A 53,295-nucleotide genomic window follows, 5' to 3' on the forward strand; every position below is an offset into this window, starting at 1 on the left:
GGAATTTGGGGGGAATTGAAATCTCTGGGGTTTTAATTTCGGAATTTTTGGGGAGATTGGGCGGGCTGTGGAATTGTAAAGGGAGGGAGGGTTTCAAAATTTCATGCCATAATTTTGAGAGAGCGGGCTTCTCTGTCTTTTTACTACTACTAGTGAGCTCCTCACTACCCACCAAAGAATTTCAGAGGGTCCATTGTGATGTTGTCGTTTTGGTAACTGTGGGTTGGGAATTCCGAACGAGGACCCTATTTGCGAGGGTTTCGGAAATTCTCAAATCACATTTGTTCATTATAAATTATGTGGTTTGAAATTATTTTAAATTATTTTATTTAAAATTGAATATAAACAATATTTGATGAAAACTGATCGGACAATGTATGATGAACGGATGTGATTAGAGGATTCCAGGAAGAGTAATATTATTTATACCATGTTTTTATACCACATTTCTATACCACCTTAGGTGGCATCTGATGTGGATAGCCTCATTATTTAAAAAAATTGCAAAACCCAAGGAAATGAAGAAGAAAAACTTCTCATATACCACAATCATCATTTAAGTAAGGCATAATCGGATAAATAGTTCACGTGGTCATAAGATATTCGGAAGGTAACCCCTGTGGTAAAAAGGTTTGGATTTAAACCCTTGTGGTCTAAGTCTGTTAGGATTTATACCCAAAATTGAAACTTCCGTCATTCCTCTGTTAGTATCAAGCACGTGAGTGTCACATGTGAGGATAAGATAGTCATTTCATCCCCCGTTTCATCCCTTCAAGCTTCCATAGTCATTCTCCAGTCGTCCCCTTCCCCTTTCTCTTGCGTTTCATCCTCCATACCAAAACGCACATCTCATTTGACAAGAGATCACATTGCAGCTTGAAACGTTTGCAATTGACTCACACCCGTCCGGTGTTTCGATCCTGCAAAACAATTTGAACATCGTTTTGTTGTTTCTGGATCGAAGAAAATCATTTTCTTTGTCTCATTGCGTCTTCGATGTTGTACCTTTGAATCAAAGGGTCAATGTCAGTTTGGTGCGATGGTCAGGGACTGATCGTGGTATTACTTTAAGTAGCCGAAACGCCTAGTTTTGCTCTTCACTCCTCATGAACGTTGAACGGAAGGGATGAATGACCATTCATTCTCAAAGATTTATAATCACCATTGATAAACATGGTTCTAATCAATAAGCATAACAAACTACCAAAAGACACTCAATCGTTTACGAAAGTCAACTTTCTTGACCCAATTACAAAAGAGCAAAAAAAAAAAAAAAAAAACACAATGGACTCCCACATATGAAAGCATCAAAACACAATGTATCCAAAATAAAATAAGAGCACTATCAGGTTTTCTTCTACCATAGATTCTGATTTTTTGTGGACAAAGCTCTTGCCAGGAGGTTTCCATGGTGCAACAGTTTGTTTAGAAGTGGTTGGTGGATGAGGAGGCCATCCAGTCATAGGACTTGAGCTTCCAAATCTACTTTGAGGCATCTCCACTCTAGGAATTGTGATAAATGTGGCACCCTTTGTCCCTTCAATAATGGTTGGAGGATGAGAAGATACTCTAATTGTAGGATTTGAACTTCCAATTATACCTTGAGGCATCTCCACTCTAGGAATTGTGGTAAATATAGGACCTCTTACCCCTCTAGTAATGGTTGGTTGACTATTATCTTAAACATGTGATAGTAACATAATGAAATGAAATTATTCACTTATCAATTTTGAAAAATACAAACTATAAGTCAATTGAATAAAATAAGAACTCACCTTTGTAGCTTCATGGGGATCACAATAGAAGGCTTACTTGGGCTTGTTTCATCTTGCTACGAGTTTGGACTTTTTAGGTGCTGGACCTCCATCGATTGAACGGACAACATCTCCAACATCAACTTAAACAACAGTTGTATGTTGATTCATTACTTGGTCTTCATTTACAACAGTTGTACTTGTACCACTCATTTGAGCAGATGAACCATTACTTTGTTTTTTTTTCTTGTTGTCAATTTCTTGTCTAGAATATGCCCATCTCTTGTCAATATATACACCTTGTGGGGCATCTCTAGGCTCATTTTTACAAAACTTTTGGTTATGCCCCCAACCCCAACACTTGTGGCATTGTATTATCTTTCCCTTCCTACTCACAACCTGCTTACAATTACTATTATTATCATTTACCTTTTTCTCCATTTCAGGATCCTTTTTCCTTGCTTTTTTTGGTCTACCAAGTTGCTTTTTCACTAATGGGGATAAAAAGGGGTCCATGTTGCACTTAGGCCACATGTTACATCCTTTCAACGAATGAATCATGGGCTTATAAGCTTTCAAATAGGTTTCCTTGTGGTACACCTTATCCACATAATCCTTTAGATCCTGTCTATTGCGACAAATTGCTGCACAACCATGCAAGCATGGTATCTCGATCAACTCCCACCGTTTACAACTACATGTCATATTTGCAATATCAACCACAAACAAATAGGACAAACCACTCCCAACTTGGAATTTATAATTTCCTGAATAGGTTGCCAAATAATTCCTAGATGCAAACTTCTCCCTGTTTAACTTGTGTTGAATCTTAGGACATACATTCCTCTGAAGTTTACTTATTTATGTCCTCTTAGCACATAACATTTTCATTAAATTACACCGTATCATCTCCAACATGGTTAGAATTGGTTTATCCCTAGCAGCAAGTATCCAACTATTAAGAGTTTCACATAGGTTTTTAAGAAGCATGTCACACTTCACCTTTGTGCTAAATCTAGACCTAGCCCACCTATCTGGATCTCTTTTTACCAACCAATTAGAGGCTTCACCATCAATACTCTTCAACTTCTCCATTTCAGCTTCAAAGTCAACATGGTTGGGGGCTATTGCAGCACTTCATAACAAATCTTTTAATATCTTACCTTTATGAATGACTTTAAAATTTCCATACAAATGCCTCACACACCATTTGTGGTCTGCTTCTGGCACAATCGTAGTAAAAGCAGTATCCAAATCCTACAACATCAATACAAATTAAATAAGCCATTATATTTGCATAACTTAAAGGAAACATAGAGTTTACCTTTTGTTGATTCGATATAAATGTCCACCCATGCTCATGAATTGGACCAAGATCATCAATAAGAATCTGTAAAAACCAGCACCATGTATCTTTATTTTCAATTTCAACAGCAGCATAGGCTCTTGGATTCATATTGTCATTGGCATCAATGTCAATAGCTGCTAGTAGTTAACCTGTAACCAAGTTGTATATTTCTTAATTAAATTGAAATCATGCTTTCAAGTTTTAATCATTCAAGGTTGAGAAAAAGAAAAAATGTATTTACCTTTAAAAGCTCCTTTAAGATGGCAGCCATTAACTCCACTCATTGGCCTGCACCCAGCTTTAAATCCCCGTTTGCAAGCATCAAGGCAAACATAAAGTCTCTGAAAGAATGGAGGATCTGCATGCACTTTCATAGTACTTCCAACATTAGTTTGTATAATTTCTTCATAATATTCCCAAACCTTACCATATTGCTCTGCAATTGACCCTCTTAACATTTCTAAGGCTTCGTGTCTTACCCTGAAGCACTGATCTAAGGATACCTCCAATTCCATCTCCCTCTTAATTACAGTTTGAAAAGTTTTTGCATCTGTTTATGGATCATCTCTAAACCTATCAATGTATTTTTCAACCATGAGTTTGAAAGTGAAATGTTTATTTCTGAAGGAAGATTTGTGAAAAACATGTTCATTTAAGCAACATCAATAGCACGCAATTAACAATTAAAGGCGGAATCATGCTTGTATGCACTTAAAAACAAAACATTTACCCATGAAATTCAAAGCCTAGTAGATAGGTGAACCAAGACTCAACTCAAAACAAAGTGAGTTGAGAAATCAATACCTTTGTAGATTCCTCTTTGCATAAGCAAAGGCTAATCACCCAAAGAGAGGGTCTTCATTCCTTGCATCTTAGATCCATGGATTTGGATGGATGAAAAGGTTTCTCCAAGTTCCCAAAATTGAGAACCTCTAAGTCTCCACACCAAGGTAAGATTGAAGAAGAAATGATTGACCTTGAGGAAGTAAGATTGCTAGATGTTATCCTCAAGGGTGGCCGAAATTTTAGAGAGAAAGGAGAGCTTGTGTTCTCATCCTTTCCCCAAAAATAACCCTTAATGAATTTTGGCTATTAAGTCATACTTATTCCTTAATTCATTTGAGTGGCAAACTTGTAAATAAGTCCAAAACCACTCCTTCTCTAACATGGCCGGCCTTAGGGATTTATTGGGCTATTTGGGCCTTTGTGAATCATTATTCATTAAGTTGTCATACAACTTAAGTCAATGGACTTGACGTTCGAAGCCCATTGGGCCTTAAGGTCCAAAACTATCTCGAGATCTTTTAACGAACTTATTCGTTTGATTAATAATCATATTAATTAATCCTTGCCATAAATAATTAAACCATTTAATTATTCTTACTCATCTCCATTGAATCTTCAATCTCTACCTTACACGGTGTACGATCCATTAGGTTCCTTTTAGCGAGGCAGTGGGCGATTCAAACTCTTTCAAATCGATTCTGAATTGAAACTTACTTTCAATTCTCCCGTTAGTGATAATACACTTTTAGGGTTTCCACAAACCATGGTTGACGCCTAGCAGCATGTCATGGTTACCCAAGCTAATCAGAAGAGGTGGAGAACCTATTCAGTTTTAGGATTACAAATGCAATACGGTCTTTCTCTAATACAATACTCTTGACCACATTGTTTGGTTTGATAGTTTATTCATGTCTACTATCCAATGTGAGTTTTGTGCTTATATGATTACCTTGAACGTGATTTGGAACACATTCCTAAATCTCATTCATACTTTGGCCAAAGATTCTTAATCATATCATAGAGTATTCTCCCTCAAACAGTTTGAAGGTTAGAGATCCCTTGTTGCGCATTCACTTGCCTCCATGGCTAAGTGGCTTAACCCCAACGATGCCATGGACACCCTCCTGATAGAGTGACTTTGACATAATCAAAGATTAAGGACCTAACCACAAGACAACTGTGATGCCTCAGGTCAAAAGACTAATTTGCATTATCCCAACCATGAGTTCACATGTGACATGAACATGAGAACTCTTCGTTGATCGTGTTCAGTGAACTCATTCTCTATTGAGCACCTACGTACTTGTCTTGATGTCACACACACCAATGACTCGAGACTAGTCACTCTCCCTGAGAGAAGACATAGCACGTACTGATCTTAACGGACTGTCAATGCCCAATTGACAATCCTATGATCAGGAACGTTTAGGATGTGTTAACGAAAGAATGGTCTCATGAATCTAACTTCTTTAGATCGCATTCTTCCAATCACATATTCTTTGGACTTATCGTTTAAGCATATAACATTTATATGAGACGGCTCAAACAATAATATTTGCCCTTTACATTTAAACTACATTAGTTTGAAATGTCCGTAAAGTATCATCATATGATTGGTTTTAGGGCACATTTCCAACAATTTCTCCATACTCGACTACATGTATGCTTGTCAACAAGTACTTTGATTTGCCAAGTAGTGTCATTTTGCATCTGACTAGCATGCAATCTCTAAGGGCAAGGTTTTGCACACAAAGCTGTAACTCTTCTTCGGTCATTCTTTTTTAAACCAATGTCGTAACCACCAAGAATTGAGTATCGCTTCACTACTTTTTTTTTATTTTAAATTTCACGGTTTGCAAACCTCATTCTAATCTTCAAACTAGGGTTTTCGATATCTATGCTTGCATTAAACTAATGATCCATCTCACTAGATTGTTCTTCATCATCTGAATTTACTGGGCTATGTAATTCCTCTATTGGTAGCTCTTTTTCTGTTGGGAGATTCTCAGTAGCTATGTTTTCAGGCAGAATTGTTTTGTCTACACGATCCCTCGTAATAGTTTCTGATAATGGCAAGTCCACATATTTATCAAATAGCAAATTATCATCTTTTATAGCAGCATCATTCTCACTATCATAGAGCTCATAATGAAAACCATTAGTGCACTCCTTACTCTCTTGTACAAAAGTTTCATAAGGACCATAACCTTCCTCACCAGCAATTACATTATCATTCATACAAACCCGCTATTCATTGTTCACTTCATTAGGTTGTGAATAAGTTGCTCGAGAGAATAATTTTACTGGTACTTGAGAGAACACATCATCTGGTATCTCATCGAATACATTGGAATAATTTGATGTTTGATCTTGAGGGGGTTCTGTAGCTATATGTGGTGTATCAACATCATTCTTTACATAAATAGTCATCTCCCTTGATCTAGGTATAGGCTTCACCATGTCCGTTATGTCACTATCAGAAACTAGTGGATGCAAACCATGTTTGGGCTCCTCTCCGAGTTTAGTATAATGGTATTTCTTCACATTTGTATATCCAACCTCTTCCACCATGTACTTATGTTCAATCGTTGACAACAAATCGGGATCCACATTGTCAAAGTACACTGTCTTACCACCAAAATATGTATGCTTAGGCAATATCATCAATTGCCCTCCACATATAAACTTCAGAGTTAACCTATCAGTACCTATAATTAAAATAAAATTGCATACTTTATCAATAAAATGGCTGTGCAATATATGACAATAAAGTTGCATACTTCAATCAATCAAATGCAAATTTCAAAGGTAATCGACATGCAATGGAATGTGGAATTCAAAAAAGCAATAAGATTTGTTCTACTGCTATTAAACAACTAATTGGGTTTTTGCCTTCTAGTTTGCTCTGTTTGTTTCATTTTTGTTACCTTCTTCCCTTTCAAAACCCTACACAAAAACCCTTATATATACCACTAAGAAGGAGACCGACTGGAAAAAAGAAAAAGCCTTTGAAGCATAACAAGGAGGAGACCGACTGGAAAAAAGAAAAAACTTTCATGGTAGATACGATTACGAACAAAAATAGAACAATCACCTAAAGTTATCAAGATTGCAACAATACCTGAGTATGTTGGTGCGACGTCTCCCTCAATTATTCGTTTAGCCATCGATGTGGCTTTTCAAACATGAACCAAACCTCTGATTTCAATAAAAAAAAATTTGTTCATGCTTTAGAATTGTGAACGTCATGAGGGTTTTAGCTAAGCTATTGACATGCTACTAACTATGAAATGACCATCTTATCCTCACATGTGAAACTCACGTGCATGCTACTAACGGAGGAATGACAGAAGTTTCAATTTTGGGTATAAATCCTAAAAGACTTAGACCACAGGGGTTTAAATTCGAATTTTTTTTACCATAGGGGTTATCTTCCGAATACCTTATGACCACAGGGACCATTTATCCGATTAGGTCTTTAATTAACTAGTTTTTCTTAATTATTAGTTTATTAAATAATGTACTAAATTTAAAAATTTGTTTAATTCAATTGCTACAGCTGTCCACGTCAAATGTCACCTAAGGTGGTATGAACATGTGGTACAAAAACATGATATAAATAACATTACTCTTCCAAGAATTCTTACAAAGAGAATCTGGCTCTCTTGGGAATTCCTCATTCTTTAATCTTGATTTAAATTGTGTTTCTTAAAAGACAAGATCAGATCTCGAATGCATAAGTAAATGTTTTTTAAGCACTCTGATCGGGAGGAAACCCGACATTGATGAGGTTAAGGTAATTTTGCATTAGTTTTTTGTTTGGTTTTTGGTGTAATTTGGGTTGAGGGAACCTCCTATGGCTTAGCCATTTCTTGATGTACATAGTGAATCTTCCAAAGAGAAAACAAGTGATTTGGTAATAATTGAATCCATACGTCCTTTTATAAGTATTTGAACGTCTATCTCTCGAGCACAAGTTTAGGTTCACATTCAATGAGAAAATAAAACAAATCACTTAACAACATCTCTTTCCAAACCAAGAACTATAAAATCGGTACTTACATTATGTGGTGACAGAGAGATTGTACCGTCCAAGCCTCATTTTTCATACTTTTCCCGGGCAGATTGAATCAACATAAACTGAAGCCCAACTCAAAAATAAAAAAATATGGCCCATGATTGCGGCCCGCCCTAAAAGCAACACAAACTTAAGCCGAACAGTCGCAGGAAGATCCGACCCGAACCAACGAATCGGATCAAAACCCAAATTCCGCAATAGGGCCACCTATATATAGTTCACACTTAGCGCCGCCCCAGAGCTTCAGCTTAGCTTTAGGGTTTCATTCGCCGTAAACCCCAGAAGGTCACTGAAGATCTCAGCCACCCGGAAATGGTATGCTCCAAACCCTAGTTTCATCTCCTTCTTCTTGCATATGCTCGAACCTTATGCTGTGTTCGAATAATTTTCACTTGTATGTATGCATGCCTGTGTTTTCTGATTTTTTTCATCCGTTGGTGTGAAATGTGGATTATCAGTTAATCTGTGGGCTTGAAATCTTATTAATTAGTATAATCGCGGTGTTTGTATGTGTTAATTGGTACTGATTAAGTTTTATCACCTATGATGCTTACTTTTGATGAATGCATGTATGTATATGCAATGGTGTGATTAGTGAAAAATATCAGTGAAAAAAGAGTAATAATAATGTAAATAAAAAATCTTTAAGGCTATGTTTGGAATTAGTCTCTGAGAATTTGTTTTTCGAGGGGCGGAAGACTTCGAATTGTCAGCTGGGGATGGGATAGATTTGGAGGCCATTATTTGCACGCTGTTTTCGGGGATTTTTGAACTGTGAATTTTATTTCATTTGTTTATCCAATTAAGCAGAATTTGAATGTTTACGGAGGTTCCTGTTCAGTGAATGTAATGCCTTCAATCATGCGTGAAAAGCATGTTTTGGATGGCGCTGGTGTTGTATCATTTGTTAAATGTGATTGAGTTTTAACGCCAATTAACTTTGGGACATGATCGGAATCGTGGTTACCTTTTGATTGGTTTCATTTGTTTTAATTCTCCCATATTCTTTTGTCTTGCAGGCTCCCAAGAGAGGCGTGAAACCGGCAGCACCTGCTAAGAAGAAAACTGTATGTTCTATTGCATTTGTTTATGGATTGTTATCTTATAAATGTTTTTGAAACTTGTCAATTATTGAATATTTCTTTAATTAATGTTTCAGGAGAAGGTTGTGAACCCACTATTTGAGAAGCGTACCAAGCAGTTTGGTATTGGCGGGGCTTTGCCTCCTAAGAGAGATCTGCACCGGTTTGTGAAGTGGCCCAAGGTTGTCCGTATCCAGAGGAAAAAGAGGATCCTTAAGCAACGTTTGAAGGTCCCACCAGCACTTAACCAGTTCACCAAGACTCTGGACAAGAACCTCGGTATGAAACCGACCATTGTGATTTCTTGCTGCTGGAGTAATGTGATTGTTTAGGATCATTTGAAGTTAATTGTTTGAAAAAGTATATGTAATTTATTACCATCACTAAAAATTTATTGTTGGTTAGATGAGCATACGTTCACTTCCTACTGTTTACTAATCTGGGAAAGGAAAAGTTTTTCAACACTTGTGGATTTCTACTTCTATGCCCTTTGTCGTGTTTTTGGATGAACATCCCATCCCGTATCTGATTGCGATAGTCACATAATGGTATTGATAGTTGATTCTAGGATCTGTAGCTCTAAAATTACTGATTTGAGTGGTTAATGACTAATCCATTCATGTTCTTATATGGTCTGATTTTATGAAACATTGAAGGTGGAGTCGTAGGGGAGGTCTGAAGTATTAAATTATTTTTTCTCCCACAAACAATTATAATATTTCTAACACTATTTGCAGCAACAAGTCTCTTCAAGTTGCTTCTGAAGTACAGACCCGAAGACAAAGCCGCAAAGAGGGAACGTCTTCTGAAACGAGCTCAAGAGGAATCTGAAGGAAAAACTGTTGAGACAAAGAAGCCTATTGTTCTGAAATATGGACTTAACCATGTCACCTACCTGATCGAGCAGGTTGGTTATACATCATAATCAATTCGTTCCTTCTAGGTTTCAATGAATGAACCTTGACATACGTCGTAAGTTATGCTAACTAGTGAGATGTTTTCCTCGCAGAACAAGGCTCAGCTTGTTGTTATTGCTCATGATGTGGACCCTATCGAGTTGGTTGTATGGCTTCCTGCCTTGTGCAGGAAGATGGAGATCCCATACTGCATTGTGAAGGGGAAATCCCGTCTTGGAGCGGTATAGATCTGTAATTTTGTCTGTTATTTTTAATCAAACAATGGATTCTACGTCTTTTGGAAGGTATTAATGTATCTTTTGCCTCACTGACAGCTTCTCCACAAGAAAACAGCTGCTGCACTTTGTTTGACAACTGTTAAGAATGAGGATAAGCTTGAGTTCAGCAAAATTCTGGAGGCTATCAAGGTATGTTGAAAGATTGAATTTTTTTTTACTTTGCTTGACAATTTTACCCGTCAGATTGTAAACACTTGATTTACCGCTCCTCATCGTTAATTGTATGTGATTTAGGCCAACTTCAATGATAAGTACGAAGAGTTAAGAAAGAAGTGGGGAGGCGGTATCATGGGTGCCAAATCACAGGCCAAGACCAAGGCGAAGGAGAAGCTCTTAGCCAAGGAAGCTGCACAGAGGTTGAATTAAGAGTATCGTCCATCGAGGGTGCTCTTTACTTGCTTCTGTATTTTCCTTTCGAGACTACTAGTCTGTTCCCCCTGTTATCACTTACAAATCGAGTTCAACTTTATATCACTCTTGTTGGAATGTTGATATGCTTTTTGTTAGAACATTTGTAGCATCTATATTTCTCTTATCTATTTTCATCCAAACTAGTTCACGTTCTCCATCCATTGCCACATTGTTTGTCTGCTTTGAGTCTTTAGCATCCAAAGTTGGTGCTGTGTGAGAAGATCCTCATCCGGATCACTCTCTCGTAACGGGCGAGAAAGAACCCGGGGAGAAAAAAAGGTTGATAGCGTTTTTAGATAAAATGATTTTGGATTTAAAAAGCACTTGAAGTGCAGTGTTTTAAGTCGTTTTAAAAGCATTTTTCAAACGAGCTCAAAGTGCGTCCTCTAACCTGATTGCACTGGTTTAACTTTGTAAATTAAGCAAACTATCTTAACAAACCATCTTAAAGTTTAGAGTACAATGATAGTAAGACGCCCATTAATCAGCCTCCACTCCACATTGTGCTATAACATTGAATTCACCTAAAACGCTTTCAATTAAGTGGAAACTAGACCGCGCTTTGACCAATTGGTTATGTACTTATCTTAAAAGAAAGTAGGCACTTTGTTTTCAATTTTCACTTGAAGGAGAGACGATGAATGTTCACTTCTCCATTTGAAACTCATGAGTTGAAATTCTCGAATAGATCAAAAACAAGGAAATATTGGCTGAAAAACAAATTAAAGTTATTCCACCAAGACAACACAATGTCTTGTTTTTGTGTAGAATGACACTGTTAGTGGATTAACTAATTAGTTATTAGGAGGCAGGAGAATCAGTGGAGATCAACGTGCTTTAGGATTTTTTTATTTTTTTGTTACTACTGTAACATACGATGTTTTGCATAATATTTAGGGAACTTTAATGAAAAACTTCTAGTATTATTCACTTTAATGAAAAATCACATTTTTACACTAAAAGGTCAATTCTGGTACTATTCACTTTACTCTTTAATTTATTCTTATTGTTAAAACTCAAAGTTTTCAAGTTATTTTCATTAGTTTTTCTTAATATTTAAGGGGAAAAAAAAATTTAATTTTCTTATTTAGCATAATCATAAATTAAAGTTGTAATAATCTTCTTTTTTGTCACGTGAAACTCATGTGGACTCTAAAGGCCCGATCCCATATAATTCCTACACAACATAACCTACACCTCCGCCGCAGGATATACATCCGATTGGTCCGTGACCCTCGAATCGCTGATCAAGCCATTGATCGAAGCACAAACTATTGAGATTAGAGGGCGAGCGAGAGAGAATTCATTCGGACCCAACTCAACGACACGACTCGGCTCAATTACCTGGTCCGAAGTTATGGAACTCGCTCCACACGACCCGGGTTCTAATCCGCTCCAACCCGACGAACCAGAGCTCGAACTCTACTCCATCCCACGCCACTCTGGTAAGTTTCCGCATCCCCACCCCCCCTTCTCTCTTTTTTTTTAACCTTTTCAAAAACCCTAACGTTATCCCCAATTCAAAACCCTAATTGCTCCTCCCCACGAAGCAATCATCCCAAATTGTCAACTGGGTCCGTTAATTTTTTATTGCATTGTTGGTTAAAGTATGTGATTGAGAAAAGGGTATGAGCTTTTTGGTTTTGTTTGTTCTCAGGCTGGTTTCGGTGGGATGAGATTCATGAAACTGAGAGAATTGCGTTGAAAGAGTATTTTGATGGGAGCTCGATCTCGAGAACTCCGAAAACGTACAAGGAATACAGGGATTTTATCATTAATAAGTACAGGGAAGATCCTTCTAGGAAGATTACATTCACTGAGGTTAGAAAGTCGCTTGTGGGTGATGTTAGTTTGCTTCATAAGGTGTTTAATTTCTTGGAGAAGTGGGGGTTGATTAATTTCGGTGCGAATTCAGGTGGTGGAGGGGGTTTTGTTGCTGGGGGTGGTGAGAGGTGTAAGGTTAAGGTTGAGGATGGAGTTCCCAATGGGATCCGGGTGGCTGCAATGCCGAATTCCATTAAACCCATTTCGCAGGTTTCGGGTCAACCTAAAGTTGGGGAGGTTGGGGGTGGTGGAGGTGTGAGTAGAGTTGGGTTTCCTCCGTTGGCATCATACTCTAATGTTTTTGGTGATTTGAAGAAGGAGGGGTTGGTTTGTGGAAACTGTGGGGGACATTGCGATTCTGGACACTACGAGTATAGCAAGGTATTTTTCGTTCAATATATCTGTAAAAAATTTATCGCTAGCTTTTTGTACTGAAACTTAATGACTTCTGTATTTGAATTACTATTTTGGCAGGGTGATTTTCTGATTTGCGTAAATTGTTTTGAAAATGGAAACTATGGGGAGAAGGAGAACAAACCGAGGGATGATTTCCAGTTAAAAGAGGCAGTTGAAAAGAGCAGTACTAATGGAGCTGAATGGACTGAATCAGAAACCCTATTACTTTTAGAATCTGTTTTCAAGTATGGGGATGATTGGGAGCTTGTTGCTCAAAATGTTCAGACAAAGACCAAATTTGATTGTATTGCTAAGCTCATTGATCTACCTTTTGGGGAGCTTGTATTGGGTTCTGCTTACAGAAAAGACAATTCTAATGGCTTTAGTGCTAATTTGTACTCTACGGAGCAAGTTCAGTTATCTTCAACAGGGTGTCAAGAGACTATCATAACCAAGGGTCAGTTGCATGAGCAGACAGATGATGGCAAGCAGAACAGAGACACTTTGAGTGAAGGTTCACCTTTGAAAAGACAGCGCATTGCTTCTCTTTCGGATGCTAGTACTTCACTGATTAAACAGGTACCTAACTTCCCAACCCTATAAAGTTTAGACTAAAATGGTTATGGGGGCTCCAGTTAAGTTGCTAATGCTTCGGCAAATCTTGGCTGGAAACATATATATATACATGCACACATGAATGAGGAAGGAAAATTGTGGAGATTGATTTCATTATTTTGCGTCTTTTACTTTTTCATAACTAGTCTTTCATGCTATCATATGCTAACTATGGCCTTTTATTCTGTTACAAAATATTAATGTTGTTTCATCTTTAGGTAGCTGCCATATCAACCATGGTTGGTCCACAAATCACAGCTGCTGCAGCTGATGCGGCCATTAATGTGATTTGTGAGGAAACCTCATGTTCAAGGGAGATATTTGATACTGATGATGATTCTCTTACTAATGGCGTGTGGTCTCCTGCTAAAAACTGTGAGACAGAGAGGTTATCTATCCACTGGAATATGCTTTTCCAACTGATGCTTCAGATATAGGTCTTTTTGTAGTTGTATTATGTTTGGTATTAAAGTTCTGAAATTTCTTGTTTGTTATCAATTTTAGAGTCCAAGACAGGGATTCAGAAATGAAGGAAAAGCCAGCCGGATCAGGTATTTGCAGTAAAGCCAAACAAGACACGATTTTTACAGTTTATTACAATCAATTTGGAATACATGATAATGGAGATGTTTGTATAACTAAAGTTAGTATTTGGTGATTGTTGTTTTACTCCTCTTTTTTGGTGGTTGGTTTCTATTACAGCTTTCCGTATTCACTTAGTCGCATCATTATTTTGCTGGCTAATTAGTTATTGCATGATTTCAGTCCTAACCATCTCTATTTGAATTTGCGTTTATATATTTCTCAGAGAGTCAGGATGCACTCTTCAGAAAAGATGACATACCTCCAACTTTGCAAATTAAAGCTGCCATTGGAACAACTCTTGGAGCAGCTGCCGCTCACTCAAAATTATTGGCTGATCAGGAGGATAGACAGATTGAATATCTCATGGCAACCATAATTGGGACGCAGGTATATAGTAGCTTTGTTTTCTCATATTTTGGGTTCCCTTACTTCTTCATTCTTCCCAGTTGCTGTTGCTGCAATTCTTACTATGTATACACCTATCATTTTTCCCTTTTTGTCATGAATGTTTACGCAGATGAAAAAGCTGCACTTCAAACTGGATTACGTCAAAGATCTGGAGCAGATCATGAAGAAGGAACACGCTCAAATTGAAGACGCAGAAGAGTTTCTCGTACAAGAGCGGATTAATGTCTTGCAAAGAACACTCGACTCCAGTGTACCTAGATGGAGGGGTCATCCCGCTATGAAATCTTGAAACGCTTGTTGTATTGTTAATTGTAGAGTAGGGTAGACTAGAGCGGGATGTTTTTCCTTTGTATCTTTAGGTGATTTCTAATTCTTGCTGATGTGGTTAGGCTGGTTAGCAGATTAGGGTTGAGGAACAGAACAACTTTGTACAATTGGGATCTTATCATTTCTTCACATGCTTATGTTCCAAGGTTCAATGCAAATCCTTTATCTTGCTTCTTCTGTGGTGTTTCCAGAATGACTGTCGAGTCCGTTTTTGCTTTCGTTTGCTTTCGGGTTAACGGTAGTGCCAGCCGGTGGTTAAACAGTGACAGTATCTTAAGCTAATTACATACTGTAATGCATTTTACCTTTTTCAAACCGTAGTGTATGGTTGGTTTGCGATACTACCACCGTCTATTCTAGATGTAGGGAAGTTCTACCGTAAGGAACATTTAGTCTTGATTGGGCCTTTGATGGGCTGGGCTGGTGAGTTCGGCCCAGTCGGTTTCTTTACTGCCCAAAAAAACTGAAAAGTTTGAACTGGCTTTCCCTGCAAAAACAGTCTTCTCTAAAACCCCACCAAAATCCCCAAATCATTTTCCCACCAAATGAGTACGCTCAGACGACGCCTCCGCCTCAGCTACTCTTCCGACGAAGAAGACCAACCGCCACCGCCGCCATCACAACAACAGCAAAGTGAAGAACCTGGGCCACAATCGCATACTGTCACTCACCCGCCCGTTACCCTAGACACGCCATGCCCTTACCCCTCCGATCCACTCCCAGTCACCTCCTCCTCCGAAGAAGAATTCATCGATGTCTCCGACAATCTGTCGTCGCCGTCACCTCCGCCTTCCCCGGTACCCGAGCCCGTTACTAGGCAATATTCTCCTCCGCTGGCTCCGGCACCCGAACCTGTTACCCGGCCACATCCTCCTCCCATGGCTCAGGCGCCGGAACCCCAAAATTGGCCACCTCCACAGAGATACGACGGCTGCCCAATAAGCGAACATCTCCAGAGGTTAGGGCTAAGGCTAAAGAGGGAGTGGCTCGATGCTTGCGTCCATGGACTCCGGCAATCCGTGCCGGGATTTCAAAACTTCGATGTGGAGACGAAGGCGAAGCTCTGCTTCGAGCAGTTTCTGGTTTCGGATATGAATCGAACTGGCGGCGGCGTGCTTCCGGAAAATGTAGCTTCTCTTCATCTCGTTGATCTTCCTGGACCCTATGTTTTGCAGGTAAAGATTGAATGCACAAATTAAACATAACCATTCGAATAGAATTTGATTTGGTAATGCTTATGCATAAAGCTTGAAGCTTTTTGCAGGTTGATGAGATTGTTAACATCAGCAATCCTCTGAAGAATAGGTATCAGAAAACTGCTGTTGGGCTCAAGAGGTGCCTCAAATTGTCATTGACAGACGGTGTTCAACGTGTCGTTGCTATGGAATACAGGCCTATTCAGGCCCTAGAAGCTTTGGCTCCTGCTGGGTTGAAGGTTTGTTTTTCTCTGGCTATCTTATTTAATGGAAAATGATGGGTCGTTCAACCCTTTTCATTGCACCGTAAGGCTTAGTTAGCTCTTCTGACTCAAACATAGATTATCCTCTTAAACTCTAGATTGCTATATGTAATGTGCATATACGCCACGGGCTTCTTATGCTGGTCCCCGAATGTATTGAAGTTCTAGGAGGATTAGTTGAGGAACTTGATGCTGCACGTCAACGGCTTGTTGAAGAAGTAAATAAGCCCCCAAGAGGAAACAGGTAACTATAAAGTATCTATGATATAGTAGTCAGTGCTGAAGACAACTTACTGATTTTCATGTCGGACCATTAATTTTCAGATGTATAAGCTATAAATTTTTCCATGACTAGATATGCCTTTGAATTTAACTTTGCCTTAGCTTATTATAGATGGAAATAAAAAGAAATAAAAAACACTGCTGCCTTTAAAAGCTCTAGCAAAATATAAGTTTATAGTGGTATTGGATAAACAGGGTTTAAGTTAACTTGGTGGATGATATTGGATAACTGATAACAGACTGCATGGTTGGTGGACTGCAAGATGGATTTTTTTCTTAGGTGATGATTAACTTACATCAAACTAGTTTGATCGTCAAATTGGAGTGCAAAAATTTATTCCTCTTGCAGTTTAAGGTTTTAAGCTCAGAAGTATGCTGGTCAATCTTGGTTGTTATTTTTTCCAATTTTCTTCGGGTTCCTAATTTCTTTTAGTAAGGGAATGCTGGACTACAGGAGGTCATTACATTACCATGTATTACAGTTTACACACTTTATACAAGCTAACTAACTTAACTGATGAACTTGATAATATGTGTTATTGTTATGCAGGACCAGGAATGGAGTAGTTCCTCCTCTATCGACTAGGTTAGCTCTTGCTGCATGGCCTCCCAATACTGTTAATGCTGCTGGACACACCAATAATTCAACAATGGAAGCCCCGACCTCTGTTCAAGCACCCAACCAAGGTATATCAACGACTCCATTTGCGTGTGGTTGTGGGGCTTTGTAGAGCATAAGCAACTCTTGTCTAGTTTCTTTGAATTCCTTGTCTCGCTCTCTATGGCAGTTGGTTCCTGTCATTACTTGTGAAGTTGTTGACAAGTATAGCTTATGATATTACGTCTTTCCATTCTATTCTAAGTTTTGTTGCATCCATTTTTGATATGTAGGTGCTATTTTCTCTGTATCTGCTAGAAATACCAGCTCCGTATCTTCTAGAAACACCATCTCCGTATCTAGTAGAACTACCAGCTCTGTATCTTCTAGAAATAGCAGCCCAGTGACTGCTGAAGAGTTTACTGTTCCTCTCAGTGGACAACATTCTGTTGTTAACCCATCATCTACTGGTGGCCGTAGTGTTGACGAGATGCCTATGGATACCACTCCCTATAGCAGAAGAAATGCTATTCCTAACCCATTATCTGATGATTTTGGTGTTGAGAATCTCCATTTAAATACAGTTCGGTCTAGTGTTCGTCATAGCAGGGAAAGTCGAGTACCTGAAAATGCCATTCCTAACCCATCCTTTGAGGATGCTGTTGAAGATATTGAAATGGATGCTGTTCATTTTGGGGGAGAAAATCATACCAGAGATTCCATTTTGAATGACGAGGATATCACTATGATTGATGAGAATGAAACTCATAGGGCTTACGCATCCTCAGATGCTGTTTTGAATGATGAGGAAACCGATGTTGTTAATGAATTTGACCGCCCAGAAATACTATCTGGAGACCGCGAACGTCCTTTCGATTACCTATCTAGTTTGTCAGCCAAGTTGATTACAATGAACATTCGTTCTATTCGGGGGAAGGTTAAGGTGAACACACATTTCTGTTATTTGTTTCCATCAGATGATAGATTTATAATAACCATATTACTGAAATGTGAACAAATTTTGCAGTGTGTTTTGACTGGTGTGAATAAGTTCCAATACACAGGTGACATGTACGAGCTTGGAGCATATGTTGATGATGGGACTCTCATTTCTGAAATTCTCATTGATCACAATGTAAGTTTTAGCTGAGGTTTTATCCATGATGAACATACTCGTCGGAGTTTGATATGTTGACTAGCTGTATGCTCTTTAGGTTGTACAGAATGCGATAGGTCATTCTCCTGAGGAGGCCAGAGCTGCTCTTTCTTCTCCAGACAATACAGAAGTTCGGAATATGAAGGCAAAAATGAGGCAGTTTCAAAAATTCTTAACGAATTTCGAGGTAATACCTAATCAATTTGTAGTTTTTACTGTTTAAAGGTCATCTCTACTAATTAATAAAACACTCATTGTCAACCAAAATTCTATGAAATTACCAGTTTAACCCTCTATTTAAACCAGAACATGAATAAGAAATATGAGGCAGAAATGTAATTTCACACAATCACATTTTGCTGTTTTTTTTCAAAGCCTCGCATACATGTAATCCTAACATATATCTAATTAAAAGATAATAAAAAATTAAATAGATAAATAAAAAATTAAAATAATAAAAAAAAAAACTTCTCACTTCCACATTCTATATCACTCTCTTCCTCTCTCCTTCTATTTCAAAAACAAAAATAAAAAATTTTCTCACACAGTGTGTGCCCATGTGCTAGTTTCTATTGTTGAATCCCTTCAGCATCATGGACTTCTATGTCTTCAGGGCATAATGCTTATAGAGATGAGATTGCATGATCTTCCAATTGCCCTTGAGATGACACAGGGTTGTGCTGAATCTGATGCGTGGTTGCTTTTGAGGAGACTAAAGGCCTCCTCTCCAGCTCGGACATCACAGCGTGCCTCCGCTGCCGCTCCAACATCACGGCATGCTTCCCCTCCTGGTCGGGCGTCACAACATCTCTCCTCGCAGTCGTACCCCATTGAGATATCCCCCTAGTTCTGGATTTACTCTATTTCATGGTTTATATGTGGCCTTGTTCTCAATGGGAATGCTACATCGTGGAAAAACTCCCTAGTTCGATGAAGCTCTTGCTTGCAAGAATTGCGGTTATGGCGTCCAGAGAAAGAAGTTGGGAGAAGGAATTGTTCGAAGGCGGATTCATGGTCTTAAAGATCTCCAAGTTGAAGAACACAAGCCTTGATGAACGATAGCGGAGTCAAATCATTACAGTTGAAGTTCCTCTTACTGAAATATGAGGGTGATCGAAAGAGATGAAACTGAGTTGCTACGTTAGAACTAGCGGATGCTTCAGCGGCGGATTGTGAGAGGGTGAGTGAAGATTGCAAGTGATATTTGGGATGGGATTGTAAAGTAGAACAAAGATGTAATCTTCATCATTGGATCAGTGAATCTCAAATTACCCTCCTCTTTCTCGAACCCTAGAGTGAGCTAGAAGGAAACTCGAATAGGATTAGCATCCTAACAGCTCACTTGTGCTCCAAAAACTTGACTAAACTCAGACAATGTCATTTTTTCAAACACGCAATAGCGAGTGATTAGCGGATAATCGAATTCGAAACCTCGAATGAATACAGAGTTTTCAAATTTATTTCCATTTTCCTTAATAAATCACTGAAAATAAGAGAGAGAAATAGAAAAAAGGTGTGCAAAAAGAGAAAATGAATATAGGAGAAAACTAACTTTTCAAAATCTAATTTGGCTACTTCCATTGACATCTGTTTGCTGAACTGTATACGCAATGTGCCTACAGGAATTAACTTGGCTCCTCAATGAATGAGGCATTCCCCCTCAAAATGTCATGTTACTGAGTTCACAAAACTTCGTGCTTATGACTGAAATTGTTCATATCATAAATTATTTTTCATGAAACTTCATGTTTGTGATAGAAATTCTTCATATTATAATGAGAGTTTTGAAATGTCATATGAACTTATACACCCTTTTCAAGTCATTTGAACTAAAATTTTAATTGATTTGTCATATCAACTTCTAAAATCATTAATTTGTCATCTCATCTTAACTCCGTTAATTTTCGATCCAAAATAAGTTACATGCTTCACATCACTTGTATTTAGAGTTATTTTGTACACTTCAACATAAAGAATATCTATCAACTTTAACCACGTATTGGAGGATCCCCAATGAGTATATTTTGTAGTTATCTTCACTTCGAAACTTATACAAGCGAACAAGCCGTTCCTCTTTTCCGAATGCCAAATGCTCAGATCCTCATATACCAAATCAACAATTTTTTGTATTTTTTGAGAAATCCTAGAATTATTTTTGTCTAAGACAACTTATTAGGAGTAAGATGTTGAAATGTACGAAATAACCTGGAACACAAGTTACATTCCTTGCACATGACTTATTTTGGATGGAAAACTTGACAGAATCAAAATGAATGACAAATTAATGATTTGGAAAAGTTGGTATAACAAGTTGCTTAATATTTTAGTTCATATGACAAATTAAAAAGGCAAATGAGTTCATATGGCATTTCAAAAAATTTCCCTATTGTAAATTACTCTATGAAGATTAAATATGATCTATGCAAAAAAATTAATAAAATATGAGTTCGTTTAATCATTGAATGAAAGACCGAAAAAAAAAAGGAAGTCAAAAATGCTAAAAGCATTACGAACCACCTATCTGTTTATTACAATTAATTTAAACTTTTTAATTTAATTAATTTTGTAGAGAATTTTTGTAGAGAAAAGGTTCTAAAAACGTTAGGAGTTATTCAGGCAGGGGTTGAGGCCTATCACCTAAGCAATTAGGCGGGGCCTAGGTGGATTTAAGTAAATTTATTATTTTTCATGTAAATAAGTGTTTGCTTATATATATATATATATAATTTCATAATAAACTACAAAATAGAATGACGTATATATTATTAAGTATTAGAACATAATGAAACATGAGGAACAAAGATATAATGTGTGTTCATTTAAGTATGTAACAAGTCTCTTACAATTTATTGCAAAAAATAAAATAAAATGCAAAATAAAAGTTATCTATTTACTGTCTAAGTGAGTCGTGACCTAGGCGGTCTAGGCAGGCACCTCAACATGTTTAGGCGCCCCTTCTTCAATTTTCAAACGCCTAGGCATTAATCGGGACAATAGCCAGCCGCCTAGTGCCTAGGTGGGCCTAGTCAGTGCTAGATGGGGATTTTTAGAACAATGCCCTCATTATATATGGAATATTTTGTGAAATAATCACAAAATCTGTTAAAGAGGAACTCCTCACAATCTTACATAGTCAAGCTTTCCTCGTGCACAGAAACTCACTTTCAATTATCTTTTTCTTTAGGGTAAGTTAGGGAGACTAAATTTTGTAAACTAAATAACATATAAATTGATGATTGTTTTATTACTTAAGCGTCGCTAAACGTGCTATTTTCTATTGCTGACACATCATTTAGTTTACAATTTTTATCTACAAATTTAGTCTCCTTAGCATTACTCTCTAGATCCTCCTTGCGAGGATCTTGGGGATCCTCAAGTCGTGTCTGTTCATCGTACATCGTGCAGCCATAAATCATTTTAAATATTTTTTATTTAAAATTAACATGAACAGTACGAAATGAAAACTGACTGCACGACATACGATGAACGGACACGATTTGAGGATCCCCAGGATCCATATTCCTCTTTTCTTTATTAGGTCTTTCTTCAGTGAGAAGTTTTTGGTCAAAGGAAATATTGGATTCATCGACTAAAGGTTGACTCTTTGGAAATTTTCTCTCTAGGGTGAGAGATTTTCTCTCCACACTAAGAGTCCTTCTCACTGTTTGTGTGAGATTTTTAAACCTAAGTTTCTCTAGAGGCACCGGCCCTAACTTCGGCTGGGGTCGATTGTCGTGTCCTCTTCTCTCCCATTTCCTTTTTCTCTCTTTGCTTTTACTGTTGTTTCTCCTTAAATCCAGTCTGTCCAATTCTTCTATCCCCAAAGGTTTTCCTCATCCTGACTATCCCATGGTCCGATCTTCAGTCATGTTTCCTACTAAGACCATGTGTAGAGTTTTGGGGTTTACTTTGGCTTGGGTGTTTTCAACACCACCACTTTCTCTTTGTTATTTGCCGGTTTCAGCAGTGTTCGCTTGTGGGTTTCCACAAGCCTCACTCGGGTAGTTGGCTTCTCTCACTCTGTTGCCGACTATCCCCTGCTTATGGTTGTGCTTAGGTAGCTTTTCGAGGTCGGAGATGGCGTCTAGTGAGGTATTACTTGGCGGCGGTGGACTGGTTTTGTTTGGATGGACTGTAATGCTGATGGTGGAATAGCAGTGGAAGCTTCTCAGTTTCTCAGTTGTGGTGCAGTCTTTGGGCTTTACTGTTTCAGTGGGCTTATTCTCTATTTGTTTATTTTAGTCTTGGGCACTCTTTTTGGTTTTTTTTGTTTGTTTGTTAGTACGGTGTCTTGGGTCTTGTTTGCTTGTATTTTATGGTTGTTGTGTAATAAAATCCCCTCTTGACCAAAAAAAAAAAAAAAAAAATTTTGGTTGTTTAATAAGCTGGTGGCAATAACTCACCGAGACTACGTGTTGCTTTCTTTTCATGCAACCTCCTGATCCTTGATTTCAGTTATATATAATATATGTGGATAATCACAACTGCGACACTGCTTGATATCAGTTATATATATGTAGATAATCACAACTGTGTAAAATTATTAATCAAGGAGCTAGCCAGCCTTTAACCATAATCATGGATATTATTAACAAGTTGCTCAATGTTACAATTCCTCCCATGTCCCTGCCTTGTTGCTCTTCGTTCTGCCACCCTATCTCTTCTTCAAGCTTCTCCTCTCCGCCGCACAACATGTTTTTAGTGAAGATGTGGCCGGAAAAGTCATACTCATTACCGGAGCTTCCTCCGGCATAGGAGAGGTACATAGAAATTAAAATTATACATTTTCATATTTGATTTGAGTTATATTCTCTTGCTATACGTGTCTCATATTAACCGTTCAAATCATAGGTTTAAAGGCCAAACGAGAGTGTCATCTAGTAACCGTTCAAATCATGGGTTTAAATTTGGAACGAGGCCAAACAAGAGTGTCATCTAGCACTGTATTAGCTTACTAACTTATTGATTAGTGCTTGAGTTATGCTGTATTTTATTATTGGTAGTGTTAGTTAGACACGCAACTAAAACACTAGACGACGCACTTGTTAATATGGGTGAGTCCTACTATACGATAGTAGGATAATAAAGTGCGTTAGAAAATGTGTTGGTTTGTGTGGACAAAAAAAGGATTGTTTTAAGTGATATAGAGTTGTGTTTGATGGATTTTGAAGCATCTGGCATATGAGTATGCTAGAAGAGGAGGTTGTCTAGCTATTGTTGCCAGAAGAGAACCGACTCCGTGACGTGGCCAACACAGCCGTTTGCTTTGGCTCCCGAGATGTTCTCGCAATCACTGCAGATGTTTCAAAGGTTGAAGATTTTAAGCACTGTGTTGATGTAACAGTGAATCATTTTGGACGTTGTAAGTGCACTTAATTAATTAAGTGATTATAAATTGTGTAATTGTAATTAATTTTCTCAATTCATGATCAAATTAATTCATAGATCTGTTTATATTGGATTAACTCTAAATAATGATGCTTACAGTGGATCACCTAGTGAACAATGCTGGGATTGTTCCTGTCTGCTTGTTTGAAGAAACCACTGATGTCACTAAGTTAGCGCCAGCCATGGTAATTAAGTAATTAAAATTTACAAAGCCTTCGTCAATTGCTACTTGCTATACCTAGCTAGGTTAACTATTGTTATATTTAGTGATTCCATTTTTCATTTGCTAGCACATAAACTTCTGGGGCTCAGTATATGGCACCTACTTTGCCATTCCACACCTTAAAAGGAGCGGAGGGAGGATCGTAGCGATCACTTCCTCTGCCGGATGGTTGCGTGCACCACGATTAAGCATGTATGGTGTAAGTAAAGTGAACATTTGACCTCATGAACATGCTAATTCCCAAGTGAAATGTATTTATTTTTGCTGTATTTAGCTGTGAATCATCAGTGATTGAATTTCACTTTGGCTAATTAGGCTACAAAAGCAGCAGCGATAGCCTTTTACGAGACGTTGAAAGTTGAAATTGGGAGGGAAGTTGGAATAACAATCGTGACTCCGGGAATGATTGAATCGGAAATTTCGCAAGGAAAATTCTTATCCAAGGAAGGCCAAGTGGTATTAGATCTAGAATTGAGAGATGTAAGCCTGCCTAGTTATATATATACTTTTGGTTATTGTTAGTGATTAATTCAGGTTTTATAATGCTTTTTATTTGGACCACCATGTATCATCTTTTGCTGGTTTCGTTGGTTTTAGCTTGAAGTAAGTATAATACCGATCTTTCCGGTGAAGGAGGCCGCCAAATCAATCGTGGACAGCGCATGCCGAGGAGAAAATTGTTTGACAGTACCAGCTTGGGTTTGGCAGTCATTTTACTGGAAGGTGTATTTCCCTGAGATACTGGAGTGGTGTAACCGTACGCTTCTTATAAGTAAAGCGGGCAATGACGAGAGGGATACGCTGAGTAAGAAGCTCCTGTACCTAACTGGCCTGAAGCAGCATCTGTATCCAGAGATGGTTCGAGACCCTCATGTTAAAGAACAATGATGCAAGATAAGCCCTTTTCAGATTAGCAAATCTAGTTTGATAGTATGTAAATTGAATGACGAAGCTTCATTGACAAGATATGTAAATGATTATGGTCAATTACATTTTCCAGTATGGCTAGAACTAGTCTTGTTAAGTACTATTATCGACGAAACTCACGGTATCTAGCATGTTCCAAATGTCCAGCCGATGTCCAACGTAAAGTTGGAGACAAGCTGTTCGAGGTGCTTGTTGGCGGCTTGCTTTCCCATCTTTGCAGTCGCAAGCTTCACAGGTGGCAATTCATCTTTCTCCTCCACGGCTTTCTTGTATTCAGCAGCTATGTTAAGCATTTCCTGCAAAACCCAAGTGAAAAGAATCTCATTTCGGCATAATTGACCACCAAACAAATGCACAGTGAACGCTCATATTACGTGAACAGATTTGTTTCAGATCGATGACCAAATGGTCTGAGTTTAAGCCCGGCAGTCCAATTCTTCCTGCGAAGGTTGAGCAGCATTTTCTCTTCCAGTTATTTCATCCTGAAGTTGACAGCTAAGGAGTAGTGATGTCTGTTCAACCTGTGGATCAAGGCCTGAAGGTTTGCCTTGGTTCTTGGCCAATCATCAGAGTTTGTGGATTGATAAGGTGGAAGGCATCGATAATAACCCCTTACCCTTCACGCTTTTCATCAGATTCATCACCACAGCCACTGCGCACGCGAGTTCAAAGCTTCAAGGCTCTGACAAATTTAGACACTTAAGTTTTGTATCAGATTTCAAACTTCTGTTTACTCTATTTGTCAAGGCTTTTAGCAACGAGCGCTCAATAATTTATCGATCAGTCCTCCATCTAAGTGTTGAACTATAAGTATTTGAGCTGAAATGTTTTAGAATAAGTTTTGGTTAAATTGGTGTATCCACTTGTGCAGAATGAGGCAAAGTGTAAATGTCTAGTTTAGTAAAAGGCCATGAGTGCCATGTGTTGAGTGATCCATGAGATTAGAAAGATGTGTGTCTAGGATGAAATGTGGTGTTTTTTGTGGTCCCAAGTTAAGGGCCTTCAATTAATGTAAAAGCACGTTAGTGCTCCTTTTTGAAATGTGAAGAAATATTCCTCTGCAAGAAAAGTTTTCTGCAGAGCTAAGAACAAGAAACCATTCGTTTTCTCCAGTTGCTGTTCATTGTTGTTTTCTGTGCAGCTCCATCCAAATCAAAACTCTCGTTGATTCTAGTAACACTAACACTAAGGAGTTCTTTTAACTAAAGGTCGAAGTCTTATAAGGGTTTTTGCTAATTTTCCCAAATGAAGCATAGAGAAACAAAAACAAACAATTAACATTTGGCGATGAAATAGCTAAAAATTCTTTTCCGGCTTAATTGGGGATGAAATTTTGTCACTATGACTTCAAATGTAGTAACTTCGTGGAGGATAAAGCCCTCGTTGGAGATGCAAAGAATGAGGCACGTGATATTTGTATTTCTGTGCAAGGAAAGCTGCTGCACTAAACATTGCAGAGCACAGCAGCTAACATTCCATATATATACACCCGACCTTTAAAACAACCAGGCCTTACATCATAGGTCATCTATAAGGACAGGACATTTGTCTAACATCTAGGACGTATGAGTCACTCATGGTTGGAATGAATCCAAACCTTACACTTGTCTTTTTAACTTAATTCGAAAAACAATCAGGAAAACAATTTACATTCCAACAGACCGATCACGAAATTCCATGCGTTCAGAATGCATACAAAACCAACAACTATAAATTGCATAATTTCAACGATATTATTAAAGTGGTCGAGCATCATGAGAAGAGCGGTTGGGCAGATGATGACCCGTTCAGAAGTATCGCAAGTAGGTCCGTCGGGAGGCGGTTGGCTAAAACCCCCTCCGGCACCGGCCACGATGAATCCATGTCCGTCCATTCTCTCAATATTCTTTTCTTTTTCTTATCGATCAACTGGAAACTAGTCTATGCAGTTGGGTGGCTACTTTATATATATATATATAGTGTACGAAAGGTACCGCGTAAAACACTTAAACTATTGCTTTTTATGAGTTTGCAATCAACTTATGTACCCCTTTTAAAAACAAACCTTATATGAGTGGGTACGGGGAAAATTTCTGTTGGAAACATGTTCTTCATTCCCAAACTCAATTTGGGGTATAAAACAGTTTCCATCCCTGTCTTCATACCGTTTGTTTAAGAGAATCAGACATAATATAAATATTTCATAGTCCATTATTTTTTGTTAAAAACGATATATTACAATACATACATTCGATACGTGTCGGATTTTACCTATTAAAAAAAACATAAAAATATATGACCAATATTTAATGAAACATAGTATACTGCAGAATCCGAAACTAAAATGAACGTTTATCCTAATTAATCATCCTTATTTGGAGTGGCTGGCATCTTCTTGGTTTCAACTATTAGATGGAAAAGCTTCTCGAGTAGCTCAGGATACAAAACCCTCAACCAAAATCCGAACCTGACCCACGATGGCTCTGTCAGATGCATGTCTCCACGGCAAACACTGTCCAAAATTGCCTTTGTGCATTTTTCTGCGGACTCACTGGGCATCCACTTCGGACGAAGCTAAAACAACATATCATCACATACACAACAAATAATGAGAAGTTTCCTCTTTCATTAATATGACTTGCATGTGAGAGACATAGAGTTGGAATAGAGTTCTCAGACAATTTATTCGTATGTCACACACGACTTGGAGAAAGAAAGAACATAGATTCTATGACATTATATATCCTACAAGATTATGCAATCTTCAGAGTTGAGACATGGAATTATGAGTTCTGTACTTTAGCATGAATTATAACTTAGCATCATATTACGATTTTGGTTGTGTAGTGGAGGCTACTTAGACAAGTGTAAAAGGTAATGTGATTTGTTTACCATTGCGTTGAGGTCACATTAAGCATACCTTAAGTCTTCAAGTTAGTAGAGCATCTGCAATATTTTTCTAAATGTAATCAAAATCTTCAGATAATAGTCCTTTTTTGGAAATGGCGTGATGAAGAAGAGTGTGACAACGATGTCTACTTGCCTATTTATATCATCAATTCTGCACAATTGTTAACCACTGAATTGCTTGGATGCAAAAAAAATTTGGATCACTATCAATTCGGAAAATTTAGTATCTTTTTCTTTTGGCGCAAACATTTTTCCTATATTAAGAGATTTTCTTGAAGATTTGATGAGAGTTTTAGCAAAGTATATGGAACATGAGTTAACAAGATGGCCTGAGGGTTTGGACACTCTTGATATAGGTAGGGTGTATAGATAAATTTTAGATTTAACTTTAATTGCATCTCATTCTTAACAGTAATTGTATAATATGGTACAAAAAACAAGCAAATTAAAATTTCTATGTTTCCATGCTAGTAAATGCATATTTCCTTGGTTTTAAACATATCTGCACCCACCCTGCAATGCCATAGCCCTTCATTGCATTCATTTTTCAACAAATTGTTACTCTAGCTAGCTAGCTAACTAAGCTACTTGTATGGGTTAACCTAACCAACTTTGGACTCAAAACTCTGTAATTACCTGCGATACAAATTCGCGGCTTCCTGTCATTTCTGACTCAATCAGTCCAGGACTCACAATTGTTATCCCAATCTCAGATCCCAACTCAGACCTCAATGACTCAAAGAAGCATGTCAGGGCTGCTTTGCTTGCCTGCAGAATAAAACCAAATAGTGTACCTGTTAGAGTATGAGTATGATTCTTACATGTCTTGGGATAATTGACTTTATCATAAACGAAGTCTTAGTCATGTTGGCTAGAGTAATCCTGTTGTGATTAGGATATTGAGAACTCTTGTATTTGCACAAGTAAAGAACTCATTCTGGTACGAGGAATAATATTCCTTATTGGATTGTAATAGGGCAATCGATATGCTTAGTAAATATACATAAGCCACTGCTCTCACAAATTAACGCTCTCATTTTTTGCACCAATAACTTATTCTTGGGAGAGCATTGAGATATGCTTAGTAAATATATGCTTTTCGAATTCATTGAAAAGCCTGTATATATGACTAAATTGATTCATTACAATGATGTACTTGGTGATTGTAGACTGGAATTAGTGATTGTAGACTGGAATAAGGAACTTATACTTCTCTTTTGTGATTTCATTTTGACATGTCTGCAGTGCCTCTAAAGACTCTAAACCTTGCTAGTGTTCCCATTCTCATTGGGGGTAGTAACTACAAAAGATGGAGGCGAGAAATTGGCCTATTGCTTACTCTTAATGAGTTTGATATAGCATTAGATACCCCTAGGCCGTCGCCTTTGACAGAAAAAAGTACCAAGTCAAAGAAGGCTGATTTTGAAAGGTGGACTAGGGCCAACAAAATCGCTTTGTCCATCCTTGAAAATGGGATGACAGATACTGTGAGAGGGGGAATAAAGAAGCATGATCTTGCTATTGATTATCTTCAGGCCATTGAGAACAAGTTTAAAGAATCTGAGAAGTCAGAGATCAGTCAATATATGTCTATCTTGACAACCTACAAGATTGAAGGTAATGCATCAATTAGAGATCACATCATGAAGATGTCGGATGCAGTAGAGAAACTCAATTCCATGGAGGTCATCATTGGTGAGAAACAACTGATTTTTATGATACTACAAGCTTTTCCAGTGAAGTATAGTCAATTGAAAGTGTCATACAACACCCAAGACAAGACTTGGACTGTGGATGAGTTAATTGCTCAATGTGTGCAAGAGGAAACTCGGCAGAGGCAAGAAAAGAGAAAAGAAACAGAAGATGTGAACCTAGTGCATGCTGGAAATAAAGAGACCGCTATTGCTTCTGGTAAGGCATCTAAATTCGCTAATCATGCCAATAAGTCTGCTAAACCTGCAAAATACTCAAAACCCTCTAAATCTAACAGTCTAAATGTGAAAGATGTGACTAAAATTAGATGTCATCACTGCAAACTCAAGGGTCATTATAGAAAGGATTGTGAAACAGTCAAGGATTGGCTGAGGAGTAAAGGAAGAACTAATGTCTATGTTTGTGTAGAATCAAATTTGATTGAAATTCCTGCTAATTCTTAGTGGTTTGACACAGGATGTTCAGTCCATATTACAAACACATTGCATGGATTTAAAAAACAAAAACAAACTTATAAAGACTCTTATAATGTTTTTGTGGGGAATGGGACAAAAGTAGGTGTTGAAGCAATTGGGATTGTGAAACTTAAAATGAAATCAGGTTTTGTTCTTCATTTGAAAGATGTCCTTTATGTTCCAGATATGAGAAGAAGTTTCATTTCTGCATCAAAATTGCTCAAACAAGGTTTCGGTTTTCTTTGTGATGATTCATGCATAAAATTTTTCCAGAAAAACAAAATGAATACTTTGGACAACTATTTTGCATGATGAATTGTGGGAGATAGACTATATATTTGAAAGCCCATCACTTGTTTTGAGTATTACTGCTAAACGAATGCATAAATCTGAGTTTTGATATAGTTTATGGCATAAAAGACTAGGACATATTTCAAAAGAAGGAGTTTAACAATTAGCAAAGGAAAACTTGATTCCTGCACTTGATTTTAAAAATGCAAAAGAGTGTGTTGATTGTATGAAAGGAAAGTCAACAAATATCATAAATTTTGAAGCAAAAAGGAGTCAAAACCTTCTTGAGATTGTGCATACTGACGTTTGTGGTCCTTTTCATGTTAAAACCATATGTGGGAATAGCTATTTTGTGAATTTCATTGATGATTTCTCTAGATATGGTTCTACTTTTCTCATTAGTGAAAAATCAGCAGTACTTGACTGTTTTAAAATCTTTAAGACTGAAGTTGAGATGCAGTTAAACAGAAAAATCAAAATTTTTAGATCAGATAGAGGGGGAGAGTATTTTGGCAGGTACACTGAAGCTGGACAATAGAAGGGCCCTTTTGCAATATATCTTCAGTAACAAGGCATTGTGGTGCAGTATACTACACCAGGTACACCACAGCAAAATGGTGTATCAGAAAGAAGAAATAGAACTTTAATTGGGATGGTTCGAAGTATGATTCCAAGATCCAAACTGCCTAGTTTACTCTGGGGTGAAGCACTTAAGATTGCCAACTTTTTTTGAACTGAGCGCCTACTAAATTTGTGAAGGGAACACCTTTGAAAGTCTGGACAGGTAGAAGGCCTAGCTTTGGGCATTTCCATATGTGGGGATGCAAGTCTGAGGGCCGATTTTATAATCCGAATGAAAGGAAGTTGGATGCCAGAACCACAACTTGTTACTTCATTGGATATTCTGAAAAATCCAAGGGATATAAATTCTATTGTCCACAGGCTCATTCGCGGATTCAAGAGACTCATAATGTTGTGTTCATTGAAGATCAAGATGTTACAGACATGGTAGATGGAACTTTTGTATTTGAAGAAATTGACCAAACAAATAATGATGCTGCAGTAAATGACTATGTACAGATTCCAATTTTATCATGCACACCATCTGCAATTACAAATGAAGACACTGAGATGACTGAAAATGAGTTGCAGCCTGTTGCTAAGGATAATCTTGAATCTGTGACTGAAGAAATTCAAGAACTCAATCATCAACCTGTGCAGCAACCTATGAGACATTCAACAAAAGTGAAAAAACTGGCTATTTCAAATGACTATGTATATCTCCAAGAGAATGAATTCGATCTAGGAGATATTGATGATCCACTGACCTATTCTCAGGCAATGACAAGTCCGCAAGCAATATTATGGAAGAAGGCTATGGAAGAAGAATTGGAATCCATGTCCAAGAACAATGTTTGGACTTTGGTGGAATCTGATTCTAAAACTAAACCAATAGGTTGCAAGTGGGTTTACAAAACCAAGAGAGATGCTCAAGGTAGAATTGAAAGGTACAAGGCTCGGCTGGTAGCAAAAGGCTTTACACAGAAAGAAGGGGTTGATTTTAGTGACACTTTTTCCCCAGTTTCTTTAAAGGACTCTATGCAGATTATCTTGGCATTAACAACCTATTTTGATCTTGAATTACATCAAATGGATGTAAAAACGGCTTTCCTCAACGGTGAATTAGAAGAAGCTATTCATATGAAGCAGCCACCTGGATTCATTGAAAGGGGGAAGGATAGTTTGGTCTGCAAGCTTAATAAGTCAATCTACAGACTCAAACAAGCTTCTAGACAATGGTACCTTAAATTTGATAAAGTTGTAACTGCACACTGGTTTACTGAGAACAAGCTTGATGACTGCATATACTCTAAGTTCAAAGGTACCAAATTCATTTTCCTGGTACTATATGTGGATGATATTTTGGTAGCTAGTTCTAATTTGCAATTGCTACACGAAACCAAGACTATGCTTAGTTCTAACTTCGAGATGAAAGATTTAGGGGAGGCTCGTTATGTCCTAGGGATTGAGATAATCAGAGACAGGGAAAAGAAGTTTCTGGGGCTATCACAAAAGGGATATATTGAGAGAGTTTTGGTTAGGTTCAATATGGAAGATTGCAATGGTGTTGATGTACCTGTGAATAAAGGAGACAAATTCACTCGAGATCAATGTCCTAAATCCGAGTTGGAGAAGAGAAAGATGAGTTTAAAATCGTATGCTTCTCTGGTCGGCAGTTTAATGTATGCCAACATATGTACTAGGCCGGATCTTGCTTTCATTGTTGGCTTGCTGGCCAGATTTCAATCTAATCCAGGTGAAGCACATTGGATGGTTGCTGAGAAGGTATTAAGGTATTTACAGAGAACAAAGAGCTTCATGTTAGTTTATGGTAGGGAAAATGAACTGGAAGTAGTTGGTTATACTGATTCTGATTTGGCTGGTGATCTGGATGAAAGAAAATCAATTGGTGGCTATGTTTTCATGTTTAATGGAGGTGCTATTTCATGGAGAAGTGCCAAGCAAACTATGATCTCTACCTCTACTATGGAAGTAGAGCTTGTGGGATACTTTGAAGGCATGAAGCAGATAGTCTGGCTTAAGAATTTTGTTAATGAGTTGAAGGTTGTAGACTCAATACAGAGACCAGTCAAGATGTTCTGTGACAACAATTTTGCAGTGTTATTCTCAAAGAACAACAAAAGGACTTTAGCCTCGAGGTTAATGGATGTGAAATTCTTGAAAGTCAGAGAGAAAGTTAAGCAAGGTGCAATAGTGGTGGAGCACTTAACTACTGATTTGATGATTGCCGATCCTTTAACAAAGGCATTGGCAAATGGAATTTTCAAGACTCATGTAACTCGGATGGGAGTATTGGAAGCTTTTGAAAAGTGGGAGTAATTGTTGTTGTATTCAATAGTATGTTAGAGCTACTGGAAGATGACAGTGGAATGCTTTTCAAAGGGGAGGTTTTTTGCAAAAGTTTTTTGGAAGCTAAGTGTTTTAGTTAGTTTTCTTGTTTGTTTTGTTTGCAGTTAGTTATGTTTTTATTCAGCACAATTTTTCCAGATATTTCTGTGATTAATTGTTCTAGAGAATAATTTTTCGATTCAATAAGAGCTTGTGAATCATTTCTAGTACTGATAAAGCTGTTGAATGTGTCATAACTATGTTGTTCATTCTTTAGTGAATGATTTTGAGTTAACAGTTTATTGTTAAGTCTGATGGATATTTTTGATATTGATTTTGGGCTATGTGAGTGGGAGTATATGTTTTGGTTTACTCCTGTATTGAGATGCATTGCTATAAGCATAAATTGGCCATTGTGATTTGTAAGGTGATTTGTATTCTGTGTTACAAAGGAGATTACAAATTCATTGTTTTGGTTTATGTAAGCTGGATGTATCTGTGCATTGGTGTAATTGATAAAAGACTTGTGTGATCACCTTTTTGATAAGTTTGAGATGATTATCTGTTGTGATGAATCATACTCAAGTGGGAGAATGTTAGAGTATGAGTATGATTCTTACATGTCTTGGGATAATTAACTTTATCATAAAAGAAGTCTTAGTCATGTTGGCTAGAGTAATCTTGTTGTGATTAGGATATTGAGAACTCTTGTATTTGCACAAGTAAAGAACTCATTCTGGTACGAGGAATAGTATTCCTTATTGGATTGTAATAGGGCAATCGATATGCTTAGTATATATACATAAGCCATTGCTCTCACAAATTAACGCTCTCATTTTTTGTACCAATAACCTATTCTTGGGAGAGCATTGAGATTTGCAGAGAGGAGAATGGTTGTATAAATGCTGCGATGACCTCTTCATCAAGCAGCATGTCTGCAGGTTAGTATTCCATTGTGTACTGTCGATACTTTGTTTTACATCTGTATTAATGTTGTGATGTTGTGATTTAATCACTTGATTCAATCCGGTTCATAGGAAGAGACTAATCTAGGTTTTGATGTCTCTAAGTTGTTCTTACAGTACCATCATTATATATATATGTCAACCAATAAGCCTTTGATGAGCTTTTATTCTATTTTTCTTCAAATTTATTAATTTCTGTATCTCACTGCTGAGTTCTGACTCAGAACTACTAGAGAGTAAGAAGACCAGATCTTCTCCACCAAAAACAAGGCGAAGGAGCCAGTAACTACACTCTCTCAAGATATCATCTTGTCATAAAAAGTACACATTTTCACCCAGTCAGCTTCTTTGAATGACTAATTTCATACCCTTCAGCATTCTTGTAGGTCACTGGGCCCACTAGATCTTCTGTGCAAGCTCTTACTTTCGGAGAAATTTTTCAGTATACATGGATTATATAAGAAATTTTTCAATGATGAGAAATTTTACTATTTAAGTTATTAACTTTTAATACACATATTTCACCAATTGTATAACGACACATAATGTACCATCATGTGTTCTGGTCACATTGAAAAATCTTTCTTTAGCTCGGGCAAATGAAGTCAGTCAGTCTTGGATTTATTTTTCTTCCAACACTTCTTCTAGTCACAGGTTTTCTATAAGTCAATGTTTAAAAAAACATAATCGAAGTACCATCTGGAATTATCTTGGATCCGTTCCATATATATATATATATATGTATATATTAGATAGAGAGAGACACTAATCAAACATTTTTAACGCGTGTGCGTGGGTAATATATAATCATATTTAAATTCTTACATTGTAGAAACTCGACTTTGGTGCAGAAAACCAAGATTCACTAGAGGAAATTACAACAATTTTCCCTTTGCTTTTTCTGAGGTGTGGAACTGAGAAATGTGTGCAATAAACAGAACCCCAGAAATTTATGTCCTGCAATATCATATTCATAATTAAATTAGCTTAAGTATATATATGAAGGGCCTAAGTACATGATTAGCTGATTAAATTATACCATAATTGAAACCATCGTAGAGAATTGGTTGCAATCTTCAAACAAGCTAACTTGCAGAACCCCAGCATTGTTCACCAAATGGTCCACTATTTCATTAGAAAAAGCATTAACAACTAATACCAAGTTGATTAGAAAGGTTAATTTCTTATTCATCTAATACGATTAAATTAATTTTACGAGAGACTAATTAAACTGAAAAGCTATACTATATGATGATGTGAGTCTTACATTGGCCAAAGTGATTGACTGTTTCATTAACAACTCGATTGCAATGTTCCAGTTTTGAGACATCAGCTGGAAGCACAATGACATCCGGGGAGCCTATCCGTCGAGCTTTATCCGCCACGGCACGAAGACGGTCCTCCCTTCTGGCTGCCAATGCTAGACGGGCTCCTCTCTTAGCGTACTCATACGCCAAATGCTTCAAATGGTTTAAGAAAATGATAAATTAGGTTCTCATCTCTCATTTCTACTTCTCATTAATTGAAACCTTATTCCTTTTTCATTTTTTATTAAGGTCTCTTAACTTTTCTTCATGTCATTATTTGAATATTAAATTATTTACAAGTCATTATATGTCAATTTAAAAATGAAAAAAATTATTAATCATTTTCAAATATAATATTTTTAGTTTTTTTTTTTCATATATTTCTATTTGTAATTTATATCCCTTTTTTTTAATTTATACCAATATTCTTTTTAGTTTTAATTTGTACCCATAGTTTTGAATTTTAATATGGACCCATATTTTCAATTTAATTTGTACCCATAGTTTTGAATTTTATTATGTACCCATATTTTTAATTTAATTTTTACCAATAATTTTTTATGACCGTACCCATGCTAATTATATGTGTTCATTTTATGTTTTAGAATATATCAATAGTTATTTCTTGCACTATATTAATAATTACGTGGCTACAATTTTTTTTTTCTTGCTAGAACTATGTGAAGAACGAATTACTTTATTATTGATTTTTAAGTAATTGTTATATGAGAATTGTTATTGGCACTCCAAAATTTTCATTTTGCACTCCAAACTTTCTGTAATTGAAAAGGGAAATACACTAGTAAGAAGTGTATAATGAGATTTTTGGAGTGCTAATAACAGTTCCCTTGTTATATTTGTAACAATATTATTTGGATTTGTTTAAATTTTATAATTTGTGGGATATTGAATACATAAATGCATGAATTAAATCCCTTACATGATGCTAGGGACCTTGATCAAACTTTTTAAACAAATAAAGTTTCATTCTAACAACTAACTAGATTGATTAGGAATCGGAACCAAAATGATCTTTAAGAAAAATAATGAACAAGATAGAATTATATCCAAAAAATAAAAAAATAAATTAAAAAAATGAAACAATACATGATACACATGGCTGCATTATAAAATATGTAATGCATGTCTTTAATTCGTTACCTCTCCAATTCCTGAAGACGCTCCGGTAATGAGGATAACTTTTCCGGCTATGTTTTCAGTGGATTTAGATCGATATATGAAACTAATAAGCTTGTAAACGAGAAAATATGGGAGAAAGAAAAGGGATCCAATGAATGTTACTAGAGGGACGACTACGTTCAACACTTTGTGAATCGAATCCATGGCTGTGGCTTCTCTTCTCTACCTAGCAAGTCTACACTCTACGGTTCTACCGAGAGAGAGAGAGAGAGAGAGAGAGAGAGAGAGAGAGAGAGAGAGAGAGAGAGAGAGAGAGAGAGAGAGAGAGAGAGAGAGAGAGAATTTTTGGTCTCGGACAAATTGGGTTGGCAACTTGCAACTTGGTGTCACGATATTGGTAGGGCATCAGGCGACATATACATGTATGGATTTCCTTGCGCCACATACATATGTTTTTTTATTTTTTATTTTTTTTAGGAACACTTTAATCTCTAACAGCCAACGCCTCCACTTGCATCGGTGAGAGAGATTTTGTGTGGTCTCGGATAAATTAGGTTGGCAACTTGCAACTTGGCGTCACGATATTGGTAGGGCATTAGGCGCCACATATACATGTATGTATTTCCTTGCGACACATACATATGTGTTTTTTTTTTTTTTTTTTTTTTTTTTTTTTTTAAGAACACTTTAATCTCTAACAGCCAACGCCTCCACTTGCATTGGTGATAGAGAATTTGTGTGGTCTCGAATAAATTGGGTTGGTAACTTGCAACTTGGCGTCACGATATTGGTAGGGCATCAGGCACCACATATACATGTATGTATTTCCTTGCGCCACATACATATGTTTTTTTATTATTTAAGAACACTTTAATCTCTAACAGCCAACGCCTCCACTTGCATCGGCGAGCAAACAAATTCAAAACGTTTCACTACTTTTAACACCTTACCTTTCACGCTTTGTATCAGATTCATCACCACAGCCACGACCCACGCAAGTTCAAAGCTTCAAAGCTCTGATCGGGATGTGAATGGGTTAGTTTGTTTCTCTGAAATAGGATAAGATAAAATTTCATCTTATAATTAAGTTGTAATGCCTTTGCAATTTAAGTATGTTGTTTATTTATATTTTCGGTTAATGTCTCTAAACTTTCAATTTCATTTGAATATGGTAGTGTGTTTTTATTTGGAAATTAATAAAAGTAAGCAGTAGAACATCTTTTATCATTTTAAGTCTTAAGCGTAATCATACAAATAAAATGGAGAAGGACTTTTGGAACAAAAAGCATGTAAAAAAAGAACTAAAAAAAGGAAGAAAAGGCGAGTACAACTATATTCACTAGTGGGGAGAGGTGTCAGAATTTCGCGTACATAGACTGATAGTTTTTTCATGAGACTCACTGTTTTTTGAGGTTAGATGTAACCTAATTCCCAAATGGTGGGTCTAGTACTATTTTCCTGCTCATTGAGGATGAAATTTCTCCTTAAAACTATAAATGTAGTGGCTTTATGGCAGATAAAGCCCCATTATGCAAAAAATGAGGCACAAAATATCAACAGCAGAGCACATCAGCTAACATTCCATATATATATATATATACCTGACCTTTAAAACAACCTAGGCCTTACATCTAAGGTCATCTATAAGGGAATTAGATCCCATTGGGATCCATATTGTGGGGATTCTAGGGATTCCTATATCTTAGCCGTTCATCATATATCGTGCGGTTAGAAATCATTTAATTTTTATTATTTAAAATTAAACACAAATAATATCTAACCGTACGATATACGATAAACAGTTAGGATGTGGGGTTTCCTAAGATTGTCATAAAGTGGATCCTTTTCCATCTATAAGGACAAGACATTTGTCTAACATCTAGGACATATGAGTCACTCATGGTAGGTAGGACTCAATCCAAACCTTACATTTATTGATTTTACTTAATTTAAAAAGCAACCAGGAAAACAACCTACGCCTTACATCTTAGGTCATCTATAAGGGAATTGGATCCCATTGGGATCCATATTGTGAGGATTCTAGGGATTACTATATCTTAGCCGTTCATCATATATCGTGCGGTTAGAAATCATTTAATTTTTATTATTTAAAATAAAACACAAATAATATCTAACGAAAACTGACCGTACGATATATGATAAACAGTTAGGATGTGGGGTTTCCTAAGATTGTCATCAAGTGGATCCTTTTCCATTTATAAGGACAAGACATTTGTCTAACATCTTGGACATATGAGTCACTCATGGTAGGTAGGACTGAATCCAAACCTTACATTTATTGATTTTACTTAATTTAAAAAGCAACCAGGAAAACAACCTACGCCTTACATCTTAGGTCATCTATAAGGGAATTGGATCCCATTGGGATCCATATTGTGGGGATTCTAGGGATTCCTATATCTTAGCCGTTCATCATATATCGTGCGGTTAGAAATCATTTAATTTTTATTATTTAAAATTAAACACAAATAATATCTAACGAAAACTGATCGTACGATATACGATAAACAGTTAGGATGTGGGGTTTCCTAAGATTGTCATAAAGTGGATCCTTTTCCATCTATAAAGACAAGACATTTGTCTAACATCTAGGACATATGAGTCACTCATGGTAGGTAGGACTCAATCCAAACCTTACATTTATTGTTTTTACTTAATTTAAAAAGCAACCAGGAAAACAACCTACGCCTTACATCTTAGGTCATCTATAAGGGAATTGGATCCCATTGGGATCCATATTGTGGGGATTCTAGGGATTCCTATATCTTAGCCGTTCATCATATATCGTGCGGTTAGAAATCATTTAATTTTTATTATTTAAAATTAAACACAAATAATATATAACGAAAACTGACCGTACGATATATGATAAACAGTTAGGATGTGGGGTTTCCTAAGATTGTCATCAAGTGGATCCTTTTCCATTTATAAGGACAAGACATTTGTCTAACATCTAGGACATATGAGCCACTCATGGTAGGTAGGACTGAATCCAAACCTTACATTTATTGATTTTACTTAATTTAAAAAGCAACCAGGAAAACAACATATGAGTCACTCATGGTAGGTAGGACTGAATCCAAACCTTACATTTATTGATTTTACTTAATTTAAAAAGCAACCAGGAAAACAACCTACGCCTTACATCTTAGGTCATCTATAAGGGAATTGGATCCCATTGGGATCCATATTGTGGGGATTCTAGGGATTCCTATATCTTAGCCGTTCATCATATATCGTGCGGTTAGAAATCATTTAATTTTTATTATTTAAAATTAAACACAAATAATATCTAACGAAAACTGACCGTACGATATACGATAAACAGTTAGGATGTGGGGTTTCCTAAGATTGTCATCAAGTGGATCCTTTTCCATCTATAAGGACAAGACATTTGTCTAACATCTAGGACATATGAGTCACTCATGGTAGGTAGGACTGAATCCAAACCTTACATTTATTGTTTTTACTTAATTTAAAAAGCAACCAGGAAAACAACCTACGCCTTACATCTTAGGTCATCTATAAGGGAATTGGATCCCATTGGGATCCATATTGTGAGGATTCTAGGGATTACTATATCTTAGTCGTTCATCATATATCGTGCGGTTAGAAATCATTTAATTTTTATTATTTAAAATTAAACACAAATAATATCTAACGAAAACTGACCGTACGATATATGATAAACAGTTAGGATGTGGGGTTTCCTAAGATTGTCATCAAGTGGATCCTTTTCCATTTATAAGGACAAGACATTTGTCTAACATCTTGGACATATGAGTCACTCATGGTAGGTAGGACTGAATCCAAACCTTACATTTATTGATTTTACTTAATTTAAAAAGCAACCAGGAAAACAACCTACGCCTTACATCTTAGGTCATCTATAAGGGAATTGGATCCCATTGGGATCCATATTGTGGGGATTCTAGGGATTCCTATATCTTAGCCGTTCATCATGTATCGTGCAGTTAGAAATCATTTAATTTTTATTATTTAAAATTAAACACAAATAATATTTAACGAAAACTGATCGTACGATATACGATAAACAGTTAGGATGTGGGGTTTCCTAAGATTGTCATAAAGTGGATCCTTTTCCATCTATAAGGACAAGACATTTGTCTAACATCTAGGACATATGAGTCACTCATGGTAGGTAGGACTCAATCCAAACATTACATTTATTGTTTTTACTTAATTTAAAAAGCAACCAGGAAAACAACCTACGCCTTACATCTTAGGTCATCTATAAGGGAATTGGATCCCATTGGGATCCATATTGTGGGGATTCTAGGGATTCCTATATCTTAGCCGTTCATCATATATCGTGCGGTTAGAAATCATTTAATTTTTATTATTTACAATTAAACACAAATAATATCTAACGAAAACTGACCGTACGATATATGATAAACAGTTAGGATGTGGGGTTTCCTAAGATTGTCATCAAGTGGATCCTTTTCCATTTATAAGGGCAAGACATTTGTCTAACATCTAGGACATATGAGTCACTCATGGTAGGTAGGACTGAATCCAAACCTTACATTTATTGATTTTACTTAATTTAAAAAGCAACCAAGAAAACAACCTACGCCTTACATCTTAGGTCATCTATAAGGGAATTGGATCCCATTGGGATCCATATTGTGGGGATTCTAGGGATTCCTATATCTTAGCCGTTCATCATATATCGTGCGGTTAGAAATCATTTAATTTTTATTATTTAAAATTAAACACAAATAATATCTAACGAAAACTGACCGTACGATATACGATAAACAGTTAGGATGTGGGGTTTCCTAAGATTGTCATAAAGTGGATCCTTTTCCATCTATAAGGACAAGACATTTGTCTAACATCTAGGACATATGAGTCACTCATGGTAGGTAGGACTCAATCCAAACCTTACATTTATTGTTTTTACTTAATTTAAAAAGCAACCAGGAAAACAACCTACGCCTTACATCTTAGGTCATCTATAAGGGAATTGGATCCCATTGGGATCCATATTGTGGGGATTCTAGGGATTCCTATATCTTAGCCGTTCATCATATATCGTGCGGTTAGAAATCATTTAATTTTTATTATTTAAAATTAAACACAAATAATATCTAACGAAAACTGACCGTACGATATACGATAAACAGTTAGGATGTGGGGTTTCCTAAGATTGTCATCAAGTGGATCCTTTTCCATTTATAAGGACAAGACATTTGTCTAACATCTTGGACATATGAGTCACTCATGGTAGGTAGGATTGAATCCAAACCTTACATTTATTGATTTTACTTAATTTAAAAAGCAACCAAGAAAACAACCTACGCCTTACATCTTAGGTCATCTATAAGGGAATTGGATCCCATTGGGATCCATATTGTGGGGATTCTAGGGATTCCTATATCTTAGCCGTTCATCATATATCGTGCGGTTAGAAATCATTTAATTTTTATTATTTAAAATTAAACACAAATAATATCTAACCGTACGATATACGATAAACAGTTAGGATGTGGGGTTTCCTAAGATTGTCATAAAGTGGATCCTTTTCCATCTATAAGGACAAGACATTTGTCTAACATCTAGGACATATGAGTCACTCATGGTAGGTAGGACTCAATCCAAACCTTACATTTATTGTTTTTACTTAATTTAAAAAGCAACCAGGAAAACAACCTACGCCTTACATCTTAGGTCATCTATAAGGGAATTGGATCCCATTGGGATCCATATTGTGGGGATTCTAGGGATTCCTATATCTTAGCCGTTCATCATGTATCGTGCGGTTAGAAATCATTTAATTTTTATTATTTAAAATTAAACACAAATAATATCTAACGAAAACTGACCGTACGATATACGATAAACAGTTAGGATGTGGGGTTTCCTAAGATTGTCATAAAGTGGATCCTTTTCCATCTATAAGGACAAGACATTTGTTTAACATCTTGGACATATGAGTCACTCATGGTAGGTAGGACTAAATCCAAACCTTACATTCCAATAGATCCATCAATAAATTTCATACGTTCTAAATTCAAACAAAACCAAAACCAAAAACTATGAATTGCATAATTTCAATGATTATTATTATTATTATTATTTTAACGTACAGTGGCCGAGCATCTTGAGAAGGGTAGTTGGGCAGATAATGACATGTTCGAAGGTATCGGGAGTAGGTCCGTCGAGAGGCGGGTGGCTAAAACCCCCTCTGGTGCCGGCGGCGACGAATCCAAGTCCTTCCATTCTCTCAATATTCTTTTATTTATTTTTCATTGATTGACTGGAGCTTAGTGTAAGAGCACTTCCACCGGAAGCACATTAGGCCAGCACCCAATCAAAAAATCAAGTTGGGACTCAGTCAATCCACTCCAGCCCATAAACTTGCCTGGCACTCAGCCCAAGCTGGTCTCCAGGCTAGCCCAAACTTGACTGACCAAGGGACCGGCCCCTTTTTTGTTTTGCGCCTGGCGCGTGGCGTTCACGCAGCCGTGGGTGTGCGTACCCAATAGCAGTTTAGAGGCGGGGCCCGCAGTGCAGGGACACTCACATCTCACCCTGGGTAGGCGACGTGGCCCACTGTCTGCCGTTGGATTTCCAACGGTAAAAAAAATTGAATTTCAGTTTTGATATGGACCGTTCGATCATAGATCAACAGTCCACGTTTTTCTCCCAAATCTTATCCGAAATTAAAACTATTTTATTTATTTATTCTTTTATAAAAAAAATTAAAATATTTTAAATGGGCTGGGTGCCAGTGCATTTTGTAGGGGTGGAGATTATTTGTGCTAGCGCATTTTGTTAGGGATGGAGATGTTTTGGCCTATTACTGTTCATTGGGGTCTATTATTATTCACTGAGTGGATAAATGGGTTAGGTGCTGGCGCAAAGTCTTTAGGGGTGGAATTGCTCTAAGGGTTGAGTTTATGTAGTGTACGAAGGGTAGCGTGTAAAACAAGTTAATTGTTGCTTTTTATGAGTTTGCAACTAACTTAAAACCCCCTTTTAAAAATTAGCTCTGGATACTCAAATCGTATTCATTCATCGTATATCGTACGATCAGTTTTCGTCAACTACTATTCATATAATTTAAAATAATTTCTGATCGCACTATGTACGATGAATAGTCACTATTTGAGGATCCTCAAGATCCTCACAAAGAGAATCAGGAGATGATCCTCATTCTTTAAAAAACAAACCTAATATGAGTGGGTACTGAGAAAATTTCTGTTGGAAACATTTTTCCATCCCCAAACTCAATTTGGGGAATAAAACAATTTCCATCCCGATTTTCTTATCTACGTACTGTTTGTTTAAGAGAATCAGACATAATATAAATGATAATACTTAGATACTAACTACTGAGTATTTGCCATTCAGGACTAAGGTCTGGTGATATGCCTCTTCGTTTAGAAGTAAGAGGTCTTAGGTTCGAATCTCGTGGGTGACGAATTCGATACTAAATCAGGTTGCCTATTGTGTGGCATAGCCAAACTCTCCATCTCTCTAGTGTAAGAATATCGATGTACTCAAAAAAAAAAAAAACTTCTGAGTACCTTATATACTCATTTTCTAATTTGACCCAATTAAAAGATGTCACTCGTTTCTTATTTTTTAAAGCTCAAGAAAAATTAATTAACATGTCTCTTATTTTTTTTAAATAATAAAATATCTGTTAAAATGTTCTTGGGCCAAAATCAGAGTAGATAGGGTACTCATTAGTGGGTACCTAGTATTATCCTAATATAATATTCATGATCCTTTTTTTTTTTCCTTTTAATTTTTTTTATGTAAATGACAACTGAATTAATTTGCATGAATAACTTTTTGAATCATAATCATTGATCATATTATAGTACATATATCCGATATGTGTCAGATCTTTGCCTATTAAAAATAGAACGATATCTGACGGATCTTTGCCTATTAAAAATAGAAAATAATAATATGTGACCATTTATTTAATTAAACTAGTATACTGCATAATTCAAAAATTAATGAGCGTTTTTTCAAAGAATAATACTAGAGATATCAAAATTTTAAATCAAATTAGAAAATTAAATGATGTGTCATTAATAAAAAATAAATACGTTAATCAATATTTAAATATAATTTAATCATCAACATCTATATTATTTAATTTAAAATTTTAATCTCTGTAACGGTCAAAATTAATCATTCTTATTTGGAGTGGCTGCCATCTTCTTGGTTTCCACTATTAGTTGGAAAAGCTTCTCGAGTAGTTCGGGACAGAAAACCCTCAACCAAAATCCGAACGTGGCCCACGATGCCTCTGTCAGATACATGTCTCCACGGCAAGCACTGTCCACGATTGCCTTTGTGCATTCTTGTGCGAACTCACTTGGCGCCAACTTTGAAGGAAGCTAAAACAACATATCATAACATACAAAAAAAATCATGAGAAGTTGACAACTTCCTCTTTTTCCTTAATATGACTTGTGAGAGGTATATATAGAGTTGAAATAGAGTTCTTATACAATTTATTCGTATGTCACACAGAAGTTGGAATAGAGTTCTATGACATTATATATTTTACCAGAATACACAATTTTCGAAGTTCAGACATAAAATTATGAATTATGTATTATAACGTGAACTATAACTAAGCATCACATTACAACATTGGTTTTGTAGTGGAGGCTCCTTAATTAGACATGTGGACAAGGTAATTGTGATTTGTTTGAGGTCACATTAAGCATATCTCAAGTCTTCAAGTTAGTAGAGCATCTGCAATATATTTCCTAGTTGTAATCAAAATCTTCAGATAAAAGTCTTTTTTATTTTTTTTATTTTTTATGGAAGTGGTGTGATAAAGAAGGGTTTGTGTGTGTGTGTGTGTGTGTGTGTGTGGGTGTGGAAGTGGTGTGATAAAGAAGGGTGTGAATAGATCATATTGAATATTTTTTTGACACATCTTGATCTGGAATGTCCATTTGGACTTCAAATTGAGCTATGCTGGCCAACACCCGGAAGGTGACGAAGCCATAAAGTGTAGTGATGTGGAATTGTGAATAAATTTAAACCTAAAAGTGCCTAAATATAAGAGTGCGTTGTGAGCGGGAATGAACCCATTTGACACGTGATGTTGGAGCATAAGTATAGTACAGTAATATATGGTGAGAATTATACCATCGAAGGTAATCGTCTACACCAAGATTTGCCAAGAATCCTCGTTGACATGTAAGTTCAACGATAAAACTTGGAGGGGCAAAAAATAAGGGTGAGTGGGTCTAGAAACAAATCTTTGTAAAAATCTTTTCGAAAACATAATAAACCCTTACTGTAAAACAAGTATAGTTTCCAAAATATACATACTACGTATGGTAAGAAAATACTTACCGTAGCCTGCAAAATCTCAAGAATTCATTACGGCACAATATCTCATAAATAAGGGCATGACATCCATAATCACAAAATCTCACATAAGCAACATATCATATCGGGTGCTCATCAACACATGTAACACATGAGTTCATGCAGAGATATTCTGACATGAACATGATTGGGTGTAATAATAGTATACGCTCTGGTATTACAATCACGTGAAGACTGGAGCTATGCGCAGCACATACAAGTCGGAGTTGCCTATTGCAACCTTTATGATTGGATTGGCACCTACAATGGATCCAAAGTGAGTGTACGATGCGATGTGCACATACACGTGAAAAACTGGCCCTGGCACGGGCCTGGGTGAGTACCAACATCGGTGCAGCAAACGATGAGCAAATAACTTAAATATAGCCAAATATAGTCATGCCACGATGATCCGATAATTTACATCGACATAAAAGTAATAGATAAAATATTAAACATGGCCGTAATTAGAATCCCATAAAGGTACGCATACTTGTGCATCCCATAGGATTTATGATAACTTCATAATTTTCCGTTATTTCACTAATTCCTATAAGCATTAGTCTAAGTTAAGCATACGTAGTAAATTCTTGCTCCAATGTATAAATGGAAACTAACAAATATGTACATACTGTAACACCTTGACCCGAAAATTTTATTTCAAAAACTAATTTTGGTGATAGGCCAAAATTAAACTCTTGTTTATTTTCTACCATTAATCACAATTTATTTAATAAATTCTAAATTTCTCGCAAAATCTATAGCTAAATTTATTTACCAACAACATAACGTTAAACTTTATACTAAACACCCAAACCCTTTTCTTCTTTCTAATTTTCGATAAAAATTAATCTCGGTTATTTTAAGGCTACATCAAATTTCCATTAGAGCGCTTACGTACCCTTGAATGAGATCAAGCCTTTCGTAGTACACCATTCAATTATAATCCATTTTCAAAAATATTCAAGTAACCAAAATAACCAACATTAGGTTTAATAATCGAAACACATCAATTAGATACCAAATTCATATTTAGAATATCAAAATTTGCACCAAATGGCAGCATCGGCCCACTGGCCACGCACCGTCACAGGGGGCGGTTTCTGGCGAACGGAAACCTAATTTTCTGACTAACTCTAAAAATTACCAAATTTTACAGGCAAGTAGAGTTCAATGAGAGGAACAACTTTCATACCTGGGTCAAGGTCCAATTCAGCAGGGAAACACCTGAAAACCACCTCGATTTGCCAAAAACCCTTGAAATGGGTGTTCTTGATCCGACTCCAAACAAGCTCTGACGCCCCATCCATTGCTTGGGCTTTGTTCCTGGGGTTGAGGGGAGTCTACTGGTGGTGGTGGTTAACGGAGTTAGGCTCAGGTTTGTGTGAATCGCTGCTAAGACCTGTCTCACCCACCGTGCGAGTTTCACCAAATCAAGGCCACATTTCGTTGGTTTTTGAGTGGAAATGGAAGAGGATAGGATGCTTGGTCGATTCCAAGGTGTGATTAGCTTCAATTCACAGGAAAATCATCTTGAAAGGCGTTAGGAATCATGGACTTTCGTTGGGTATGCAGTTGGGTCGTGGATCCGAAATGGGTTGAAGAGAATGGGTCTCTAATCCCCTGTTCTCTCCTTCCCTACCTGACCCTCTCTTCCCTTCTCCCGATTGGACCATCTTCTTCCTCTGTCCTCCCCCATTCGCCACCACCTCCCCTCTTTTTTCCTCCCGAAACTCCTCTTCTCCTTTTCCTCTCTTTTTTCTCCCCTCTCACGCTGCCATCTGGCAGCTTCCAAACTTTTTTTTTTTTTTCAAAACTTCTAATTTCTTCATTTCAACTCTGATTCACAAACGGTTTTCGCCCACGCTTTCGTTGGGTCGAGCTCTATCTAATTATATCAAGAAATATGATAAAATATATGAGGATAAAATATGTCCTCGTAAAATTACATTTAGTCAACTAAATGCATTTTCATCTTTTCCACTTATCAATAAAATTTTCGACGTATATTATAATAAATCCCGGAAACAAAATTCTAAAATTTCTCTAATCAAATTTTCACAACCATAAATCTATTTATTCTCGATTTACTCCAAAAATTCATACATTTTAAAATTCCAGGATATTACATTCGACCCTTATTAAAATAAATCTCATCCCCGAGATTTCCAACCATCGAATAACAAAAAGGGATTTAGAACTAATCCGACCGTTCCATTTATAGTGAATAAAATCACAACCTCAGTCTACGATTTTATTCAAGCTTAAAATAAATAATTCAACAAATTAATTATTATGATTTTCACGCATACACTTAGATTTCTAGCCACATTAATTAGCAGAATAAATATAAAAAATTCTTGCCATAATCATCAGTGGCTAAGTAAATATTACAATTTCAAGTCAAACCAACAGAATTGGCAACCCAAATGGCAGAAATTCCAGTGAAAATCATTGGAACTTCTAATTACAATCATTGTATAAAAATGAGGAATTTAAAACCAACCCATAGTTTCCGTTTATATTAAACGAACTCAAATTTTCATTCTATTATTCATGTCCACCAAAAGTACAATAAATGAAGAAATCTCTATGGCTTTCCCACCATTCCAATTATAACGAACAATTCATAACTACGATTTATGATTTCTTTCTCGTTCGATAGATTTCATCTTGATTTCATAAATATTAAAATTTTCAGCCATAAATATCATTGGCAAAACAACGATTTCATCACCTTTTTCTTTTATCCCAAAAGGTGATTAGCAACTGGGAAAGATCGTAATATACATGGTCGATACACATCACATTGATAACTCATTCTCACATTCCACACATGGTGCTTTTCTCCTGGAAACACTAGGTCTTTGTGCCTATTCAATTATTTCTCCACATTTCAAGGGTCATTTCGCCCAAATCAACATTCATGGGGTCACTTTGCCCAATCAAACATCCACGGGCCATTTTGACTAAACAAACATTTCTCCCATTTCATAGGCCATCACGCCCAAATCGACATCCATGGGCCTTTTCGCCCAAATCAACATCCACAGACCTTTTTCCGCACAATTCAACATTCACAGGCCCTTTGTCACATCCTGACCCGGGCTTTACCACATCCCAGGCCCCGCCTCCGCCGTAGCATGATATTGTCCGCTTGGGGCCCCGACCATGCCTTCACGGTTTTGTTTCTGGGAACTCACATGAGAACTTCCCAGTGGATCACCCATCCCGGGATTGCTCTTGCCCGAACTCGCTTAACTTCGGATTATGGAACCTAAAGCCAAAGAGCTCCCAAAAGGCTTCGTGCTATATGGAGGTGGGCATGTACATATAAGGCATAGAGGATCCACTCCCTTGGGCGATGTGGGATCTAACACCTTTTTCTGCCAAATTCAACATTCAATGGCTTTTTTCTCCCAAATTCAACATTCACGGGCCTTTTTCCGCCTAATTCAACATTTCTCAATTACACAGGTATAATACGAATTTCCCAACTACTTGTCACAATTAAACAATGACACACCCCGACCCGGAATATCCATTAAGACTCAGAATTGAGCTGTGCCGGCCGACACCTGGAAGGTGACGAAGCTATAAAGTATAATGATGTGGAAAATGTGAATAAATTTAAACCTAAAGGTGCCTAAAGATAAGAGTGCATTGTGAGCAGGGATGAACCTATTTCGCACGCGATGTTAAAGTATAAGTAAAGTACAGTAGTGTAGGTAAGGATCATATCCTCGTAGGTAACCACCTACTAAGATTTGCCAAGAATCCTCGTCGATACGGACTTTTAGCAGCTAAAACCTGGAGGAGCGCAAAAACAAGGGTGAGTGAGCCTGAAAATAAAGTTTTTAATAAAAATCTTTTGAAAATGTTATAATCCCTCGCCGTAAAACCTGTATAATTTCTCAGAAAATAATAATATATATGTATATAGAAATCATGCTCAAGAGTAGTGAAAACCAAGTATATGCCATGTCAAGTATCTCAACAATAAAATAAGTAAGTCAGGTGAAAGAAATCAATGTAAAATGATATGCCAGTCGGAGTCACCTAACGTGACATGTACGGCTAAACCTATAGCTCATTAAGTATGCTTGTATACGAGTCGGAACCGCCTATTGTGGTCTGTACAACATGAGTGGGTGTAAATAAGTACGTTCAAGTGCTACGATCATGTGAAGATTGTTGGAATAATCGCAGGTCACCTACGAGTCGGAACCACCTAATGTGGTATGTATAACAGGGCTGTGCACCAAACTTGGATCTAAGGTGAGCGTGCGGTGCAGAAGGTGAATGACTGTGCCCTGGCCACCATCGAAAGCACTGACGCTGGAGTGCAAGATAATGAGCTCTAAATGCATCTAAACATAACCATACACACTGCAATCACTATCATCAATATGTACTCACCTGAAGCTTACCTGGGCATACGTAGCATCATGCAACAATATGCATATCTATACTAATGCATGTACTAAAATGTAATGCAATTGACATGGCATTTAAAATAATTTATAGGAAAATAGAAAACATATATACGTATATATAGAAAACCAAAAGCCCACTCACCTGAAGTCCGCGCTACAACTCCCTAGCACAAACATCAAGGCGTCATGAACGATTGGCGCCTAGAACAATTATCAAATCATGTCTTAGAATTCTTATCAATAGATATAACTTGCATATCCTATTCAGAAAGATCCTTACGTCGGATTCCCGATTCCTAAGTTTCTAATATCCTCAAATATTACGTATTATAACGTATTAAAGTTTGGTGACGATTCAATGGTCGGATCGTCGATTGCTATAATTATCAAGCGGTGGACCTTAATAGAATAAAACTACATTCAAACAACGGAAATTTATCAATTGGACTTCACCAATGGAATCAGGGAATCAAATTTAGCCTAGGAAGGTTAAGGGATGCCTCAGCCCAGGTGCCGTTGCAGGTGACGGTCGGCCGCCTCAACTCGCTGGAAAATTCAACTTATTCTAAAAATTCTCAAATTTCACAGAAATGAAGATCTCAATGAATAGAGCAACTTTCATACTTGTGACTAAGGCCAACTTGGTCAAAATACCTGGAATTTCCATGAACCCGCCGGAAACCCTATAAAGGGTGCTCTCCAATTCGTCCTCAAATCCAATCCGACGCCCTCAAACTTGTTTGGGCTTTGTTCCTGTGCTTAAAGGAAGGCTAATGGTGGTGGTGATTGAAGGAATCACCTATGCAAATGGCGGATCACCTCCTTAGACCGCCAGACCTATCCACTCGGTTCCTCACGAAATCGGGTCCAATTTCTTCCATCTTTGGGGTGGAATTGGTAGAGGGAGGGTCAATGAGTGATGTGGTAATGATGGATTGCTGGGATTTGCCGGAAAGACGACAGAAAACCACCGAAATTAGCCCCAGGTTGCGCGGGTTGATTGGGTGTAATCGGGTCAGGGTGATTCGGTGCATCCTTCTTTTTCTCCTTTCCCCTTCTTTCTTTCATCTCCAATTGGTCATCCCTTTTCTCTCTTCTTTCTGATTGGGCGTCCCGCCCCTCATTTCCCTCCTTTATAATTCATCACCACCGCCTATCTTTCTTTCCTTTAATCTGGGCCACACACGTGGCTCAACAGATTTTACTCAAAAAATTTGGAGCCTTCCAGATAATATTCAAATTACCATTTTGTCCTTATGTTTACTCGCCCATAACTTCTTCGTTATAACTCCAAATTGCGTTTCGTTTGCCCCCACGCGTTCGTAGCGACGAATACTATGGGAATACACCAAGAAAATGAACCTTACGTGACACGATATGGCAGTCAACAAAAGTCAACACTTTGTCTCGAATGACATTTTCGTAAATTTACCTTTTTAAAATTATAAAAATCATAATAATTGGGGATGGGTCGTTACAAACAATCCTCTTAATGTTCAACATTTTCATAATACATAACATAATATCAACCCAATTCAAGATTAATCCAAAACTTAAATCAAACTCTCATCTTCAAAGCTATAACATGAATACAATATTTTAAAATTTTCCTACTCCCATTCAATTTAATTCAATTCATGATGATTCACAATATATGCATTCCACATAAATTCCTTCATACTCATAGAACTTATAAAATAATGCAATATCAATGCAATTCATAATGTACAATTCACATCCACAAACACCAATAATATCTCACATTGTAAGGTAGGATCATTTGCTTTGATACCATTTTGTAATGCCCCAACCCAAAAATTTTATTTCAGAAACTAATTTCAGTGATAGGCCAAAATTAAACTATTGTTTATTTTCTACCATTAATCGCAATTTATTTAATAAATTCTAAATTTCTTGAAAAATCTATAGCTAAATTTATTTACCAACGACATAAGGTTAAACTTTATACTAAACACCCAAACCCTTTTCTTCTTTCTAATTTTCGATAAAGATTAATCTCGGTTATTTTAAGGCTGCATCTAGCTCCCATTAGACTATCTACGAACCCTTGAATGGGATCAAGCCTTTTGTAGTTCACCATTCAATTATAATCCATTTTTGAAAACATTCAAGTAACTGAAATAACCAACATTGGGTTTAATAATCGAAACACATCAATTAGATACCAAATTCATATTAGAATATCAAAATTTGCACCAAATGGCAGCATCGACCCACTGGCCACATGCCACCACAGGTGGCGGTTTCCGACGAACGGAAACCCAATTTTCCGACTAACTTTAAAAATTTCCAAATTTTATAGGCAAGTAGAGTTCAATGAGAGGAATGACTTTCAAACTTGGGCTGAGGTCCAATTTGGCCAGGAAACACCTAAAAACCACCTCAATCCGCCGAAAACCTTTGAAATGAGTATTCTTAATTCGACTCCAAAGAAGCTCCGACGCCTCAACCATTGCTTGAGCTTTGTTCCTGGGGTTAAGGGGAGTCTATTGGTGGTGGTGGTTAATGAAGTTAGGTTCAAATTTGGGTGAATCGCCGCTAAGACTCGTCTTGCCCATCGTGCAGGTTTCACCAAATCAAGGCCACATTTTGTTGGTTTTTGAGTGGAACTGGAAGAAAATAGGATGCTTGGTCGATTCTAAGGGGTGATTAGCTTCAATTCATCGGAAAATCACCGTGAAAGGTGTCGGGAATCATGGATTTCCGTCGAGTCTGCAGTCAGGTCGTGGATCCGAAACGGGCTGAAGAGAAATGGGTCTCTAATCCCTTATTCTCTCCTTCCCCCTGACCCTCTCTTCTCTCCTCCTGATTGGACCATCATCTTGCTCTCTCCTCCCCCATTCACCACCACCTCCCCTCATTTTTCCTCCCGAAACTCCTCTCCTCCACTTCCTCTCCTTTTTCTCCCCTCCCCGATTCACAAACGG

At 37.1% G+C, this 53,295-nt stretch overlaps 4 protein-coding genes and 2 pseudogenes across 6 annotated transcripts; 4 read left to right on the plus strand and 2 right to left on the minus strand.

Annotated features, from left to right (window-relative positions):
- Nucleotides 1-8,142: 8,142 nt before the first annotated feature.
- Nucleotides 8,143-10,807, plus strand: LOC103949979 (60S ribosomal protein L7a-2-like). The gene is made up of 7 exons (XM_009361114.3): nt 8,143-8,281; nt 8,986-9,033; nt 9,126-9,327; nt 9,786-9,955; nt 10,058-10,186; nt 10,280-10,372; nt 10,478-10,807. Exons 1-7 carry the CDS (start codon nt 8,279-8,281, stop codon nt 10,607-10,609), a joined length of 777 nt encoding a protein of 258 aa, XP_009359389.1. The 5' UTR covers nt 8,143-8,278; the 3' UTR covers nt 10,610-10,807.
- Nucleotides 10,808-11,939: 1,132 nt separating this feature from the next.
- LOC103949980 (SWI/SNF complex subunit SWI3A) lies at nt 11,940-14,983 on the plus strand. The gene is made up of 7 exons (XM_009361115.3): nt 11,940-12,099; nt 12,312-12,859; nt 12,953-13,453; nt 13,708-13,877; nt 13,994-14,040; nt 14,298-14,461; nt 14,592-14,983. The coding sequence occupies exons 1-7, from the start codon at nt 12,012-12,014 to the stop codon at nt 14,769-14,771; spliced, it is 1,698 nt and encodes a 565-aa protein (XP_009359390.2). The 5' UTR covers nt 11,940-12,011; the 3' UTR covers nt 14,772-14,983.
- Nucleotides 14,984-15,297: 314 nt separating this feature from the next.
- Nucleotides 15,298-19,745, plus strand: LOC103949982 (recQ-mediated genome instability protein 1). Of its 3 annotated transcripts, none has more exons than XM_048566631.1 (8): nt 15,298-15,984; nt 16,074-16,244; nt 16,367-16,512; nt 17,101-17,237; nt 17,442-18,091; nt 18,176-18,283; nt 18,372-18,491; nt 18,918-19,745. In XM_048566631.1, the coding sequence occupies exons 1-8, from the start codon at nt 15,355-15,357 to the stop codon at nt 19,149-19,151; spliced, it is 2,196 nt and encodes a 731-aa protein (XP_048422588.1). In that variant the 5' UTR covers nt 15,298-15,354; the 3' UTR covers nt 19,152-19,745. The 3 variants fall into 3 exon arrangements, with proteins under 3 accessions (XP_048422588.1, XP_048422589.1, XP_009359392.2); XM_048566632.1 differs by having other exon boundaries at nt 18,363-18,491; nt 18,871-19,061; XM_009361117.3 differs by having other exon boundaries at nt 15,299-15,984; nt 18,363-18,491.
- A 2,444-nt stretch (nt 19,746-22,189) lies between these two features.
- LOC103950092 lies at nt 22,190-24,803 on the plus strand (annotated as a pseudogene).
- Nucleotides 24,804-24,838: 35 nt separating this feature from the next.
- On the minus strand, nt 24,839-26,715 carry LOC125469372 (annotated as a pseudogene).
- A 294-nt stretch (nt 26,716-27,009) lies between these two features.
- LOC103949983 (11-beta-hydroxysteroid dehydrogenase-like 4A) lies at nt 27,010-36,833 on the minus strand. The gene is made up of 6 exons (XM_009361119.3): nt 36,534-36,833; nt 35,333-35,525; nt 35,105-35,190; nt 34,891-35,022; nt 28,368-28,499; nt 27,010-27,395 (listed from the first exon to the last, which is right to left on the minus strand). The coding sequence occupies exons 1-6, from the start codon at nt 36,714-36,716 to the stop codon at nt 27,183-27,185; spliced, it is 939 nt and encodes a 312-aa protein (XP_009359394.2). The 5' UTR covers nt 36,717-36,833; the 3' UTR covers nt 27,010-27,182.
- Between the last annotated feature and the right edge of the window lie 16,462 nt (nt 36,834-53,295).

Source organism: the organism of the source record quoted next, unplaced genomic scaffold (genome assembly GCF_019419815.1).
Source record: "Pyrus x bretschneideri cultivar Hongxiangsu unplaced genomic scaffold, Pyrus_bretschneideri_v1 Contig42, whole genome shotgun sequence".
Classification (NCBI taxonomy): domain Eukaryota; kingdom Viridiplantae; phylum Streptophyta; class Magnoliopsida; order Rosales; family Rosaceae; genus Pyrus; species Pyrus x bretschneideri.

Coding starts and splice junctions, on each gene's coding strand:
- LOC103949980 (XM_009361115.3), top strand. CDS start 12,012: ATGGAACTCGCTCCACACGACCCGGGTTCTAATCCGCTCCAACCCGAC. Junction 12,860..12,952: donor GACACTACGAGTATAGCAAG/GTATTTTTCGTT, acceptor CTATTTTGGCAG/GGTGATTTTCTGATTTGCGT. Junction 13,454..13,707: donor GTACTTCACTGATTAAACAG/GTACCTAACTTC, acceptor TTTCATCTTTAG/GTAGCTGCCATATCAACCAT.
- LOC103949983 (XM_009361119.3), bottom strand. CDS start 36,716: ATGGATTCGATTCACAAAGTGTTGAACGTAGTCGTCCCTCTAGTAACA. Junction 35,526..36,533: donor CGTCTTCAGGAATTGGAGAG/GTAACGAATTAA, acceptor AACCATTTGAAG/CATTTGGCGTATGAGTACGC. Junction 27,396..28,367: donor GCCGCGAATTTGTATCGCAG/GTAATTACAGAG, acceptor ATGTTGTTTTAG/CTTCGTCCGAAGTGGATGCC.
- LOC103949982 (XM_009361117.3), top strand. CDS start 15,355: ATGAGTACGCTCAGACGACGCCTCCGCCTCAGCTACTCTTCCGACGAA. Junction 15,985..16,073: donor CTGGACCCTATGTTTTGCAG/GTAAAGATTGAA, acceptor AGCTTTTTGCAG/GTTGATGAGATTGTTAACAT. Junction 18,492..18,917: donor AATTCTTAACGAATTTCGAG/GTAATACCTAAT, acceptor CTATGTCTTCAG/GGCATAATGCTTATAGAGAT.
- LOC103949979 (XM_009361114.3), top strand. Junction 9,034..9,125: donor CACCTGCTAAGAAGAAAACT/GTATGTTCTATT, acceptor TTAATGTTTCAG/GAGAAGGTTGTGAACCCACT. Junction 10,187..10,279: donor GGAAATCCCGTCTTGGAGCG/GTATAGATCTGT, acceptor CCTCACTGACAG/CTTCTCCACAAGAAAACAGC.